The sequence below is a fragment of the Equus asinus genome, chromosome 11 (genome assembly GCF_041296235.1).
Source record: "Equus asinus isolate D_3611 breed Donkey chromosome 11, EquAss-T2T_v2, whole genome shotgun sequence".
Taxonomy (NCBI): domain Eukaryota; kingdom Metazoa; phylum Chordata; class Mammalia; order Perissodactyla; family Equidae; genus Equus; species Equus asinus.
The window spans coordinates 12,443,959-12,506,467 of NC_091800.1; the positions used below are offsets into that span (position 1 = coordinate 12,443,959).

Sequence of the window (62,509 nt, forward strand, 5' to 3'; positions counted from 1 at the left end):
ATCTTGGAGGCTCTCCTGGTGGTGTGGCCCATACCCTCATTCCTGAGGTTCTGAGCTCTTGGTGACCATCCCCTTCTCAGGCCAGAAAGGATGCTGCCTGTGTCCATCCACAGTTGCCATTGGGCAAGGGTGCACTAAGAGACACCCTGGGGGATCCCCTGGGCTCCACACATATTCCTGCTGCCGCTGTTGAAGAAAGGCAGCCCATTGCCTCTTGCTGATCGGAAGCAATAGTCCCTGCCAAGATGTAACTCGTACTTCAAAGGGACCGTCCTTCGTGGTGTCCCCTTGTAAGAGTGCATCCCCTTTGGGGACCAGGATCTCTAACATTGCAGAGCCCAGAGTTGTAAGGACAGGAAGCACAAAGTTCCCCCTATGGCCTGAATGTGTTCCCTCAAAATTCACATGTTGAAATATGCTAGGGAAAAACGTACTCCTGTGCGTCTGCTCTGCTCTCAACACTCCACTGCAGCGCTGCTTCCCTTTCGACACCGACGTGGGGGCTTCCCACACAGCGAGCAATTCTGTGACACCAGCTGAGCGTCCTATGATTTAACTCAGTTCTGACCCTGTTTACCTGGAGATAGCGTCAGGTACCATAGATTACGGGCTCAGTCCTACAAGAGACTGCACCCGGCCCCCCCCCCCCCACCCCCCGAGTTCAGAGGCCAATTGCAAGTCCGGGTTGTCCCTGGGCTTCCGACCAACCAGCTATAAATCGGAGGTTTCCAGGAATCTCTCCCTGGGTTTGACTGATTTGCTAGAGTGGCTCACAGATCACAGAAAAACAGTTTACTTACAAGATTACTGATTTATTACAAAGAATATTAGAGGATACCAATGAACAGCCAGATGAAGAGATACCTGGGGTGAGGTCCAGAAGGGTCCTGAGCACAGGAGCTTCTGTCCCTGTGGAGTTTGGGGGTGCCACCCTCCTGGCATGTGAATGCATTCTCTTTGACCAATCTAGAAGCTCTCTGAACCACTTCTCTTGTTTTTTTATGGAGGCTTCGTTACACAGGCTCGATTGATTAAGGCATTGGCCATTGCTGATTGAACTCAAGCTCCAGCCTGTTTCCCCTCCCTGGAGGTGGAGTCAGCGGGGAGGTGCTGAAAGTTTCAACCCTCTAATCATGTGGTTGGTTCCCCTGGCAACCACCCCCCTCCTCAGGGGCTTTCCAAAGTTACTTCATTAAGATAAACTCGGGTGGTTGACAGGGGCTTGTTATGAATCACATAAGGCCCCTATTTCACCTTTATCACGCTAGAGCTGGTTGGGGAGCTGGGAACAAAAGATGCCCCTATAGCTCTTATCACTTAGCAAATTACAAAGGTTTTAGGAGCAATGTGCCAGGAACCAGGGAAGAAGACCAAATACCTATTTTTTATTATAATATCACAAAATCCTAATGCCCAAGGTTGCTGTTAGCAGGTGGGGCCTTGGAGAGGTGATGAGGTCAAGACTGTGGAGCCCTCATGAATGAGATTAGTGCCGTTATGACAGAGGCTCTAGAGAGATCCTCACTCCCTTCCCCACGTGAGGATTCAACAAGAAGCCTGTGATCTGGAAGAGGGCCCTCCCCTGACCGTGCTGGCGCCCTTCTCTTGGGCTTCCAGCCTCCAGAACTGTGAGAAAAACGTTTCTGCTTATAAGCCACCCAGTTTCTACTATTTTCTTATAGCAGCTAAACAGACTGTCAGTCCCCAGGTGGGTCACTGAGAGTAATGGTGAGTGGGTTTTCTATTTTCTGTGACAAATTACTAAAAACTTCGTGGCTTAAAACAACACAAATTTATTATCTTTCAGTTCTGTAAATTAGAAGTCTGGTCTAGGTCTTGCTGGGCTAAGGTCGAGATATCGGCAAGGCGACAACCCTTTCTGGAGGCACGAGGGGAGAATCTGTTTTCTTGCCTTTTTCAAAGTTGAGAGGTCACCCACATTCCCTGGCTCATGGCCGCTTCCTCCATCTTCAAAGCCAGCAATGTTGCGTCCCCCAGACCATTCTTTCACAGGCACACCTCCCTCTGATCATAGACGGGAATGGTTGTCTGATTTTAAGGACCCATGTGACGATGCTATGACAGTGGGCCCACCTGGATAATTTAGGATGAGTCCCCCACCTCAAGGCCCTTCACCTAATCACAGCTGCAAAGTCCCCTTGTCATTTAAGGTAACATATTCACTGGTTCTGGAGACTGGGACCCAGACAACTTGGAGGGGCCTTTTCTCCACCTACCACAGTGGGGGGCAGGAGAGGCCCCTGCAATATCTTGCCGCATGAAGGAAGTGCGAGTTCTTACTATGGAGCGGGGAGCCACCTCTGCAGGCTCTGAGCATTCAGGGGGTCTGCAGAGCCAGAATCCTAGAGGACATCCACTCAGATGTCTCCATCCCAACTTTCAAGATCCCAGATTTTTCCAAGCATGGCCCTGAAATTAGCATAACAGATTGCCTTGGCTGCGCATTTAAGTGTCTGGAGCTCTGTGACTCTCGTATCAAATTCTGAGTTGGCTCCTCGACTGAGAAGTCTCCTTTTCCCATACAGGGGATAAGGATCTCTTTGTAAGCCACAAAAGAGGCCCCCTGATTCTCACACTTGGTCTTGAATTGTTTGTCCACTGCCCTCAGTAGCTCAGCCTCCCTCTGCAGAGTGTCCCCTCAATCCGGTGACAACAGGTCCACCCCCCTGGCCCCAGAGGCATTATTTCGCCATGCATTTCCCCTCGGCCCAGGACAGTTTCACAGGGCACAGCCTATGAAACCTTCAGCACTTGGGCAGCCACTTTGTGCCAGGGACTCTCCCGGCCCCACACTGCACTCCAGATGGGGCCTGACTTTTCAGTTGGGCAGTAAGTGAGCCAGTCTCCAGTCACATCTTATGATCTCTTTCCATACTCACTCCCGGTTCCACCTGGTCAGTTCGGGTTCTCTGAGAAGCTAGGCCAAGGGAGATTAGGCAAACAGATTTATTTGGGGAAATGCCTGTGAAAAATAAAGAAGGGGAGCAGGGTGAGGTAGGGAGGGCCCCCAGAGACTGAGGCAGGTCTGACACCTGAGAAGGGAGAGAGGGAAGAAGGATGGAAGAATTGAGTAGGAGGAGCCTCAGATTGCAGCACAGTTCTGAGAAAGTCTCGGCCAGGCCAGTTGAGTGACCCAAGCAAAGGGTGTCCCTTGGCAGAGTCCCACGCTGGGCAGCAACAGCCCGGCTCTGGAACCTCTGCTCTGCTCATCTTTGGCTGGGAGCAGCCCAGGTGAAACGTGGGTCACTGTGAAGGCCATAGGGATCCAGAGGCTGTCAGTCAACCACACTCCCACAGACCACAGAATTTTGGTCCACAACCTCACGGCCCAAGAAGACATTTACACTGTCCTGCCCCCTCCGTCACTTTCCCGGTGCTGGGTCACTGAGTCTTCGGTGGCCTCACTGTGGCACAGGCAGAGCAGCAGGCCGAGGGGGCTGGGCTCAGTAAGGTCAGGGCGGCCCCTTTAGCCTCTCCTCCTCCAGGGCTCCAAAATGCTCAGGACCTGCTCTCACTCAGACACAACTCGTTTTCTGATAAGGAGCTGAACTGAAAAAGGAGTGGGAATCGGTTGGCATTTTTTAAAGCTAAATGCAACATCAGGGAATTGTGTTTTAGTCCTCTGCCTCCCTGTCCATCAGTCGTGGCCCCTACAGGAAACAAAAGGCTCCCTCATATCAGAGCAGTTTGTTGAGGGTTCACTCACAAAGGAGTGGGCAGGACGCAGGAAAGCCGCAGTGGGTAGGGCCGCGGCCTGGGTTAGTAACAGCGAAGGTCTCACCATCTCTCGGTGCTGGCAGGATGGAGGGACAAGGGGAGGGAGTGGTTTCCAGAACCTGGGAAGACACAGTCACGGAGAGGAGACCATCTGGAGAAGAGCAGTGACCTCTGGATACAGGACACAGAGAGTCTGAGGCAACCACCCAGGGAGTGAGCACGGAGGTTAGGACCTGCCCCACTCTCTGTCCTCCTCGGACCTGCTGCGCTCCCCTTGGCCACACCCAACCAGAGACCAGGGGGTGAGGGAGCCCCTGATGTGGCAGACAGGTGAGCTTCCCAGGGCAGAGAGTGGGGTGCTGAGTGGACTGGCGTGGGGGACAACAGCCAGCACAGCCCCTAAGTGTGCAAGGGAAGTGCAGCCCAAGGTCGCACATGGCTGAATAAAAAAGATAAGCATCAATTCACTCTTTATTCATCAACTAAGCAAATATTTTTTTGGAGTTAGCACAATGCTAGGTGCTGGAGATCCAAAGACGAGCAAGTAGTAACTTTGTTCCTCTTGGCATTGTGAGGAGTGAAAGCCATTGACTGAAATGGGGTTTGGGGTCTGCCACAGGTTTATTTGCCTGTGTTGTCCTGGCCTTCAATTGCTGACAGATGGCTGACCGATAATTGAGATGGAAGACATAGTTGCTAACTGGAGTAAGACACTGTCTACGTGTAACAAATGAGAAATGCTGGGGGTGGGGGTGGGGGCTCTACTGACCCACTGAGGCCTGAATTCCATAATGCGAGTTCAGAATTGGGTCTTAAGGGACTGTTGCTTTTAAGCGTCCACTATGAATATGGAACCCTTGTCGTCGCTCTGGCCCCATCGCCGTAATTCCTTCAGTCTTGGGCTCTCAACCCCGGCTGCTCTTGGGAATCCCCAGGAGAGCCTTTAAGAACACAGACACCCAGGCCACTCCCGAGATCCTGTTTCTTTGGCCCGTGGGGCCCAGGTGGCTGTGCATTTAGCTTCTCCGGTACAGCGGGGGCTGAGAGCTACGAGTGCTCCTGCCTGAAACCTTCACTGGTGAGTCTGCTCACAGCCAGCCAGCCCTGAGCAGGACTGGTGCAGGGGTGGATGCAGACGTTAGGACTGAGAGGGGAGACTGGGAGGCCAAAGGTAGCCACAGTTTTGTCCAGTGCTGGCCACGCTGGGGTGGAGAAGGTTCGGAACCCGCTGCAGGTCTTGTTGTAATCCAACTGGCGTGGGAGGCAGGCTCAGGGAATCCTTGTCTGTTGGGATGAGGATGGTTTGGAGGATGCATCCCAAGGGTGCGCTTGCCCCACCCGGGAGGGAGCCGCCCCCCTGGGCAGGGCTAGTCTAGGGAAGGGTGAGGGAGGGCTCACCCCCAGGTTGCACAAATGTAGGCTGGATTCTGTCTCTATTTACAGTTTTGATATTTTGTTCATCATGGATGTTTTGCATTAATTTCAATTTTGTTTTTGTTTTTTTGAGGAAGATCAGACCTGAGCTAACATCTGCTGCCAATCCTCCTCTTTTTTGCTGAGGAAGACTGGCCCTGAGCTAACATCTGTCCCATCTTCCTCTACTTTGTATATTGGACGCCTCATGGCCTCAGGAGCAGTGCATATGTCCACACCTGGGATCCGAACTGGTGAACCCCAGGGCCACTGAAGAAGAACTGGGAACTTAACCGCTGCGCCACTGGGCCAGCTCTAATTTCAATTTTTAAAAATCCTGCATTGAAATATTATTTACCACGACTGATGAATTTTTTGGTGCTCCATTCAATTTTGCATCAGAAGCTCATGAGACTCGCCTCCCTCTCCTCCTGGCCCTGCTCCCAGAAGGGAAGGGGTGTTTATTGCAGCCCTGTGGGTGCAGCTTCTGGTTATGGGAACAGGCTTTGGGATGGCACAGACTTGGATCTGAATCTCAGTCTCAGCTGTGTGACCCCGGACAGGGCGCTAACCTCTCTGAGCCTCGGGTTTCAGATAATAAATCCCTATTGGTAGGGTTTGCTGTGAGGGCGAAATTAACCAGCATGATGTAAATACAGTGGGGAACTCAGCGCCTCCTACAGGATGAGTGTTCAGTAAAGGGCTGCTGTTTCATGACGCCCCCTCCGGGCACAGTGCCAGGCACATTTGCAAAGGGCATCAGGCTCAGAGCAGACAGGCAGGGCTGCCCCGCCAGGGCCCCACCCCGGGCCTTTTGTTCCCTGCGGGTTTGGTTCTGCTTCTCTTTCCAGGTGTGAATGGTCCCTGGCAGCCAAGGACTGCTCCAGTTTCCCCTTCCAGCCGCTGTGCGGGCCGGCTGGGGCGGGGACGCCGCCTCCCGGCCGTGCTGCCCCGGCTCCCCGGCACCGCTGCCTGGCCCCCATGGCATTCCTGTCCCCACGGCGCACAGAAGGCCCCTTTGTCTCGGGCCGCACCTGACTCGGCACAGCGGGGGTGGCGACCGCGCCGCTGGCGCGCGGCCAGGGCACTTTCCGCAATAACAGCGTTAGTCACGCCGCTGCCAGAAATCGCCTTGTAAACCGTTCCTGGGTCTGCGTGGCCCTGGGCGGGTGTTTTTCATTTCCTTTCCATGTTGATATTTAAATGCAGGCTGCTTTTTGGTGCGAAACAGAGACTCTGGGTCAGTCTTGCGCCTGCTCCCTGATGCTCTGGCGCAAGGGGACGGTCATCTCGTTGGCCCCCTGCAGAGCTGAGCACTGAGCTGCCGGCCGCCAGCCCAGGGGCTGAAGGCTCCAGCAAGGACGCACGCCTCGGGGTCTCCCCTTGCCACTTAGGAGAATCACGCTGAAGCCGACCCTTCTGTTCCCAGAGCGGGGTGCTGCCCATCAGCGGCGCCGGTGTCTCTCTCCAGCTGCGAGGCTGCTCAGTGCTGTTGGTTTGCTGCATCATGCGCGGCTCCCATCAGCAGGGAGACAGGGGCGGGGTTGCATTTGGAACAGGCACAGGGGAGTAATACCGCCTGACCGGCACGTCAGGATGTGCCAGCCGTGAACTAGACGGCGTGCTTCTCCAGAAACTCTGGGGCACGGCACTGGGGGGTCCTGGCACTGGGGGCTCCTGGCATTGAGGGTGTCCTGGCATTGGGAGTTCTCTGGTATCGGGAGTCCTGGCACTGCGGGACCCCTGGCACTGGGGAGCCCCGGCACTAGATTTGAAGCCAGATCGTTGGAGCAGCTGACAATCAGAGCGTGTTCTTCAGGATTGCTCACAGAAATTTGTGTTTCTCTCTCCTCCCAGGTATGTGGTAGGATGGCATTTTCTTGTCTTGAACTCAGGCATTTGTGTGGAAATGACTGTGCCACTTCTGAGTGTCAGTTTTAAAAGCCTATGCCTTGCTTTGCAACATCCTTTCTCTTTACCATGGTAACTGGCAATGGCCTAGAGAGTGGCCTCTCCCTCCTGCTCTCCCCCCATCAGCCTGGGTCCTGGAGCGAGGGCAGGATGGCTGATGCTGGGGTCGTTTGCTCCCTCAGCGTGACCCAGCCCATCAGGACTGCTGCACTGACACACCCCTCCCAGCTCCTTGTAGGCCACAGTGGCAGGAAGGAGAAATAAAATTTCCTGTCCCTTTATAAACCTGCAGGTTTCTCTTTGTGAGTGAGCACAGGCGCATCCTCTGCTCTCCCTGTGCCCACGTGCCACCCAGCTTTAAGAGAAAATAGAGTAAATAGGTTTAGCACATAAAAACCCAGGACACACAGTTAAATTTGCATTTCAGATAAACAGTGCTAAACAATGCATAATTTGTGACATACTTACACTTGAAAATTATGCATTGCTATCTGAAATGCAAATTAAACTGGGCATCATGCATTTTATCTGGCAACCCTATCTATAAACATTTCTTTCCTCTAAACTACATGGCATTTAGCGCATTTATCACTTTCTACCTGGTTTTGTAGTAATCATGGCCCCATTTCATCTGTCCTATTGGACTTGGCGATTCTTGAGGGCACTTCCCTATCTGATGTACCTCTGTATCTCCCACAGCACCCAACCCAGACTCCCCACACAGCACAAGTACTAATTCAATGAAGAAGTTGGTTTTGATGTGGCAAAAGGCTTTGGAGGTATTCAAAGAAAAAAAATCAAAAGTATAAGGAGTTAGTCATTTGTGTCCTTTTCCGTTTTCCTGCTTCCTTCCAAATGTGAGCAGGCTCAAGCATTTGACGTCCTGCCGTGACCGTGCAGTGAAAAGCCTAACTTTTTTAGGCTGTGGTTGTCATTTCCCAGCAGACCCTGTGCAGGAAACAGGCTAGTTCCTCCAGGGCCGGGGCTGGGTGGCACACTGTCTGGGAGAGCGAGCATTTCATAGAGTCAAACGCCCTGGGGCCTTCCTGAGCCTCCAGCAGGCATGCTGACCCCCCAAGGCACCTCTGCTGATGCGGGTTCGTCTCCAGAACTTGGGAATGAAGCTGTGGATGACCGCAATGGGAGGCTGCTGGGCTGAGGTTCCTGCAGGGCTCCTTCGGAACAGCAGTGCCTTTAGGGGGGCACACTACCCCCCTTTCAACCTTGCAAACCCTGCTGGAGTCATGAAGGTTCCTGCAGGTTGGACTTCTACCAGCATCTGCCTTTTAGCCCTTCGAGAAGTGTCAACAGCCCGAGACCAGATGTCCCCCGCTCTCCCTGCCAAGACAGGCTGAATGTTTCTCTCTCTCTCTCTCTCTCCCTCTCTCTCTCTCTCTCTCTCTCTCTCTCTCTCTCTCGCCTCCCGGGATGAGGAAGTGCTTGCCTCTCCCAAGCCGCGTCTGACTATCCTCCAGTCCCAGAGGCTTTAACCAGTCCTGAGCCTCTCCCTGCCCTTGCCCCGCTAGCCAGGCCTCCCCACGGTTCCCAGGATGTGGTGGGGATGGGGGAAACAAACCCGATTTTCAGAATCTTATGAAACTTTAGACTCCTACTCCTGCCGGTAGTGGCCAGTAGACCTCAAACCCAACTCAGAGGAGGAAACTTTCACAAAAGTTTATGCAGCCAATGAATTTCTCTGCATTGCAATATTTCCCCCAGATTCATTCCATTTCAACACTTCTCCATCTCCATAACAACCTATATCCCAGAATAATCAGAGAGAGCCATGGTCAACAGAACTGGAAGGAGCGTGTTCTTGTATTTCTTCGTGGGTTTTTTTTTTTCTCTTCTTCTTATAGGCCCTTGAGGTATGGCACTTACATTGAGCCAAAAGTGAGCCTAAATGGATCTAGGGGCCTGCAAGATTCTTGGCACTTAGGTCCATATGAATGTTCCCCAACAGCCAATGTCCGCATGTCATGAACCCACGAGGCAGACAGGAGAATACCCAGCCCTACAAACAGAGCATGGAGGGAGGGGAACTTAGTTCTGATTATCCACTTACGCATTAGTTTCTTCTCTCTCTCTCTCACCGCCCCACCCCCCACATTCATAAAAGGTAAAAAGCAGTGACAACATCACGTTATCTAGTAGAATTAGCACAGTCACTTCCCAAAGGAACCGAAGGCACTATTCAAATGGGCCTCAGGTAGCTTCCTCCTGTGGTGTAGCCAACAGCCCCTCTGCACAAAGACCCAGGGGAAGGGGCTCAGGGAGCTCTGCCCCTCACAGCAGGGAGAAGTGGGAAGCAGAGACCCTCCCCAAGGCAAGGTGCGCATGGCACCGAGGAGGGCCGTGCCGCTTTGGGGTGCCTAGGTCTCCGCTGACTCTGGTTCCCAGTTTCTTCTGAACTTCCATTTTCCTCTCTGCATCTTACAACTGTCCCTCGGTCTCTGCCCCAGGGTCAGCGCGAGCATGGGACGGAGCCATCCCTCTTGATTTCCCTGCAGCACCCACCCCTCCCCCAGCCCCATTATCAGATACACAAAGAATTTCTACTGGAAATTGAAGGGTAGAGGCAAAAAATCCCACATTATAGCACCACACATCAGATAATTGAAACACAAATATTAAGCTTTCTGTGCTTAAAAAGTCTCTTGGCCATTTCTACCAACTCCTGCTCTGACTTCCACCATGCTGCTCTATCTCCCTGCTCCTGTGTCCTCTCCTTCAATTTCTCCCACCCCAAACTCTTGCTCACATGAGTTGTGACCAGGAGGAGAGCATGAGGGAAGGGATTCTGAGATGCTGACCATGTTCTATGTCTTGACTTCGGTGATGACTATTTGCTTTATAATTGCCTTTTAAAGTGAACACATATGACTCTCTCACTCTTCCATGTGTACAATATATCTTACATTTAAAAAAGAAGAAAAAAATTCCTGTTCATTTCTTATGTGGTGTGGTTCAGCTATCTCTTGTTTATTTCCTTCTAACCATGTCTTAGAGCCTTATCTTCTATTCCAAAGCAGTTTATCTAGGTATTTTGCTAAGCATAGGCAGTTCTCCCCTGAAGAGGAATGTCTTAACATAAGATAAGATAAAATTTATTAGCAGGATGGGCACCACGTGGTTTTGAAAACTGGCAGGGTCCAGTATGGTTAGAATGTTGGGTATGGAGGGCAAGAGGCAAGAGAGAAAGATGGAAAGGTCAGCTGGGCCCAGCTGAAGGGCCCTATAGGCCAGGCTATGGCGTGTGCATCTCATCTTGGAGGCAGAGGAGCCATGGATCTAAGCGGAGGTGTGTGCAGTCAGGAGGGATCAGAGGTTACGATGGGGTGAGCGCAGGGCCTGAGAGCCCCGTTAGGAGGGCATGCAATGAGTTCAGGTGAGAGTGGGCATGAGCTGGGGCGATGGGGGTGGAGAGAAAGGGATGGAGAGGAGATGTGCTTTGGGGATAGAGAGTACAGGACTTAATGACAGATTGCATGTGGCATGAAAGGGGGAGAGAAGTCCGAGATACTGTCAGGTTTCCAGACTGAGCGTTGTGTGGATGGTCCTGTCACTCTCTGAGACGGAGAAGGTGGAGGGAAGCAGGCTACCGGTGGGTTGTGCCCGTGTGGGCGCCCACATGCAGAATGAAGAGAAAACTGAGAGAGGAGATGTCTTCAGGGTCCCCGCTCAGAAAACAGTGAAAACAGACTTCTAGCTGTTTTCTTTTCTCACCCATCCAGGGATCAACAATTTACTTCTTGGTTCATTAAAACGGCAAGTAGGCTATGCCAACCCCTGGTCTCTATGGCCAGGGTGAGCAAACTCCTTGGGTGTGAGCATCACCATGCTAGGCAGGGACAAAAGTTGATAAAAGATGAGGAGGAGAAGAGGGGAAAGAAAGGATGGAGAGAGCAAAGGCAGAGGAAGGAGAGAGAATGATCAAAGAGAAGGAGGGAGAGAGGGGAGGATGGACGTGGGGTGGTGGAATGGATGCCAACTGCTTTGGCTGCCATAGGTAGTAACCTTTTCTTCAGAGTATTCCTTTATTCATTCATTCAGGAAGTATTGTTTGAGTGCCTACTCTGTGCAGTCTCTGTGCACAGGCTCAGTGGAGGGTCCCTGATAAACGAATCAGACATAGTTCCTGCCCAGGTGGAGTTGACAATCTGGTGGGTGAGGCAAATAATGAACAAACAGGTGAAAATTAAATATACAGTTACAAATTGTGATAAGGGCTATGAAGGAAGAGTAAAGACGGCTGTGAGAGGCTACCAAGGGGGACTGCAGTTAGGGGGTGTGTGTGCGTGTGTGTGTGTGTCTGATTATGAAAGGCAAAATCGGGAAAGGCTGCTTTATGGGAGGATGAAAATCTCCCAGCCAGGCTGTGGTAGTCAGTGGGTAGAAACAACCAACCCACAAATCTCTTATGGCTTAACATCAAAATTTTACCTTTCCCTCATATTCAATCTGCTGAGGGTCTGGGCAATTCCTCAGGGCAGCTGCCTTCCACATGTGGCTCAGCGGCCCGGGAGGCTTTGATCTGACGGCACCTCCACGTTAGCTCGTCTCCCAGAGCACTGCGGTGGGGAGCAGAACGTGGAGGAATGCATTCCAGCTCCTAATGTTTCTGCTGGGAAGTGACACACATCACCTCCACTGAACTTTCGCTGGCCAGAGCAAATCTTATGGCCGTGCCTAGTTTCAAGGGGACCTGAGCCCAGACGGAGAGAGAACCAGAAATCTTGGTGAGTGTTAATAATGTCTACCAGACAGGCCAAGAATGGGGAGAAGGGCCTTCCAGGTGGGCAAAGAGCTCAGGAGACGTAGGGTGGACGGAGTGCAGCGAGCAAAGGTGAAGAGGCGAGAGCTCGCTGAAGAGGTGGTCGTGGCTCGGATTCACACACGAAGCGTTACGTATTCTACTCTAAGTACAACGGAAGGTGTTAAATAAGGCAGGGGAGTCGGGGTTTGTGATTTACTGTTTAAAAAGGTGTTGGGGGGGGCTGGCCCCGTGGCCGAGCGGTTAAGTTCGCGCGCTCCGCTGCAGGCGGCCCAGTGTTTCGTTGGTTCGAATCCTGGGCGCGGACATGACACTGCTCATCAAACCACGCTGAGGCAGCGTCCCACATGCCACAACTAGAAGGACCCACATGGAAGAATATACAACTATGTACCGGGGGGCTTTGAGGAGAAAAAGGAAAAAATAAAATCTTTAAAAAAAAAAAAAAAAAAAAAATAAAAAGGTGTTGGGGTTGTTGTACGGAGAAATGGATGGAGAGGCTACTGAAATAGCCTGGGCTAGAAATGATAGTGGCTTGGAGTAGGGTGGTAGAGATGGAGAGAAATGGTACAACTGAGAGAAACCTTGGCAGTAGAACCGATGGGGTTTAGGGGGTAGATAGGAATGGAGGGGGAAGGGGCGAGGATGATAGCAGATTTTTTGGCTTAAGTGACTTAACGGATGGCGATGCCATGTATGGAGGGAGGAGAGTTAGAGGGGGAATAGACTGTGTGTGTGTGTGTGTGTGTGTGTGTGCGCTCTGGGGTTCAGTGTTGTACAGTGCAGGTAGAGATACCTGTGGAACACCCCCGTGCAGTGGGGATGTCAGACAGGCAGCTGAATACAGTGCTTGACTCTCTGGGGTATCAATATGAGATGAGCGAAGGCCCCACTGCTGCACTTGCAGAGAAGCGGGGGACTCTAACCTCATAATGCTGGATCCTCTCTCCTCTCACCCAAAGGCCTTTCCCCAAGTGCAAATGTTACTGCCTGTTTTAAAATATAGTGTATTAATAGGAAATTTGAGGCACAGGAAGGCCAACAGGTCAGGAGATGACTGCCATTGAAAAGAAAATTTGTGACTCACAGTTCCCAGAAAGAGGGGGCGTGCCCGCCATGCCCTGCAGGGTCACATGGGGAAGCACCAGGGCTGGTCAGGAGGCAGAGGGTAGAGGGAGAACTTGGGGGCAAGTGGCTTTTTCGTAGTTTCCATGGAAAGGGATGATGAGGCAGGGCAGGCAGGTTTAGGATCAGCTTGTCTGAGTCATTTCAGAGGGCTCTAGGGCATAGGGCTGTCCCTAGTTGTCTGGGACCTGGCCCTGGGGTGATTAGGGCAGGTGGGTAGTGGCCCAGAGTGTGAGAGCCAATGGTGGAGGTGGTGGGAGTATGGGCTCTGGATTAGTTGGTTCACATTCAAAAGGCATGCTCCTGGGCTGCTTACTAGACCTTCCAGAGTCAGCAAAGCCATGCAGGTCAAAGCATCAGAATATAGAAAATAAAAGACATGGTTAATGAACTGCTACCTTGTGTAACAAATTCCCACACTGTGCACCTCAAGATGACCGACCGTCCAACCACGCTGAGAGGAGAAATGTATAATGACATTTTTTTTTAAAGATTTTATTTTTTCCTTTTTCTCCCCAAAGCCCCCCGGTACATAGTTGTGTATTCTTCGTTGTGGATTCTTCTAGTTGTGGTATGTGGGACGCTGCCTCAGCGTGGTCTGATGAGCAGTGCCATGTCCGCGCCCAGGATTCGAACCGACGAAACACTGGGCCGCCTGCAGCGGAGCGCGCGAACTTAACCACTCGGCCACGGGGCCAGCCCCTGTATAATGACATTTTAAAAAGCATTTGTGAGCTGTGTTGCTGAGACGTATTCTAGCACACTTACTACCCAACACATTTGTTAGTCATTTGCTCTAAGAGCTACTGTAACAATAGGGTATATAACACCCCCCCCCCCGCCGCAACACACACACAGACACACACACTGCCACGAAATAAATACCTTTCTTGGCCTCAGTGACTCTGTAAATGAAGTTGGCATAGGCTAAACACACAAGAATGATGGAAAAGCTTTGGTTTTATATTTAATTCTAATTTGCTCTTCTGAGAAGTGTTATGTTTTCCTGAGAGAGGTGGGTTGCCTGGGAGATATGGTTCTCAGGCCAGAATTTCAGTTGTTTGCAAAGTAACATGGGTATTATTTAAAAAGTTATCATTCAATGGAATGATTGGAGAAGAGACTGCTGGAATTGATGATGGTGTTGGAGAGGCAGTCACAGGGCGTGAGCAACCCCCCACGTTCTTGTGGTACATGCCAGACTGCAGGGTTTGTCCATCCCTTGATGCTGAACAGTTTCTGAGTGAGTCACACGGACACTTAAGTAGGTCGAGGTGCCCACAGCGTGACTACCGTATAATTGCTCACTCCCCAGGAGGAGGGGATACAGCTTGTTAGATGTTTGCTACAATGTTTGCTGCTCACTCAAAAAGTGCAGGCTCTTGACCCTGGGTTCCTCAGCTGCTGTGCAACCCATTGAGTGCACAGCACCCACCTGGGCCCATCGTGTCGTTCTGTGGACTGGGGGCAGGAGAACCAGTGCAAATATGTTGACACTTTGTGAAGTGAGACTGCTGTGAAGAACAAGGTTTTTCATCTCTGATCCAGGAGTCTTGTGTCTTCTGTCAGTGTCCGTGAACCTTCTTGGCTTGCCGATGAGGTAAAATCTCAGACTCTCCTTATGGCTTGACATAAGATTGCAGCTATTGTTTTCAAGTATAACTAGTGTGTGTTACAAAGCAGCCTTCAGGCCACTGAACAAGGGAACTTGTGCTCAGGTGAGAAAGACACCTGGCGATGAACACGGATGGCTATTTTAACAAAGGAGGCCAGCTTCCATTTAACTTGGATCTTAGGCTGTTGGGCATAAGATGACATTGATTTAAAAGAAAGAATCAAAAGAACACTCCTCCTTTTAGCATTTCTTACGATTAAAATATTCCCAGCAAATTAATGATGCTTTGTTTTAAAAATAAAAACTCCTATGGCAAGAGAGGGAAGTTACTGGAAAAAGGAAGAGCTTAAGCTTAGTAGTGACCTTGGGGTGATTTTCCTGAGATGAAAGCACATTTTGACAGGTGGCTGTCTTCGTGGTGAGCTCCATTTGAACCTGAGGAGGACAGCTCCTCACAGTCAGTCCCCATGGAAGGGCCTGTCCCTCACTCATCTGGGCAGGATGTTGGAAGGGGCAATGGTAATGGGTGGATGGTAGGCTCACCCAGAGCTGCTCTGCACCCTTCCTGTCTGAAGTGGCTGTCGGTTAACAGTGATGTTGTCCCTCCAGTACCAGGGAGTATAGACAAGTCCCTGTTAACTATAATGAGCAGGACATGCACGACTCCTCATCTCCTTATGTCTCTTTCCAGCACATCTCCATTGCACCTGTGTTCAATTTTAGCCTTAACATCTGTCCTTAGCCACAAGTTCCTCACGTCTCTGTGGGAGTTTAGTGATTATGAAAGGAAGATAAGCCCATGCAAAGGGATGATTCCCACCCTTTCCCTTGAGAATCTTAGTCTTAAACCTGCCAGTGAGTGAGTCTTGACATGCCTAGTCTTTCCCAAGCGCAGAGTGGGGGTGGCCAGGTAGACGTCAGTCCATTTGGGCTGCCACGACAAAGTACCATGGACTGGGTGGCTTATAAACAACAGAAATTTATTTCTCACGGTTCTGGAGGCTGGATGTCTGAAATCAGGGTACCAACAAAGTCAGATGAGGACTTCCAGGTTGCAGACTCCTGGTTGTATTCTCACGTGGTTACAACAGCTAGGGAGCTAGGGAGCTCTCTGGAACCTCCTTTATAAGGGCACTAATCCCATTCCAGAAGGCTCCACCCTCATGACTTAAGCACCTCCCAAAGACCTCGCTCCCTAATGCCATCACCTTTGGGGGTTAGGACTTCAGCATGTGAATTTTAGGGGCACACAAACCTTCAGACCACAGCAGTAGGAGACTGAATATTTGTCAGATGCAGTCATTTAAATATCTTTGCTAGGAAAACAAAAAGAACAACAAAAAAGCCCCAAACCCCTGTGCCGTGTACTGCAGCCCTTCTTGACCTAATTGTTAGGGAGATCAGAGCTGCAAAATGCAAAGAAGACAAGTATTGCAGCTCTAGTAGGACTTCCAAGGCATGACAAAGCCATGCACCATGGGAAAGGCCTTGTTAGGTAGGACTGGAATGGGAAGCATGTCTCCCTGGCAGAAGGCCCCCTCGACGTGGTCTGTCTGGCCGCTGCATCATCCTTCTTCTATCTCCCTGGGGTTTGTGTCCCCATCCTGGGTCATCCACCGGCTCTGTTGCTCAGGGCATGTTTTCTCTGATTCTTTCTTAGTCACAGCTCCAATTTCTATGGCTCCATTTCCGTCCTTTTGGTCTTTCTATCTCTTTTTATGATCTGGTTTGAGTTCTTTCTGCACCCTTGTATAGGTGTGAAACATAAGTTAAAAAACTTTTTAATACAACGCAGTGGGCAAAACCCCCAAAGTAGCTTAAAGACAGACAACTAGCCTCTGCCCATGGCTTCAGATTCAGTATCTTCTCCAATCCTGCAGTAATCTTATAGAGTGTTAATAAACCCATTTTACAGATGAGGAACTGAGGCTCACAGAGGTGAGCACATTGCCCAGGGTCCACAGGTCGAGGGCTGTGGAGCTGTGGCTAGCTCCCATGCTCACATTCTCCATCCCTTTAGAGTGACGCCTGGCTGAGGGTGGTGGAAGGGATGTGACCAGTGAGCAGCGGGAAGAGCGTGGACTTTGGGGCTAGAACACTCTGTGTGTGTCTGGACCCCTCATGTACTAGGTCGGTGACTTATCCTGTCTGGGATTAACAATCGTGGATCCCAGAGCTGCATTGCAAGGATTAAATGAGATAGTGGAGATAAAGCTACCACCGCTGGCACCCAGTGTCTGTTCAGTAAATGCAGCTCGGCCCGAAACCGTGGGGTCATCCTTAAGTCTGCTCTTTCTCACACACCCCACATCCAATCCATCAGTGAGTCCTGTCAGCTCTACCTTCAAATCCATCCAAATCTGATCACTTATAAAAAATTATTGTGGTAAGAACACAGGACACGAGATCTACCCTCCTAACAAATTTTTAAGTGCACAATATAGTATTGTTAACTATAGGCACGATGTGCACAGCACATCTCTACAACGTCATCATCTTTTCCCCACCGAACAGCACCTCCACATTTCCCTCTCCCCCACCCCCTGGAAACCACTGTTCTACGCTCTATTTCTATGAATCAGACTATTTTAATCACCGTATTTAAGTGGAATCATGCAGTATTTGTTCTTCTGTGAGTGGCTTATTCCACTTAGCATAATGTCTTCTATGTCCACCCATGTTGTTGCATGTGCCAGGATTTTCTTCTTTTTTAAGGCTGAAAGTATTCCATTGTATGTCCATGCAACATTTTCTTTGTTCGTTCATCTGTCAGTGGTCATTTAGGCTGTTTTCAAGTCTTGGCTATTGTGAGTAATGCTCAATGAACATGCGAGTGCAGATAGCTCTTTGAGATCCTGATTTCGATTCTTTGGACGTATACCCAGAAGGAAGATAGCTGGATCATATGGTAGTTCTATGTTTAATGTTTTGGGGAAACTCCATGCTTTCCAGAGCAGCTGTACCATTTTACATTCTCACTAACAGTGCATGGGGACTCCACTTCCTCCACATCCTCACCAGTATTTATCTCACTATTATTATTTTTAATAATAACCATCCTAACAAGTGTGCAGTGATATCCCACTGTGGTTTGGATTTGCATTCCCTGACGGTTAGAGATGTTGAGTACTTTTTCATGTACCTGTTGGCCATTTTTATGTTGATTTATAGAAATGTCCAATTAAACCCTTTGCTCATGTTTTAATCAGTTATTTTTGTTTTTGCTATTGAGTTGCAGGAGTGAATCTGATCCCTTCTTACCACCTCTCTAAATCTCGGTCATCATCATCTTTTGCCTGGTGACTAAGACTTCCAACTGGTCTCCTGGTTCCCATTCTTGTCCCCTTCAATTTATTCTCTTCACACCCAGGGTGATCCTGCTAAAATGTAAGTCAGATGATGTTCCACCGATGTTTGGGACCCTCCAATGGTATCTGACTTACTGCTCAAAGTAAATAACACATGCCTAACAGTGGGCCTCCCAGACCCTACCTCAGTACTTCTCAACTTTAATGTGCACACAAGCCACTGAGGAGCTGGTGGCTTGGTGGGTCTCAGGTAGGGCCCAAGTTCTGCATTTCTATCAAGATTGCGGATGCTGCTGATGCTGCTCGTCCAAGATCCCGGTATTGAATAGCCTGCCCAACATGATCTGCACCCTGCCTCCACCTTATCTCCTCTGTTCTCCCTCTTGCTAAGCCCACCTACCTTTGTCGGCCTCCTTGTGCCTTAATACAGCAAGTGAGCTCTACCTGGGGGCCTTTGCCTGTCCTGTTTCTCTATCTGGGACCTTCTTTCCTAGATACACAACTGGCTCACTCTCTCGCTTCCTTTGAGTCCTTACTCAAATATCACCCTCTTGGCAAAGGGTTCCCTGACCTCTGTTCCTAAAATTGCCGGCCCCCCCGTAGCTGCACTCTCAGTCTCCATCCTCTGCTTTATTTGGTCCATAGGACATACGACTGTCTAACTTCATACATATTATGCTTATTTTGTTTTTCATCAATCTTTCTCACCTAGCAAGTAAACTCTATGAGGTCACACAATTTTGTCTTTTTGTCTTCAGCTCTTAGATCATCATAGACACTCTAAATATTTGTGAAGTAAATTAGTATCATTGTTATTATTCTTCTTGCTGTCTGGGTTATGCTGGATCAAGACCCCTCAAAACCAGAAACATCTCTTTGGGGGTTGGCAGGTCCTCAGCCATCTCACAGGGGTTCAGCAACTTCTTTGTAATCGGAATTTCAGTAATTTCATGCATTCACTTTCTTCTCTCTGAGATATTTCTGTGGTGTGTGGTGGGTCAATTGTTTAGCATCCTAGAGTTATTCTGAAGCAGAAGCTGGAAATCTGGAGTCCAGACTGTGAATTAGAAGGCAAATTACAAGGTACTGCTGGATTGCCTGCCTCGGCTGCCTTGGTCTGGCACACGCAACATGTTTTAACGCTGTCTCTGGTTTCTCTCCTTTGTTCTACCCTTGAGTTCATGCCTCAGCCCACGGCTGAGCCCCTGATTACTTAGCTTGGCTGCTCAGGAGGAAGCTTAGACCTGACTGTTTTCTCTGGGTCTCTGTCCTGAGTTTGGACCAGATTGTTCTCGGGGCAGCTTTGACCTCCTGAGAAATAACATTCTCTGGTCTTCCACTCATAGGCATATCCCCAAATTAAGGCCTTTCCTAGATTCTTTCTAGCCGTTTGGTGATGACTTTGGATTGCAAGCATGTCTAACCACCTGTTCTAAATATTTCTAATTAACGACGTGGTTTCCCTATTGCCAATCAGATCGTCTTCATTTTTGAGTCTCACTTTGGTGAACCAGCGTCCTCGTTTCCTTTTATTTGTGTCCCATATGAAGTACATATATATATTGGGACAGCATTTTGGCATAGAACTCCCCTAGATAACGTGCGTAGGATTCTTCCTACCTTCACTTCTTTTGGGAGGTATCTCCCCTCCTACAATGTTCTAACCATATGGTCCAACCACAGGGCTGTCTTTCCGTGACTGCGGTAGATGGGCTTTCTGTTCTCCCGCAGGCGCCACCCCTCCGGCAGAAGGATTGTGCATTTTCTCTCTTTTGCTCTCAGGCTTGGCCATGAAACTTGGAAGCAAGAGTGACAGGTGCCACGTTTTTGAGCAGCAGCTTTAAGCAGTATTGAGTGTCCACTGCTCTCCCTTTTCTCTTTGCTCTGGCGATGACAGACTGCTCCCTTAGCCTGGGTTGGGGGGTGAAGACGGAGTGGCACAGGGCCACAGCCGAACGATGGTGAGCATGTAGCATGAAAGAGAGAAAAAGCCTGTATTTTGATCATTGAGAACAACCTCCAGAGAAAGGCAGAGATGAAGGAGGGCGAGAACATCCTGGGGGCCCTCAACATCCAACTTCTAGTCTTCCCTGAGGTTCCTGGGGTTGCGCTGGCTCGTGCCTTCCTAAAGCCTAATTCCTTGATTCTATAAAGTAACCTATTGTTTTTCTAATAAATTTTCTGTTTTCTTTAAGTTTGCTTGAATTGGATTCTACCTTTTTGAGAAGAGTAATAAAAATAAGAACACCAAAATTGAATTAAACTAAACGTCCACTATGTGTCAGCTACTTCCTATTCAGATAACTCTTATTCCTGCAGTAACCCACTCTACAGATGAAGAGACTGAGGCACAAAGAGAGACGTTAAGTAATTTGCCCAAGTCACTCAGCCAGGATTTGAACTTGAATTCTGACCGCAGGTCTGCACCTTTAACCATAAGGATGTAGGGCCTCTCTCCAAAAGGATCATGATGTTCCTCTTGTGAGCAGCCTGTCAGTGTCCCTCATTTAGCACAGACTTTCTCGGCTCTATAATTTGTATTTGGCTTATATTTGGTCTGATCTTAACCACACAGGAAACATACAGAACAGGGCAGACATCATTTGTTCCCAAAGAATATCTTTGGGTTCTAGATCAAAACATGGGAAAAAAGAGAAGAAATTCCATGAAAAGGACTTGTAGCTACCATTATTTTGCTTATTTTTTCAGATGCCTACATTTTTTGGGTGATATGATGTGGTCTCCCTCCAAGTTCTATGACAGGCAAATCCTTAAGTAAAATAACTAACTGTATTCCAGTTTCATGTACATCTGCTTCTCCCGTCCTCACCCCTCCTCCACCAGCCAAAAGTCTTTGTAGCATTGAAAATAGAAGGAGAAAAGGAATTTCGCTAGACAGGAAGAAATGAGATTCAGCTGTCCTTTAAAGTATTGGAGAATTACGTCCAGTGAGAATGCTAATAAAGGTCTTGGTTAAAAATAAAAGCATTAATATTGGTTTCGTTATACAGAGAGACGTGGGCCTGGGCTCACCTGAGTCCGAATGAAGATAAGAAATCTCGGGCAGCAGCTCCAGAGGACTGTGTTGGCAGCTTTTGGTGGCAGCAAAATGCGTGATGAAGAGACGCCCTCTGGCCAGCACAGAGACAGGCTTTCAGAGAAACAAGTGGTCAGGGGCTGGCTCAGGGGGGACCAGGGTATTGAGACCCCAAGATCAAACTAGGTGGTGTTTGGGTGTGCTGTTAATCTCTCTCGCAACCAGCGAGGAATTAGATGTATTTTTCTCGGTCATAGCAGGGGCCCCAATATTTTTGAATAAATTAAAAATAAGAACCACTTCAATATATTGAGCACTGTCTGTGGCCAGGCCTGGGCTGAGTGTTACCCTTATATGCCTCATTTTAATCCTTCTGTGATGGTTAGTTTTATGTGTCAACTTGGCTAGGCTACCGTACCCAGTTATTTAATTAAAGACGAGTCTAGGTGTTGCTGTGAAGGTATTTCACAGATGTGGCTGACATCTGCCATCAGTTGATTTTTAAGTAAAGGAGATTCCCCTCCACAGTATGGGTGGGCTTCATCTAATCAGTTGAAAGGCCTTATGAGCAAAAACTAAGGATTCCTGGAGAAGAAGAAATTCTGCACCAAGACTGCAATGTCATCTCCTGCCTGAGTTTCCAGCCAGCTCTGTGGTTTCCGACTTGCTAGCCCTGCAAATCATGTAAGCAAATTCCCTAAAATAAATCTCTTACTGTTTGTGAAGAAGATAGAGATATGTTGATAGACGGATAGGTAGGTAGGTAGGTAGATAGATAGACAGAGAGACAAATAGACAGATAGATAAATTCTGTTCTGGAGAACTCTGACTGGTACACCTTCTAACAACCCTGTGATTATCTCTGTTTTGCAGCTGAGGAATTTGAGTGTCAGAGACGTCGATATTAGTGAACTTGCTCAAAGTCACACAGCTAGTAAGAGGCAAGGCTGGGTCTGTCTGTTTCCAAAACGCTTACTTTTAAATGCCACACTCCATGGCCTCCCCAGGGTAGCTGAGAGAAAAACAGCCCAGCCAGGGAGTTCTGGAGTGATGAATGCTGAAGTATGTGTCAGCTCTGTAGTCGTTCGCCAAAGGCCTTCCAGGAGTCTGGGTTGAAGAACGGCTCTTGATTCTCAGAGAACCAGCTTCTTCCCAGCCTTAACACTGCTAACAAGCCAAGTTCTGGTCCCTGTGATGGCACCCTCAGCTTTTCCCCGCAAAGCTGACCTGTGTGTGTTCTCACCAGGCTGGGCCCCCTGCCCCTCTGCAAGTAGCTGGCTGCCTGCTTCCTCGACACGGCTGCTTGACACTCTGTCATAACTGCTGACTTGTCTGTCTTCCCCCCATTCTGTCTTGCGGGCAGGACGTGTGTTAATCTTTCTCACCAGTGAACTCCAGGCGTGCAACTCAGTGCCCAGCACATAGTTCTACTAAGTGGGTACGTGTGGAAGGAAGTCAGGAAAGGCTGCCGTGAATGTTTCCACTTTGCTGGGTGATCTGAACTTGTCTCCATCTCCATCTTTTGGAGAGTGCTGGAGAGGGGCCAAGAGCCCGTGACCTGAAGTCGTTGTAGACAGAGACCTCAGATCTCAGTGTTGGATTAGCTGCCCCTTACAGTGAAGGCCTTACCCCTGCCTTCACTGCCCAGGAAGGCACAGCCAGAGAACATCACTCCTGCTCCTGGGTGGTCTTCACACAGGAAATCCGTGCTCGCTGCGTGTTCCAGGGGCATGCAGTCAGAATCAATAAGCCAGGGATGGGTTTGCAAAGCTCTTTCATTGAATATATAATGAGAACAAACCTTTAGAAAACGAGCATTCCATCAGACTCAGTAAACATCTGCAGGACAGGCAGAAACTGGTACTCAGGATGGAGTGAGTGGGGCCAGGAAGGGGTGAGGAGAGCTGGGTGTTTGTCATGTGACTGTCGGGCTGTCCCCCAGAGTTGGTGGGGGATTTTCAGAGCTCTGTGTAGCATGTGAAATCGTGATATGGTGAAAAGGGCACTAGCTTGGGAATTCCGTGATCTCCTTGAACCCTCCAGGCTTTAATTTCATCTTTGGGGTAAGTGGTCACCAGGGGCCGCCCTGGATTTTAGGATAGGATTGCCCCAAACCTCCATGTGGACAGCTTGAAAGTCCAACGTCCTTGCTGAGCTTGTGCAAAGCCCTGGGACCTCCGCTCTCAGTTCTCTCCCTCTCTCCCTTCCTGTGGGGGCTGCCTCCCTTTCGCCAGGCACCAGCCTAGACCCCAAGCTTAGCTCTTTGGTTGTCTCCCTGAGTACTGCACTCTTGCAAAAATCTCAGACCGTGAGGTGGTGAGCATGTGGGATTCACAGCTGTGTCCCTTTTCTCCCTGTCCGGTTGTTGGAACTATGGAGGCCTCCAGGCATGGCCGCAGCGTCCGTGAGGGCAGGAGCCTCACAGCGATGCCATCTCCGCCTCCACCCATAGCCAGCCCCGCACCTAAGATCCTGCAACGCCCCACGTGCCAAAGCTGCCTGGTGCTCTCCCTTGTGTATTACACCCTGGATGGGGTACAGGGGCCCCCAAGCATCTTCCAGAGTGTTTGACTAAACAGTCAGTCCTCCGATATGTTGGCCTAGGAGACAAATCTGGTGTCCACTGCCACGTGCAGGGCCACACTTCCCTCTGACCACACAGCTGTGGGGCCCGTCTGGCTCCTTCTTCTCCCACAGTGGATTCTTTGATGCCTCAGTGAAAATGGTTGTGTTTATGATCGTGTTCTCCCAGCATGTTGGATGGTCCTGAGGTGGATGCAGCTCAAGGTCAAGCTGGGTCTCCACTGCAAAGAACAGGTAACTATCTGCTTGGGTGTCAGGAAACCTGATTCCAATGCAAGTTCCAGAACAGACCAGCTGTGTGACATTAGGCAAGTCTCTGACTTCTCTGAGCCTCGGTTGCCACTTCAAATGACAATAAAGTCATGTTTTCCATTTCTTCCACAGGTTGTATGAGGCTCAAATGAGCTAACATATGTGAAAGAACACACTTTATAAAACACACAATTTTGATATAAGATGTTAGAAAAACACAAAACATACAGAGGGAGCTTTTCTCTAAATTTTCAGATTTAGGGGTCTCCCCCCTCTCTGCCTGGAGTGGAGACGTGTTGGAGATGAGCTCAAATTTGCCATTTCTATTGAGGGGAAACTTAGAATAAAGTTTCAAAATTGCTCACATAAGGGGGAAGCTAAAAGTATTTCTCAAGATAGTTAATAATCAGATTCCCATCTTAAAAAGTGTTTAAAGAGTGCGACCGAGTTTTAGGTGGTTTTTTTTGAGATGTTCAAATGATGTGCACCTGGTATCAAGCTTCTGTGGTTTTTATCACAGTGGCAATGGTGTTCTTCCTACTCAGCTCAGGCTGCTGCATGGCCACCGGACAGTGGCCATGTAGACAGCCTCAAATTTAACCACTTCAACCAATCCTTGTGACTTAGCTGGATAATCAGCTGGAGGATTGACTGAGTTTTCCCCTGGGCCCCTGCCTTGTCTTCTGACTCACACACATGCTGCTTCCCTCGGGGAGATTTCTCCGACAGGTCAGTTGCCTGCACCCTCGTGTTTCCCTCAACACTGTCCACAGGACAGCGGCTCTACCCATGTCTGTGTTTCTTTACCTTTGGCATGATGTTCTGTTCTCTCTCCTCTTAGGATAGGAAATTGAGAGTTGGTTTAACAGTGTTAAATGTGAGATGTCCTTTCAACATTCAAGTAGAGAAGGCAGTTAGATATTGTATTAGTTATCTATTGCTGTGTAACAAATCACCCCAAACTTGACGGCTTAAAGCAACAAACATTCAGTATCTCATGGTTTCCGTGGGTCAGGCGTCTGGGTGTGGCTTGGCTTGGTCCTCTGGCTCAGGGGCTGCAATCAAGGAGCTGTGGTCTTATCTGAAGATTCTGCTGGGGAGGACCTGTTTCTAAGCTCACTCATGTGGCTGTTGGCAGGATTCAGTTCTTCACAGGCTGTTGGACTGAGGGCCTCAGGTCCTCACCAGCTTCGGCCAGAGGCAGCTCTCAGTTCCTTGCCATGTGGGCTTCTCCAGAGGGCAGCTCAAAGCACGGCGGCTGGCCTCCTTCAGAATGACAAGGGAGACAGCAAGAGAGGGCCAGCAAGATGGAAGCCTAACCTCGGAAGCAACATCCCATGACCTTGGCCGCATCCTATTTGTAAGAAGCAAGTCACTAGGTCCAGCTACACTCAGGACGAGGCGTGAACACCACGCTGTGAGGCTCACTGGGGTCATCCTCGAGGCTGCCCACCACAGGGTGCAAGCCTGGTGTCTGGGGAGAGGGCTGGGCTCCACGTAGACACGTGGGAGCTGTTAGGCTGCTTCGAGATGAGGCATCAGGGAGTGAATGTCTAGACTAGAGAAGAGCTCTGAGGCCTGAGCCCTGGGCCTTCAGCCTCCAGGACTCAGAATCCGGGAAGGAACAAACAAAGGAGCAAGAGAAGGAGGACCAGTGAGGTCTGATAGGCGGTGTGGGCTGAAAGTGACTAGAAATGAACACTAAGAAATGGAAATGGAAGGGAAAGATCAAGAATTGATATCGACACACTGATGAAGAGGTGAGGAGGGAGGGGGGCAAGACACAATACCTACATTACTCTCCCAGTGTTTTGTTCTTAAAGAGGTGGTTACTAAGCAGAGGAGCACTTTCCCAATCCTCGAGCTCAGCAAACCTCTCCCCACACCCAACAGATGGGACAATGGAACACTGAGCTGCCGTCATGTCCTCGCAGGGCTCCTCCTAGCTCAGGCTGGCAGGGCAGTCCCGAGCCCCCGGGAGCTGGGGAAGAACTGAGAAGCAGAGGGCAGGCAGTACAAACCAGACCGCATCTGCATAGACAGAAAGGTTAGCCCTTCCCCGGGACTGTGATCAGTGTTCAGGCCTCCGCAGGCAGGGCTGGCTGAGTCAGCACCAGCAAGCTGCGGGAGCAAACAGTTTGACTTTGCTCCAAGTCCCCCTAGAGCTGAATTCCCAGCCAGGCAGTCAAATGAGAAAAGGTGCAATTAAGCAAATAGAAACAAAGAAGGGGAAGAACGACAAGTAGGCAGTGAATTAGCTGTAGTGTGTCGAAGACTGCTTCCTGCCTTCCAGGGCATTCCCCGAGCTTAGTATACTAGGCGTCCATTCAATCATTCATTCGTTCATTCAGCAAATATTTATTGAGCACCTTCTATGCCTCAAGTCCAGTGCAGGTACTGGGATACAGAAGCTGACAATGGCCTTGACCTCAAGGAGCTTACAGTGTAGAAGAGGAGACAGATATGAATGACATGGCCACACAGATCTGTAAAAACTAGAGTGGTGGTAACTGACAAAAACTCTCTCCGTGACCCAAATTTAGCCAGGCTCCTCTGAGTCCTCTTCTCGACTAGGCCTCGACTGTAGCCCCTGTCCTTTCCTTGCTGGGCCTGCATCATCCAGTCTTAGCAAGAATCCTGCTAAGACAGTTTAGCAAGAATCCCCTCTACCCTCGATATCTGATCGAATTCCTTGTCCTCTACCCTTGATACCTGATCACCCTGGCCGGCCTGCAGCAAGAATCCTGTCTAGTCGATTGAGCAAGAATCCTCCTGCCCTTGATGTCTTGTCTTAATAACTGTCCATCCACTGCACCCCTCACTCTGCTCACTGGCTGTCAATCCGCATTCATCCTTGTATTGGGAGTTGAGTCTGACCTCTCCTCCCTATCACAATGGTCTTGACATCCAGTGCAGTTGCCCTGAATGAGGTCTTCCTCACTGTTTTAACAAGCGTCAGAGTATTTTTTCTTCAACCTAGCTGGTGTGAAGGTGAAATACTCGATGCCATGGAAGCAAATGAGTAGGGGGATGTGACCTTGTTAGGGAAGTCAAGGAAGGCTCGTCTGTAGAAATGATGCTTGAGCTGAGATCTAAGGTCTTAAGGCAAGATGGAAGGTGGGTGTGTAAAATTGTCCACAACTTGGAAATAGAGCAAGAGGACGACTGCGTGACCTGTCAGTGCTGAACTGGAACATTGTTGATAAGGCCCGTGCAAGAACCATCTAGTTCTCTAGAGGAATATACCTAGTTTGACCTACCATTAATAGGATTAGGGCCCAAGCTGTGTGAAGTTAGAAGTTAACTTGCAGACAATTGCTAAGTTGCAGATGAGTTTTTTGTCTAGTAGAGATGCAAGCATTTCTGTCCAGTTGAAGAGATAACCTAAAAGATTACAGTTGTATTTCCCTGTGGGACGTTAACTTGTTTTGTATCTGGCTCAGCAAACTTGTTTCAACATTCCTTTCCTGAGAGAGCGCATCAATGTCTGTCCCACTAACACTCTTTGAACCAGTTTTACCATCCTGCTGGTCTCCTAATTGGTGAATAAAAAACCTCTTCATCAGGTGCCCAGTATATATTTGTATGACAGTCATGCTTTTAATGATTTTTAATCATTAAAAAATCACTTGGACAGGGGTGGGTGGAGGAAATGAGAGCAGTGTGGTTGGTAATTATTTACTAGGGACCCAGAACCTAGACTTTGAGGGCTCTGAGAAAACTTAGAGGAATCTAGGAATGCGTTAGATGTGTTCACGGAGTTACTAGGCTCATGAATGAAAAAGTAAGTTACTAATTTGTCTACTCAGCAAGGTGTCTCTTGCTCAGACCACACTGCCTCTTACTTAGCAACAGTTGGGGGCTTTCAGCGCCCATCACCTGGCAAAGTTTATGCATCTCAACGAGTTCCCCTCATATCTGTTCCCTTTTTGTACTGTGTTGTTCTTGTCAGCGAGGCATTTTCTCTCCACCCTCCAGGTTCAAAGCCTCAGTGTTGTCCTTGGGGCGTCCTTCTCTCTCTCGTTCCTTGGCTGGGCAGTTACTAAGTTCCATCAGGGCTTCCTTCAGCCCATCTCTGGGAACTGCTCCTCTCTCTGTCCCCATGGTCTCTACCCACTCCAGGTGCCTGGACCGATGAGGACCTATTATAGGATCCTCATGATTCCTCCAGTTTCTGGGCTCTTCCCTCTCCAATCCATTCCCACATATTTTTGCTAGATTACTCTTCCTTATAAAAATGCTACTTTCTCTTGTTACCACCCAGTTTAAAATTCTTGGGCGCATCTACAGTTGTAACTCAGATTCATTTCTGGCCTTTCAGAGCTTCATAGAGGAAAAGCCAAGTGAGGTGCAGGCTGGTTGTATTTTCTCCTTCTGGGAATCCTCAGGGTGTCTCTCCGCACCCTCCAGATCTCTCCAGCCAGTTGGCTCTAAGCATAACTTGCCAAGCCATGAGACCCACTAATAAATTTGTTAGCCCGTGAATGGGCACTTGTTCATGGGCAACCTACATGGGTGGCCTGGCATAAAGATCTGTCCAACAGGAACAGCTGGTGCTGGATGGAGGCCACTGGGCTGATCCAATCCTCTTCTGGGAGTCTAACTCCAGACAGGGCGGTAGAGGAGAAGCAACAAGGGGCTGAGGATGAGTCATCCCATCTGGAGCACTGGAGTGGCAGCCATAGGGACAGCAAGATGGCAGCACTGCCACAGCCAGACTGTGTCCTGAATGGTCTCTTGGTGTATTAACTGTGCCTGTCTTTTATTTTCTGTGTTCTGCTGCTTTCACATCTGCGGCCTTGCGGGCCCTGCAGGGACTGACCGCCTGCAGGGTTAGCCAAGCCCTACAGCTAGTAAACAACTCACCCAGGAACCTGCCTTTCAAATGGAAGCCAGCTGATGCAGCTTCCACATCCCACCACCTCCTCTGTTGGTTCTCATAGTCAGGGCCACGATTCCCCTTGCAAAGCCACCCCAGGGCCAGGAACCAGAGAAGTAGGGACAGCCCTTATGCCCCAGAGCCCACTGAAATTATTCAAGCAAGCCAATCCTAAACCTGCTTACCTGCCTCGCCTGTTCCTTTCTGCACACACCACGGTAAAGCTCCTGCCTGCAGGTGCCCCCTCCTCCCTCACCTCCTGACCAGCCCTGGTGCTGCCCCATGTGGCCCTGTGAGGCATGGCATGCCCCCTTCTCTTGGGAATTGTGAGTGACAAATTATCTTTTCAATGGCAATTATCTTCTGATCTGTTGGCTTTACTATGCCTCACATTTTCTATTAATACACTATATTTTCAAACACTCATTTCCCACATCACATTCCTGTTTCTATGGAGCGTGGCAGTGTGGCTGTCCTTGCCTTTCTCAGAGGCAGGGCCCTCTGCTCTTCCTTCCTTACTCCTCATGTCTGAGCTCCAGCACCCTTCACTTAAGGTAAATTGAGTGGCTCTATTTCTTGCAACCCAAACAAGCCAAGCACAGGGATTCCATTTCTACCTGCACCTACTTTTCCCTCCCTTTCTCCTGCTGCGCTTCTCAGACCCTTCAGCTTTAGGCACACGGGTATTTTTATTCCTGAATGTTCCTGTTTCCCACACCTTGTTATTCCAAGGTCTCCTTCAGGAATGCCCTCCCTCCTTCCCTCTGTTGGCTAAATCTACTCTTCCTTCAAGGCCCAACTGGAGTCTCACCTCTCCTTTGAGGTTTCCATGGCTTTGCCATCACAGCGACTGCCTGGGACATTTAGAGGGCAGCCTAGGCCCCCTTACATTATCAGTATTCATCTCTCAATGTCAGGAGCTATCTCCCCCAAAGGATTTACATTCTCTTGGTTCAGGGGCCAAATGTTTGATTTTGTGTAATGACAGGAAGCATTTGGTCCAAATACATCCTCAACATCTTCCTTCTCATTGAGTTGGGGTATAAAATCCCAGATGTGGCAACAGTTATTGCCTTATCGAACCAGGGTCTTGCCAGGTGGGAAAGCCAGGGGCCTGCCCATCTCTCTGTCTAGGCTTAACCCATCCGGAAGGTGAGGTCTGCCTGCTTCCAGCTTTCCTGAATGGAGATCCTGCATTTGTTTCCGATACTCAGGAAGATTCCACTTTCTTTAGTTCCCTGTCAGGCCTGGGAGGGAAGGCGTAGTGCAACTGAAAGAAATGAGAGAGGAGCCTGGCTACTGGGTGGACATTGAGAGGACTATTTCCTGTGTGGAGGCTGGCGCTGGGGTGGGACGCTTGGAAATCAAACGGGTGCTTCATAGCTTGGTGTTGGGCTGACTTGTTTGTAATAAAAACATTTGGTTTGACTTCCACAGAGCCCAACTCATGATGTAAATGCTGAAGCGTTTCGGGCCGCATTCCTTTTAGTCCCCAGAGAAGTTCTTTTCAGAAAGCATGAGGGGTGGAAACAAGTAGTTCCTGGGATGGTCTCCAGTCCGAGAGCTTGCATTTAGAGATTGAGCCATGCAAATAATTCAGATACTAAAATTCAAGCCCTAAATATACCTTTTAAATGACAAATGAATTATTTGTGTCCAAGTAGACAGACAGTGTCTCTTTAAATGTTCTTTCCATTCCTTATGCATGTTGTAATCAGCAGATGGCCCTACCTTCCCCCGCCGCCCCCCTTCACACAGACCCTTCTAATAGCTAATATCCTGCAGTGACCAGAGCCGTTAAAGGGATTAGGCCATTACCATCCCGTCCAGCAAACACACAATGCTCACGAGGATTGCCTTTTTTCCCTTTGGTTGTTGTTTTTATGGATGAACCAGGGCCCAATGACTGGTTGAGAAATCCAAACGGGGAGGGCACAGGGTTATGGTCATTCTTTTCAAGGACACCTCCCAAACAGCCTTAGGATTTGAGATTCCTTTGTGAGAATGATGGCAGATGTCAGCTTTGTGGCTAGAGCAAGCTCTGAAAGTGCACAGACGGTCCGCAGACCTCTGTCCCTCCTTGCCATATATCTAATCCTCGATTTCCGGAGCGCCACAGCCAGTCTCCCTGTGCTCAGCCTGTTCACACAGCCCTGTTTGTGCTCCAAGAGAAACCACCAGCCCAGCCCAAAGCCACGTTGCCGGGCTCAGGAATGCTCTGAAACACTGCCACCCAGTGGCCATTCTGAGGCATGACAGTACACAGCCGGGGAGCTCCCTGGGCACAGGGAGCAGGTAGTCCAGAATCATGCAGCTGAGCTGCAGAAAAGCACGCTTCACAGTACAAAAAGGCAGGTAGCTAGTTCGGAGCTGGCTAAATAGGGCAGGTGACAAACGTGGAGAAAGGCGGCTGGAATATAAAGCAAAGAATAAAGAGGTAATGACACGGTACATCTGAGCAGTCTTTTCCTAATGAAAGAAATACACACTGCCTCTAAGTGAGAGCTGGGGAAAGGCAACGGGAGGATGAGTCAGTGAACTCTTTGCAGAGTCGCCTCAATTTGGATGACTCAGTCTCTCACATGTCTGGGTTCTTAAGGATCCTTGGGCTCTAGTGGTTTGGGGGAACCGAAGGGGCTGAACTAGACCTCTAAATCTCCTTTCAGCCCTAACATGTGTGGCTTTGTTATCTGAGACACCGAGCGAACAAGCACTGCACAAATCCAGGCGATGTAAGCCGTGGGCAGTCCTTAAATCATCTGTGTTTGACTCCTAGATGCTGCGCGGGAGAACATAAAAGATGCCTCCGTTTTCACCTCTGTGCTTCAGTGCTGAGACAGCGCTTGGAAGGTAGCCCCACAGGATGTGGGTGATTCTCTGAAAGAACCCGCTGCCTCACCTCCCAGCATCAGCAGAGGAGGGCCAGATCCCTGAGATCCAGAACCTTCCAGCACTTTCTAAGCCTATGGGGGAGGGGTTGAGAGGGAATCAGCACCCAAGGGAGGCTGAGCTAAACCAGCAGCTAATGGGTTAGTAATTTAACAGGCCATCCTTTTCAGTAGTATTTTCATTTTTTTTAACAGGAGAAAATCAAACTAATAACATGTGTACATGGGAGAAGCCCAGGAAAACTGGATAGCTCGCCAAAATGGCTGAAGTCACCACCTTAAATATTTTCATTTTTAAAAGAAAACTTCAGTTAGAGGGCAAGTTATTCCAAAGCAGTTAGATTCTGCTGGTCGAAAGGTAATGATCCAGGCAGGTGGGAGGGAAATGCGTTCCTGGGCCCCTTCAGTCTTATCTGATAGGTCCCATCCTGCCTCAGCCATCAGCATTTCTTGGGAAAAAGCATATGGGATCACGACTTTAAAGACCGTTAGAATCACTTTCCTAGCCAAGGTCTGAAGGAAGATTTGGGTTCCGGCTCCATCTGAAGAAACGCAGGTCGGACTTCCCCTGGCGTTTGTGGGGAGCCCGTTTCTGCTTATCTAACGTGCTCACATTGCAAATACGAGCAGTAGAGCTGGGGATTTAAATTCTGTCTTGATGGGAATTTGAACTGAAATACTCTGCCCACTGCCACTTTATAAGCCAGGAATCATCAAGCTCACGACAAATACCTCGAGGGGTCCTTGCAGTTGCTCAACATAAATCAGCAAAATGACAGGCAATTGACTTTGAAGACAGCTCTCACATGCCTGAGTGGCTGGAACTGCTGGAAGCAGACGAGGGCATTTTCCTGTAAACACGATTGTGATTAGCACCCGAGTAAACAGCTGATCGGGCTCTATCTGTCGGGCTCCAGCCGGCTCTGGAGTTTTCATTAGGTAGAAATCCACATATGACTCAAAGCTGCAAAGTTGGTCATTCTGAGAAATAAGTTTGTACTCCAACAGCTGGTGAATACTTCTGATTTCCCCACAAGGTGAGCAAGAAAAGAACTTGATTTGACCATGTTTTCATGGAGAAATAAAATAGGAGTGTGGGAATGAGACCCTTCAGCGCAAAAGCCATTGGGCTTGTAGTCCATGCTCCGATGCTGTCTAACAAAGTCTGGTCCATCTCAGGTTTTGGCTACATGGAAAGGTGCATGTTTGAAAGGCTTACCTTACTAGTGTCATCTGAGGTCACCAACTCACATGCCCCAAGAGGCCAGGAAGGTAACATCAGTAGCTAAGCTGGCTGGAGGGGCTGAGGCCAACTGGTGTGTAAGGCCATGTCTAAGGAGCCAGGCTGACCCTGCTCCAGCGGGGTTGTTGCCAACTGGGACGGAGAGCCCGGGGCTGTCATATCAACTGACTTTGTGAAAGAAGCCAGAAATCAGGATTTTCATGAAACACTGTGTGCACCAAATCAAATGCATCTCCAGGCCAAAAGCCACCTCTGCTGTGGAGTGGAGGATTCCAGCAAACTCGTTCCAGCTATGCCAGGTCTTGGAGCCACCTAAGGAGTTCCAGACAGGGAGAGAGAGAGCAAAAGCCCGCGTAGACTCCTTCAGCAAGAGAGTGCGAAATCTACCGGCTCTCCAGATCTGGAAGGGTTTTTAAAAATTTCGAACTTAGATCTTTCATGGTGCAACTTAAGCCACTTCTCTTTATTCTCAATCAATAGACATTCAGAACAGCTGCCCCTCATTGCTGGAGTAATCCTAACTCACACGAGAATTTTAAACTCAATCGGCGTTTAACAGAAGGAAGCGCGATTGAATGGTCTGGAGCCCCATTGCCTCAGACGCAGCGTGTGCCGTGGAGGAACGGGAAGAGTGGTAGTTTCCGTGGGCCTATGGCAGGTCACCAATTGCCTCGAACCCCAGTTTTTTCCTTTACACCATCACCTCTGTCGCCCATGGGGTCCTCTGGTGTGAAGAGCAGGCGATGGCCGGTGCGGGAAGATGTGTGCCTGCCCTCTGCGTTCAGCCCCTCTGAGTGATCTCAGCGCCGCCACTTATACTTGTGTGTTCTGGGGCAAGTTTCTTAACCTTTCTAAATCTTGGTGTCTTCCTCTTTAAGACGGGGGTTAAGATAATGCTCACTACACAGTATGTGGTGAGGAGTAAATGAAATGCTCTGGGTGCTCAGCTCAGGTCCTGGCCTGTGGTGAGATTAGAAGGGACAACTTAGGTGGCGGGCCAGGCACAGTGGTGACGACGGGGAGGGAGCACTCCAGGGAGGTTCCAGGTTCAGGGTGACTGGGTGGAGAGTGGAGCAGTTAATCAAGACAGGCGATACTGGGGAAAGAACAGGTTAGGAGACAGGTGATTGGTTTAATTCACAACACGCTGAGTTTCTGTCTCCTCAGAACTTTGAGGTAGAGAGGTCCAGCCAGAAGTTGAGACGTGGGTTTGGATTCCTGGCTGGAGACAGGCTCAGCTTGGAAGCAGCACTGGGTGAGGTTGCCAGAGAGAGTGGAGCTTCAGGGGAGAAGGGCCCCCAAGAGGACTGAGACCCCAAAGCAGAGGTGTTGAACCAGGGATGAAATAGTAAGATGAGCCAGGGAAGGAAACTGGGATGGTGCATTCAGAGAGGGGGAGGGAAGAACCCTCAACCAGGAGTTTCATTCTAGAAAGGAGACGATGCTATTAGGTACCCCTTGGGTTGTGGGGAAGGATGCTCTATGAGGTCATGTAGGGGAGGCCCTTTGGGAACAGGGAAACAGTGGCAGCAGAGGTCTGGGGAATCCACATGGCTTAGGAGCCCCCACTGGAGTGAGCTGGTGGGCTCTGCGGGGCTCTGCGGGCCGGAGTCGGGGGCTTGCCTTTGTCCCTGGCAAGTGCGCCCCAGGATGGCATCCGCTGGCTCACTGCTGAGCGTTCTGGGGCCAGCAGTGGGAAGCAAAGGCTCCAGGCTGCTGTCTCCCGGGGAGGCAACGGCCTCTCTCTGCCTGCTTAGTGCTGACAGCATATGCTACAGAGAGTGGAGAAGGCGGGGGGAGGTGCTCAAGCACTGGGAGGAGAGCCGGCCTTTGCCATCACTGCCTGGTGCTCCTTGAATGTGAGGGGACCAGAGAAAGGGGCTGTGAGGCAGAGGGGTGGTGGATGCTAAGGGAGCCTGGCATATGGATGGAGGAATGCAGAGAGGGATGGAAAATCCCAGAAAATGACAAGAGAGTGATGTTTCAGAGGGAAAACATCACTGTGTCATAGGAGGCTGAGAGGGAAAGGAACCCACTAGATAGTACCAGAGGCTGCAGATGGGTCCCTGAGGGCCGTGAGCATGTGCCTGCAGCCCCCAGACTGCCCCGCCTGTGCCCTTCCCTCTGGGGGAGGCGGGGGGGGGGTGGGCAGGACCAGCCCTGCCTCCCTCGGGAAGCAGCCAGAGGGCACCACGCTGTCCAGAAGATCCAGGTGCTTATTTGTGGGCTTGGCCCTGAGCATGGGGATGGGGACGTGGAACAACATGGAACAGAGCCACACAGCAGGAACCTGACCGTGCCAGGGGCAGCCCGGCCCAGGGAGGCCTCCGCTAGGCATGCTTCAGAACCGGCGTCTGTTCCTCCCTCCCTGTGGCTCCCTTTGAACTCAACCCTGCAAAGCTGAGCAACAGTGAGACGGTGGAGGAAACAGGGGCTGCTGCAAAGGGTGGGGGAGAGGCCACGGCTCTCCCGGGCGCCTGAACCTCGGAGCTGCCGCCTTTGTTTCTGCGCCTTCCATCTCCCTTTTCCCATAAAACTGCTCAGGGCCCACGTCAGCTCCAAGTTCCAGCGTGGAAAATATAGCAGCACACAATATGTTGTTTTGGCAGAAAGCTATGAATTTTAGTATGGAATGTCTGTCACGGGGGCCCATCCAATTAACTCACTTGTCGAGAAATCAGAATAAATAGTTGAGGGGAGGCGACTGCGGCTTTCGCTCAGACTCTATTTCTTGCTTGTTTTCCTGGTTAAGCTGGTCTGTAGTCAGCAGGATGCAGATTTAGGGTGGAGGAGGAAAGAATATACCTCTCTCCCTTGGTTCTCCCCTTTGACGGAAGAGGAGGTTTCCAGGCATTTTGGTCTCTGGAATCCTGGTGAACTTCTGTTCTGGAAAGTGTTGTAGAGGTGAACCTGGCAAATTCCCTTATTGCTTTTGTTCAGTCTGAGACAAGGCCTGGGCCTGATCTGAGAATTTTCTCTCCCTCCTGAGGTTTCCACTGTGGCTGGTGGACTTGGCTGCGCCCACGGAGTGGGTGGACAGCCCAGCTGGACACCTCCGCCTGTGGGAGCGTGAGGCCTGGAACAGGCGCCGTGATGGAAGGGCACAGGTACTGGCGTGGCCCCAAGGGTACACCTTGTGCCCAGGATCCAGAGGACCCTGCTACATTGGTGAGGCGCTTGAGAAAGCAGCACCCTGGATATGTGGCAAGGGGGCTTCCTTAAGAAGGCACTGGTCATGCTGGTGTTTCTTTGCGTGGATTCCCAGGGGCAGGTGCACATCGCAGCCCTGGGCCGGGTGCTTTTCTCAGCACCACTCATTGCCCCTGATGATTTTAGAGGCATTCAGCAGATAAAACTCCGGGCGGAGAAGACTGCTTACTTCAAGCTTCTTCCTGTGGCTCTCTGTGTTTACAGCCTTGCTAAGGTGGATGTGAAACCCAAGGCTGCTTTACGGGGGAGCTGCATTCCTAAGATCTGAAGGAAGCTAACCTGAGCAAGTTTCTTGAAGCCAGAGGGGCAGCCAGGACAACAAGTCTCAATTGCCCAAGAGAAGTCTTGGCCCACGGCTCCCACACACCTTTTCCCAGCTCAGTGCTTCTGAAAACCACCCTTGCTGGCATCTGGGGGCCCCCCACCAGGCTCCCCAGCCTCTGGGTATCGGGTACCACAGCCTCCCTTTTCAATCGTTCCCACTCTCGGGTCTTACATCAATATTTCTCCAGTAGTGGTGGAAAAGTTCCATCCAAGGCAAAAGCGTTTTCTGACCTTTGCTCTTGCGAGCAAGTGCCCTAAACAGCAAGGGCCTGGAAGAAGGAAAGGGGTTCCCCGCAGCGCGCAGCCCAACTTGCACATCCCCGCGGGTCAGGAGTCAAGGCTCCTGCTTCAAGGGCTGCAAGCGAAGTTGGTCTTTGTGCTGTGGCGCTGCTTCCATTTCAAAGGCCTCGCCAGCGAATCGCGTGAGTCATTCCGGGAACCTTCAGGAGTCTCCATGGTGACGGCGGAGGGGCCTCGAGCCAGCCTGCACTCCTCTCCCGACAAGTTCCTCTTTTCTGATTTTTTCTCTTTTTCAATAGAGACTAGGGCTGAGGCTTTAGCTTTTTTGTTTTTTTTCAACAAATCACAAAATAGGAGCTCCCTAAGCTCCTTTTCCATTTTACCAAAAAAAATTCTCTCTCTCTCTATTCTAGTCTTTACCTGCCTCTGTTGAGACTGTAAAAAACAACTATGCATTTGCCTTTTTTTTTTTTTTTTTTGCGAGTATTTTAAGAAATGATCTGATTTTCTTGTTTACTTCGGTGAAAAGGCTCTGGGTAAACTGTTGTGGTCTGGAGCAGAGACGCCAGCGGCAACAGCTCCAGAGGGTAGGCGGCCCTGCTCGCCTGCCATCGCCCACGGCCCCGTCTGCCAGGGGTCTGAAACACCGTCCCATCAGGCTGGCAGCACCGTGTGTGTTCTCATGTCCCCGTGCTCCCCACGTGCACAGAGCCCTCCGCCACCCCGACGCTCGGGGAAAGCCCGGCCCTCAGAGCACGTGAGGGAGCGAGCCTTGTTCTCCTTACCGTTTTGGTCGCAAGAATCTGAGCAGGAATCCAGGGAATTTTCTCAAATGGGACTAAGTACTAAAATTTGTCACCAGGGTGAGGAGAATTGATTGATAGACGTAAATGTATTTATATAGTGTTTTGGGGGTGGAAATCCTGTGTCATACCGGATGTTCCTGGGTCCATGGGTGGAAATGAGTTAGGGAAGCATTGCAACCTGAGTTCTGCTGACCCCGTTGTCCCCTCCAGGCTGTGGCAGGAATTCAGCCTCCTGAAGCTCCACTCCAGATTCCTGGGTGTCTCCAGGGCTGCCATGTGGGCTGTGCCCCGGGGGTGCAGCCATTCTTCATGGGGGGCTCCTGAAGACGCTGGGTGGGCCGAGGGGTGGAGAACGGCCTTCTGTGCTATGTCAGTCCCGCTGGGGCCTCCATGTCCCAGCCTTTCCGTGTTGCTCATGGTCTTCCCCTTTTCCCTCAGACTAGTCTCGTCCCGGGCTCCAGGAGCCCCCTCGAGGAAAGGCCGCATCTCTGTATCCAGAATGCCTGCTTTTTCTGACACTTGAGGCTTCCCTAATGGATTGTGCTCACTGAGTCTTCCTCTGGATTCTTAGGACACGGTTTCTTAACTTTTCGGGGTGGGGGTGGGGTCACAGAGCCTTCGGAAAAGGCAATAAAAGCCCTGAAGCCTCGCTCAGAAAAGCACATGCGCACAGGCAGCGTTTCACAGACACACTCCGCAGTTTATGGGCCTTGGAAGCTGACGCTGGGCCTCCGGGTAAGACTCCTGCTTAGGGAGGAATTTTCTCCAAGAACTTTCTTAGCACTGCTTCCATCTTCAGCCCCGTCCAGTTCACCTGTGTGCCGGACACACCGGGTATGGCTGAACCCGCCCCGGGTGTAGCCGAGGCCCAATGGAGGCTAGTACAGCATGCACATTAGCATTCAGGTCCCTTCTTCCACACGAGCTGTGTACAAAGAAGCTGTGAAAGGAAGGCGCCCCTACTCAAGCCTGCTTGTCAGGGCCTCTGGTGAAGACAAGTCCAGCTCCGTTGGGAAAGTCAGGGTGCCGAGGCTGTGTGCCAAACCCCAGACAGCCGGGACTCCCGCGCTTGGGGTTGACGGCTCCAAGGATGCTCGTGGGAGTCCTCATCTAACCTGAATTTTTTAAAAATCACACATACATTAAATTTCTCTAATTTTCTGCTTATTGTTTTCTGTGTTGTGGAGAAGTTCCTTATAAGGTAAATTTTGTCTGATTTGCCCTGCCCTGCATATTGTCCTTAAGCTCCTGGATGTTGGGGTGGTATCTGTGTTAGGTTCCTAGGGCTGCTGGAACAAGTTACCAGACTCTTGGTGGCTTAAAACAACAGAATTTGTTCTCTCACGGTTCTAGAGCCAGATGTCTGAAGTGAAGGTGTGGCAGGGCCACGCTCTAGGGGAAAATCCTTTCTGGTTTCTTCCAACTTCTGGTGGCTCCAGATGTTCCTTGACTTGTGGCTGCCTCATTCCAACCTCTGCCTCCATCTTTACATGGCTTTCTCCTTCTCCCTGTGTGCCTCTCTTCCGTGTGCCTCTTATAAAGACACTTGTCAGTGGATTTAGGGACCACCTGGCTAACCCAGGATGATCTCATTTAAAGATCCTTGACTTAGTTACATCTGCAAAGACCCCTTTTCCAGATGAGGTCACACTCACAGTTTGCACATTAGGGTGTGGACGTATCTTTTTGGGCACGACCGCTCAACCTTCTAGAGCATTGCTCATTTATATCCCCAGGATCTCTACGTGCCTGGCACACGGTCAGAGTTCAGTGGGCGTTTATGTATTTTGTTTGATAGTTTGGAATTGAACCTTGCACGCAGGTGCTCTATCTGCTGGCTTCTGAATAAACGTGGTATGTGTTTGGAATAAGCTCACGTCTTCAGCATTCCTAGATGGTGAAAATAGCTACCAGACTAATTAGAGTAAATAGTTTCTTGCTTTCCCTTAGGGATTTCTGTTCGAGTATTTTATGCCATTGTTTCAATTTACCACATTTTTAACTGTGCAGGAATTATCTAGGAAGAAAGCACACATGTTTGAAGATCTTTTTTCTCCCCTAAAGTGAGGTCCCCTCAGCATCTGAAAATGTTAGATTTTATTTATGAGATCATCTTTTGTGTATACATTTCATAATATTTATTAGGATAATAAGATACTCACTTATAAGAGTGCAGCTCCATATTTTCATGTAAATGATCTTATTTCTGTCATGTGGCATTTATTTTGTTGACGCCTCAGATCGACTTCCAAGTGTTCATTTAGCTGATACACGTAGAAAGGAAGTGACGTGCTTTTCTTTCTTTAAAAATATAGCTGAGTGTGATGCCCCTGACAGAGTAAATGAACATAATCAGATTTTACCTACTCTGGAGTGCAAATTTTAAGCTTTCATATTGAAATGTACCGTGAAGTCTCTCCAGCCTCTCTATCTGGAATGGTTTTCTTTGACAGGGTTAAAAGTGGCAGTGAGAAATATGGCTTGGCCAGCAGGAACTTTTTAAAACAACCTCTCCCTGTGTGCGTAATTCACACTGCACGTCCCTTGCAATTGCATGCAGCTAGTCATATTTTAGTTATGAAACATTTGGAATCTGGAATCTAAAATTAGGGAAGGTCCTAATTCTTTGTTGCCTACTCATAGTGTAAATTAATTCAAGGTTATTAATAATAAACGGGAGAGCTCGTTAATAATTTTTATCATCGTTTATCCATTTTCCAATAAGCAAGCAGCAGAAGCATCACAAGAGAGCCAGAGAAAATGTGGGTTCCCCATTTGCAATGCTCAGAGGAGACCATGTGCATTGGGTAATGGGAGAAACGAACACACACGTGAGACTTCCAATCAAGTAACACGCACTGCTCAGCACAGTCAGATTCAAGTGGGAGTGCACATGGCGAGTCTTGAAGTTTAAGATGCGTTAACATCAGGCCTTTCAACTTCACATTGTACTAAAACCCAGCAGCAACACAGCATCAATCAACTAAGTAAGACTTCACTGGAAGACAGAGCCTGCACATGGCCCCAGAGGGAGCCCCGCAGACAGATTCCACGTCCAAGTTGAAAGGCGGGTTAGAACTGCCTCCTCCTTTTCGTGCTCTCTGTTGTGCCAACACTTTGCAATTTTCTTTCTTTCCTGAGAGTATGTTAGCCCATATACAAATAGGCTGGCTCTTCTGCAAAAACTAGCTGACTTGTCTGCCACAGAGTTAGTAAGCTTATTGTTTCAAAGTACTTTGTATTTGATTTTTAAACTCTGTGACAACTCTATGTGTTTTTAATTAACTTTCTTTGAATTCAGCCGTTTTGAACTCAAAGTGTTCCTGGATAAAAACCAGCTTTATCAGTTTGTGTCAGTGTGTGTTTTGAACCCGTGTTGCTTTTTCCTTGCCATCCACTGGCTGCAGATACACACGGGACTATTTAGTTATCAAAGGGCTGGCTTTTCCTGCACATCTTTGCGATAATATTGGCTGGGGTTACTTTTTATAAAATTGGGCCCAGACCAAATAGCGGGGCCGGGGAAGAACAACTGACTCTGACTTTCAAACTTTTCAAACAACTGACTGTGGTTGCAATTGGGCGCTTATGTCAGACTCCATCTCCTGTATAACACTTGGCTAGCATTGGGATACAGGCTTTTAAAAGCACGACTTCTTAAGCACCTTCAGTACCTAAGTGTTGGGCCCTACCTGTTGGTTCTTTCAATTTGCCAGAAACACACAAGGCAGCCGTGAAGTTTACTGTCCATGCAAGGACCCACTTGAGAGCGGATGGCCGTGCCAACCAGATGGAACGCCCGGACAGCAGGTGTAAACCAGGACATCCTGGCAAACAGGTCGGTTGGGTCCCCCAAGACAGATGGAACTCTTCTGTGCCCAAGGCCACTACCAAGGGCTTTTGAAGGCCCCATGTGTGCTGGAAATATTACTAAATCTCACAAAAACCCAGGGTGATTTCTTCCTGAAATCATCCATTACTTCCTCCTTGGTCCATCTGTTCTCAGTAACTTACTATTTCTGGACCCCAGGACACTTCCACCACGAAGTCTTTTCTCTACTTACAATGCTCCTGTCCGTCTTTCCCGTCTCCATCCATGGAGATCCCAGTGATTCTTCGAGACCTAACTCAGCAGTGCCTCTTGTGTGAAGAAAGGGTGGGTTGGGGACCTTTTTGTTACCTAAGCTCCTGCAGAGCCGCATCTGTATCCTTTTGGGTCATTTGCCTCCTTCCATTTTGTTACGTTTCTGGGTGGAATCATGTCCACTGCTGAGCTGAGAGGAGGGACCAAGCCCAAAGCCTGGAGTCCCCAGAACCCCGGGGCCACCGAAGCCGGACGTGCGCACTTAACTGCTGAGCCAATGGGCTGGCCCCGCCACTACTTCTGATGCTAATGGTCACTCTTGTATCCGTATCAACCTGATCATTCTTGCAGGTGTTGCTGCTGGCCTTCCTGCACTGGATGCTCACAGAGAGAGGAGAGGTGTTTCTAACAAAAAGAGGGTGCCCTGTATTCTCAGTTTGTTGTCAAATTTCCCCCGATGGAGCTCACCACAAGTTTCTGCACAGTTGAAAGAAATATGAGGGCACCTTCCCTAGGACCCCCAACATACTTCTCTGGACAGCAAATGCCCCGTGTTCCAGCAAAGGTGCTATGAACACAACAAATCTATGCCTTTTTATATGTACTTTTTATACACTAGACACTATGCTAAATGCTCTATATATGTTGTCTCATTTGATCTTACTTTATCGAGGTAGGTACTACCATTGTTCCTATTCCACAGATGAGGACACAGATGTGCAGAGACCCAGCACCTCGACCCTCTGATCTCAAGGTGAGAGGGTGGAGGCAGCTCACTCTGCTCTTCAGATTTAACGGGACTTTTCACTGCATTGCAGTCACCAACCCTGACTGTTGTCCTCCAGTCTCGTCAAGCGCCCACTGGGTCATCCAGGCAATCATTCTCCAGCAGAAATCGCTCCTGTGCCTGATGTGTAGGTGGACATTAGGCCTCACTGAATCACATGGGCTGATGGCGCTCAGTTTTCTTTTAGTTACAATGCAATTCAAAATGTGAATAAAGGCTCAAGAAATAGGAAATGCGCTCTGAACAATAACGAAAGCTAAGATATTGAGTAATATCGCCATGCTCTGTTCTGTGAGGACTCGGTCCTCATAACAACCCCAAGAGGTAGGGACTATTATTATTCGCATTTTATAGGCGCAGACAGGTTAAGTAACTTGCACAAGATTGCACAGCTCATAAGTGGAGAAGCCAGCATTTGAATCCAGCAATAGGGTAGGTCTGTTTCTCGCAAATGCCAAATACAGCAAGACTTTCAATCTTCTTGTATGCTTCTTTCTTATCGCACTTTAGAAAAGAATTCACCAAAAATACCAGAATTGAAATCAGGCATGAGCAGTAGTTCAAATGAGAGGTTCACATCCAATGAGTTCTACTCACAGGCAGAGGGGAAAGGAAAAACTAAAAAGACTGAAAATATAAACAAGAGAAAGGAAAGTGCTGGGGCCGGCCCCACGGTGCAGCGTTAAGTATGCACGTTCCGCTTCGGCAGCCCGGGGTTTGGCGGTTTGGATCCCGGGTGTGGACATGGCACTGCTTGGCATGCTGGGTTGTGGTAGACGTCCCACATATAAAGTAGAGGAAGATGGGCATGGATGTTAGCTCAGGGCCAGTCTTCCTCAGCAAAAAGAGGAGGATTGGCAGCAGTTAGCTCAGGGCTAATCTTCCTCAAAAAAAACAAAAGAAGTAGTGGCAAATTAAGCCCATTAAGTCACAGGCTGTGAAGACACAAGGAATCTTTATTAATCACCAGCAGAGGACATGACCTAGGAGACTCTGCCAGGAGAAAGGCAGTCAGAGCACCCACGGTTCTCCGGGTGGGGGCTCGGAGCCAGTGGGTTTGCACTAGCGTGGTTACTGCATCCTGCACTCCTAGAATGACTCACACAGACCATGGCGCCCTCGAGAACTAGGGGTTACAGACAGTACAGAATCACAGTCCCGGGGAAAGGAGTTTGTCCATTTCCACACATCTGCACCTGACCCATACCTCTATCTCGTCCAAGGATCCCCAAGGGAGGGCATCCCACCAACTTTCCTTGCCATTCTATGCCAACAATCACCATTTTTTTCTTTATGTTTGTCCTTATTAGTGTCCATTCCTTCTTCGGCTCTGTTTGTGGAGAGATAGCTAAGGTGGTTTGCATTTTCCTGCGGCAAGCACATCTCAGAAAGTCCAAATGGCACAGTTTCCCTCCGTTAATTTTCACTTAGATCTTAACCTTCTCAGTTTATTTCACTTGGACTCTGGATAGCCAAGGAGAAATAATGCTTGGCGGCCTTTGGGCAGGACACCGGCTGCTTCTCCACCCCTTCTCCTGTGGTTTAGTGAACCACACAGTCCGGTTCTGCAATATCCTTGTTTCTGGACTTCTGACCTCCTTCCCAGCAGGGAGATGATTCGTGCTAAAAGCCACGTCTTACACCAAGGCTTACTGGGCACACCAAATGCTCATTCAAATGGCAACATCTGTCCTTGGAACCCAAGGTTAAATTTAGTTAAAGACGTCCCAACTCTGCCCCCAGCCCTCTTCAGTTCCATCCGCTTTACTTCCCTGAAGATGTGACGAGAAAGATTTCAGAAGTGAGCACGACGGTGCGTTCCAGTTCTCTGGGCAGAGCTGCACCCGGCGCTGGGACTCTATGATGCTCTGAAGGAGGCATGACCGTGCAGTGGGCTTACAACAAACTCACCGTTGGCAGAAGCTTCCATGTCACCACTTTGGCCCTGGTAAAAGCAGATTTCACGGCAGCACAGGGACGGGCTACAGTGGGAGGTGAGGAGGCAGTAAGGAGAACTTTCTTTAATGTTCTCCAGATCTGTCAAACCAAGCTTTGCTCTGTGCTGCCATGCCACCCAGACGTCTGGGTGGTAACTCAGACTTTGAAGTTGTCACTACTCCTAGCTTGATGGCTTGGAGGAGGCCCAGGAACTACAGGAACTTAAGGCTCATACAATCACTTGTGCGGGACCTGCGTTCTCAGCCTCCGCCCACTCAGCCTGCCAGCCGCCCAGGTCACAGCCAGGTCCGATTGCTGCCCATGCCTCCTGGAAAAAGCAAGAAACCCGCTGGGCAGACACTTGTCGAGCTGCAGTGGTTGAAACTGGCGGGAGCTGAGTGCAGGGAGAGGGTGAGAAAAGAGGCGGGGGCTGGGCGTTTGCACAAGTTTAGGGTGGAGCCGTGGAGTGAGGCACTGTGGCGCGGGCTGGAAAGGTACAGAGGACACTTCCGTAGAGCATGTTGTGGACTGTGTCTACGGATCCCCTTTGATTTGGGGGGACATGAATAAAACATTGGCGTTCTTTTGAAATTCCCTTTGTTTGTAGGACTGTTTATTTGGCTGCTCCACGAGGGGCCAGGCTGTATAGAGACCACACGTGTGAGTGGAGGACAGGCCCACTCACATCAACAGGGCAAGTCCGGGGAAGGTTTCTACCCGCTGGGCACTGGAGCACAATAGCAGGCAGGGATGAAAAGCAAGAGGCTGAGGGAGACACTGGGCTTTGGGGTGGATTGCATGGGCGATGGTGGGAGTGGAGGGTGTGGTGGTGGTAGTGGGGGTGGCGTTGGTTTACGTGGAAACATATTTGCTATCAACTTTATATTCTGCCAGGGACGCTGGAGTCCAGGCTGCCTGGCTGCCGGGCTGTGGGGTGGGTGAGGGGACAATGAAGAGAATACTAAAGTTTAACGTCCTTTTTATGACCGACTTTTGCTGCTGGCACCTTTCTCTTGGAAAAAGACATTGATTCATGACTGAACAGTCCCTACACACAGAGTAAAAGACATCCTCGGAGGCTCTGAGTTGCTTTCCGTTTAAAGGAATGGATGGCGTCCAAAGGCTATTCGGAAAGTGACTGAGAGAAATCAGAGCAAAAGAGTTAATGTTTTTATTTCTGTCTCCTGCTCCCCCAGATGCGTTTGAAATTCTTGCTTCGGGCCATATGGAGTGGGTATGTACTGCTCTCTGTTTCTACTCAACTGCCTTTCACTGTGTCAAGTGGACCCTTTGAAGCAGCCTTCTCTTACCTCAGATTCTGACATGAAAAATTGTTTAATTGCCTTTCAGTCTACACAAGATAAGGGACCATGTCTCCAAATGGTATAATTCTCTTAACCAAACAATAGCAGAACCACCCAGAGCAGTTTTCAAAGCAAGAAAAGAATTCCGTACATATGTTAAGCATTTTGTTCCTTTCAAAGTGCTTTGCTCTGTAGTATTTTTTTAGATTGGATAAATGCACACGAAGCACGGCGAAAATTGTATCACATAACAAAAAAGTAAGATTTTAGAATTTTATAACAATTATTGATTTGATTTTCTCTATAGGAAACTGAGGCACGAGGCGGGAAGTTATGGCCTGACTCCCAGCAGCTGAGCTGAACCCGGACAGCGGTCTGCTTCCTTGCTCTGCTGTGCTCCCCTCTGCATCAGGTGGCCTCGCCCAACACAGGACAACGACCAGCTTGGACCCCCCAGAGGCTTCCCAGAGTGGGTGGGGCCTGGAGTGGGGCCCACAGGTGTGTTCCCTGACTCGGGGGGCCTGCGCAGACCCCACTGTCTGCCCTCCCAGGCTTCGGCAGAGAGACTTGCCCTTTTATCTTGTTCAGTTGCTGCCAATCACTCTTCATCAGAGCCCTTTCCTTCCGGCTGCGGCCGAGGAATTGTTACATTTCCTAGATTTTAAAAATTGTAGGCTGCTTTTTCTTAAAAAAAAAATTGTCTCTGAAATAAGCTCACAAGCCCTTTCCATATTTTTACAAAGCTGTTAGCAAATCCTCAAGAAAGGATGTTGTCGTCAGCTTCAGGTAGGTGCGTTAGGAGACAGCCTGGGGAAGCACTGCGGCTCGGTGTGGGGAGGAGGGCAGGCTGAAATCCAAGGGAGCTGGAACACCCACCATTCCCCACCACTGCCAAGATGGAGCCCACCCGGGGAGGCAGCAGGATACAGGGCCAAGGAAACCCCCAACACCAGCTAACCCCATGGCGGGTGCAGGGGAGCCTGAGAGAAGGGCTGGATGCCAGTGGGAAGTCTTAAGGAAAGGGTTTCATGTGCCTCAAAGGACCCAATCAACAGAATGAAAAGGCAACCCACGGAGGGAGAGAAAATATTTGCAAATCATCTATCTGGTAAGGGACTAACATTCAGAATATATAAAGAACACTTACAACTCAACAACAAAAAAACAAGCAACTTGAATAAAAAATGGGCAAAGGACTCCAATAGACATTTCTCCAAATGACATACAAATGCCAACATGCACAAGAAAAAGTGTTTAATTCACTAATAACCAGGGAAATGCAAATCAAAACCACAATGCGCTGTCACTTCACACCCATTAGAGTAGCTATTATAAAAAACAAAACAAAAAAAGAGAAAAACCTTCAATAAACCAGAAAATAACAAGTGTGGGAAAATAACTTCCTGGCAGGGATGGAAGATGGCGCAGCCACTGTGGGAAACAGTATAGCAGTTTCTCAAAATATTAAACATAGAATGACCATGTGATCCTGCAATTCCACTTCTGGGCATATACATGAAATAATTGAAAGGAGGAACTCAAACAAATATCTGTACACCCATGTTCATAGCAGCATTGTCCACAATAGCCAAAAGGTGGAAACAACCTAAATGTCCATTGATGATAAATGGATAAACAAAATGTGGTATATCCATACAATGAAATATCATCCAGCCTTAAAAAGGAAGGAAATTCTGACACATGCTACAACATAGATGAGCCTTGAAAACATACATTAATTGAAATAAGCCAGATGCAGAAAGTGGAATACTGTATGATTCCACTTAGGTGAGGTACCTAGACTAGTCAAATTCATGGAGACAGAAAGTAAAATGGTGGTTGCCAGGGCCTGGGGGAGGAGGGGGAAATGGGGGTTACTGTTTAATGGGCACAGAGTTTCAGTCTGGGATGGTGACAAAGTTCTGGAGATGCACAGTGATGATGGTTGCACAACAATGTGAATACATTTAATACCCCTGACTGTACACTTAAAAATGGGTAAGATGGCAAATTTTATGTTATGTGTATTTTACCACAATTTAAAAATTCAAAAATTTTAAATGGTTAAAATGGAAATTTTATGTTATGTTTATTTTACTGGAATTTAAAAGAGTTTAAGGGGAGCTGGAGAGAGAGAAGACTCCAAGGGAGAAGGAGAGAATGGGGAGGAGAGTGAGGCAATGAGGTACTTTCCAGGGAGGATGCCCAAGCCCCTTCTTCCCCTGTGCATGTGTGAGGCCCCATAAAGGACCCGTTCCCAGTGAGCACTTGGCCTGGGGAGGCTGAAGGAGGAGGTATCTGGCCCCTTCCCTGTGGTCGTCTATCTGACAGGTCATCTCTCCTGTCCCATCTCAGATGGCAGACAGGACAGACGATGCCCGTCAGGGAGGGTGAGGGCAACTCCCCTGAATCACCTTGCCCCTCAAAGGGTAAGTGAAGACACACCCTGTGGCCGCCATCTTGAAAATGAAGCCTTCAAATAAAACCTTACACAGAAGTTCGAGATGTAACAGAGATAGCGTGAAGCACTTTGGCTGAAGCGGCCGTGGAGACTCCAGAGGTCTACTCCCCTTCTCTCTCACAGTGGCCTGTGAGGAGGCTGCAAGGAACACCCAAGGCTCTCCAGAGCGCAGTGTGGAAACCACTCACCAGTGTTAGTGTGGTGGCTTAGCGTCAGCAGCACAGTAGCCTTGATAGTTGGCACCATAATCCCAATAGCCTGTTCCCTCCAGTAGTGGCAGAGTGCTATTTTTCCGTTTAGAAACTTAGGACCCCTTTTGGACCCTCCTTGAAATGTCCGTTTTGGGTCCTAAGAGACAGGATCTCAGTTCATTTGCAGGGAACTGACATTCTCCGAGCTCAATAAATTATGATGCCATTGCCAGCTCTGTTTATTAAGCCCATCTACGTCTTCATGTTCTCTCTGATGACCTAGTAAGGTGGGTCCCCTTACCCTAAACCAAAATACTCTAAGTGTGTGGTGAATATAATGGCTATAAGTCTCACCTGTGGAACAGGTTCTTTATAATTCCTTTCTGCGGAACTCTCCTGGCTGTGGATATGGCCCTGATACCAGAAGCACACGAGGTGGGGAACCCCGTTTGTCTCATGACCATGTGGGGCTGAGGGATGGTTGAGTACAAAGGATTGTTGGAAGTTTTTCTGTGTGTTGCTCTGTGAGGTCTTCCTTAGCACCTTTGAGACACCTTCAGTGCAGATTTACATCTCTTCAAAACTTCTAAGGATTGGGACTTTCTCTTCCTTTGGGTGTATCACTGTATGAGACTGGCCTAGGGGTGGCCCAGCCTTATTCAGATAGATTAGTCAAAGGTGAGAGCCTTTTATCCCTTTAAAAAATGAGAGATAATCATATCTGACTAATTAGTGATTTGAAGAAGAGGTTTACATAGGAAAATTAAAAAAGAAATCATTGAAATTATCTATCATCAGAAAGGCAGACTATTTTTTTCCTAATAATTTTCTAAATGTCAAAAATTCATTTAAACTCTATGGCCACTATTTGGAGTAAAATAGTGTATTATGTCAATGATTCTGTCAATTATCTTATGTTTCAGAGCACTATGTATATAACTATAGCTTTTATATACATTTATAAAGTATATGTCTATTCATGCCTCTAATTTTTCCAAATATTGAGTTTTTTATTTCAGTTCACCTGGGGCCATAAAATGGGTTTTGGGCTGTATTATTGGCTGACGCTTGCCTCAAATCAGCTAATCTGACAGTTTGTTGGTTGCATATTCATCATCCTCTCCACTCCATCCTCAGTCTCTACACAGCAGCCAACCACTTTCTACCGGGGGATCCATGACATTACAGGGAAGCCGATCTCACCTCCATCTTCAGGGGTGGGGTGTGTGGTCTAGGCTAAGCCAATCACTGCCTTTCATTCCTCTGGACACAGACATTGGTGCAGAGGGGGCATGTGACCTAAAGTGCCCAATCAGAATGAATCTTCAGATCTCCCTTGGAAAGCCTGGGCAGGGTTGCTCATTCTTCTCTTCTGGACTGGAATGAGGGAGTACCAGCCCCGAGAGCTACCGGAAGCCATCGGGGACCCTAAGGGGAGTAAGTCTTAGAATTTGACACCAAAAAGGCCAAGGTGAAGAGCTGGAAAGAAATTGAATTCTTGGTGACATTGTTGAGCTACTGGCTGAAGGCTTATCTGAAGGCAGTGTACCTCTAGCATTTTCAGTTACTTGAGCTAACAAATTACCTTAATGGTTTAAGCCATTTTGAGTGAAGATTTCTGTTACCAGCATTCTAACTGACAGTATATCAATGATATATTAGTATACAACTTAACAGTTTACAAGTCATATTTTCCCACTTCATTTTCACAACATCTCCACAGAGATATTCAGAAAGGCTGTTATTCCTCTCATTTTATGTGAAGAAAGGGAGCATGAAGGCACTGCCCTAGGTTAAACAGATGGTTACATAGCAAAGCTATGTGAGGACAGGAAGCATGTACATGTTTTAAAGTTGTGTTCTTGGCTTCTTTTACAGCACTTATCAACTGGATATAATAAATGTTTGTTGAGTGAATACTAAACCAAAGAACAGAGCTGGATTAGTAAAAGAATAAGATTTGTTTTAATTATTCATTATTTTTTCCAACAAATATTTACCAAATGCCTACTGTGTAGCACGCATGAGACTAAGTGTTCAAATTAAATACACTTTGTGCCAGTACAAAAAAAAAAAAGACAAAGAAAATTATTGACGTCTTTAATATTCTTATGCTCCTTTAAAAGTTTCCAACTATTAAGAGATTATTTATATTAAAGTCCTGCAATGATTTGCTAGAGAGGATCCTTGTGTCTTAGCGTCTTCTCTTTTCTGTTGCATGTATCCATAGTTCCTGCCTCTTTTACCTTGAAAATGGATACTTCTTGGGTAGAAAGATGTGTCAGTGGTTGTATGTGGTAAGTGCTCCGTGCAGGCTGAACACCTCACGGATATTGCATTACGGTCTTCTCGATGTCTAATTCTCTCTCTGACAGTGTGTCAGGATGTCCACTCATCAGAATCTCTGGGGGACCATTAAGACTGAATTTTACTATTTTAGTTTATACCTCAGTGGATCAAAAATCCATACTTAATGGGAGAAGGCACTACGTAGATTTGAGAGTCTGTCGGGTTTCAGAGTAACAAGAAAGTAGAAGGAAGATCACTGTGGGAGTGAGGCACTAACCAAGCAGTCAGGAAAACAGCCTGAATGGTACCTCCCCAGGGCTGGAATGTAGTGCTGGAAGAAGACGCAACCATGAAATTTAACTCCTGATGTCTAACAGAAACCTCACAGAATTACATTAAATTCACAGAATCAATGGATGAAAGTTGTTTCAAAATTTAAGAACTCAGCAAGGTTCTGTTTCCTCTTTTCCTGTCCTGCATGAGACCCGAGAAAAGAGAGAAATGCATGTGGGATGCATTCTGGAGGTCAAGTTTGGGAAGGTCAACCCTGAGTGTGGGAAGAGGAAAAGCTCTGGAGCGAGACTGAGCAGGGTTCAAATCCTACCTCCGACATTAGGCAAGTTACTTAATCCTGCTGAGATCCACGTCCTCACCTGGAAAATAGTAATAGTGCTTACCTTACCAGGGTGTTGTTGCAATTAGATACATGTCTATACACTGCCGGGCATATACCAGGCACACAGGAAACGACAGCTGTTATTCTGTACTTTTTTTAAACATAGAACAAACTTGGACTCATTAAAAAAGTGTTGTCACAGTTATTTCTTGCTTTTCTTAACTGAAAAGCAGATATATCTCCAGAAAGTGTCCAACAGCACAGAAAGGAAAGCAAATGACGAACACATGGTACTTTCCAGAGACTTACAATTTCTTACTCAAAATTCAATCCTGGCTGCATAATGAGGGTGGAACACTGCCCTCTGGTAGCTCTTATTGCTAAATTTACTAGCATTCAGCTGAGAGATGGAGGGTGGCTTTAGTTCACAGCCGTGGATACCAATCGAAGTGTGTCATGTTTCTGATAATGTCCTGCAAGACCCTGAGCAAACGAACAATAAAAGAGATGGATGACTGTGGATTATTCAGCAGGTTCTCAGCATCTTTTCAGAAACTTTAAGAACAGTTTCTTAACTGTTGACTCATAAACTTGGTGCTGTTTCCCCTTGGGTAACGTCTCTCATCTTTGAAGCTGAGTCCGTGTTAGCTGTCAAAGGCACAGTTTATTCATGGTAAGGACCAAAGGAAGAAGCAGAATGATGGGCGGCTGTTGGCTCTCACCATTGCGCCCTCTGGTGATGGACTCAGAGCACAGTGAATCCTGGTGCAGGGCTAGGCTGGGGTGGGGGCAGCTCTGAGCAGAGCCCAGAACATTGAGGTGGAGTGGGGTGACCTGGCTGAACACTTCTGACCTATTTCTTATCTGTATTATTCTGATTAGAGAAAATAACAAGGTGAAAGTTTGCAAACGTTGTGCAATAGAAGTGGCAGTCTTGCTTAATACTAATAGATTTGCCATGAGGTTTATGGAGAATCGAAGGAACTTAGGAGATGCAATTTTTTCAGCTGAAACACCTGATGATTAACCACTTATTTTTTAAGTTATAGAACTTGACTTTTGCTCTTTTTTGGACAGTCTATAAAGTCAATTCTGTGATATTCTGAAGGTATAAATTGACCTTGACGTGTTTAAACCGTGGTTTTATCCTATACAATCCCAAATGCCTCTCTGTACCTGATTTAGGAAACTGGAGAGCTAATCAGCCATGCAGAATCAGGACATTTACAGCTGAAGATTCTTGCTTCTCCTCAAGGTCTTGGAAGAAATTCTCAAACTTTGCACTTCTGTGTCTCGCTCCCTTCACACCCTGAAGGTGAATTTGGGAATAATTGTGTACCCTGCCATGTCACTTAATACTTTTCAAAATGTGTTTATTCACAGGGGCTGACCCCATGGCCGAGTGGTTAAGTTTGCGTGCTCCGCTGCAGGCGGCCCAGTGTTTCGTTGGTTCAAATCCTGGGCGCGGACATGGCACTACTCATCAAACCATGCTGAGGCAGCATCCCACATGCCACAACAGAAGGACCCACAATGAAGAATATACAACTATGTACCAGGGGGCTTTGGGGAGAAAAAGGAAAAAATAAAATCTTCAAAAAAAAATTAAAATGTGTTTATTCACAACATAATAAGCAGAAGAGATTTTATTATTTTCACTTTTTGGAGAAGAACATTGATGTTCAAAGAAATTGACAAATTTCTTTATATATTTGTATATATTTATATGTCCATCACCAACTTGGATAATGATCAGTTTAAAAGAATCACTGAGTCTAGACGAGAAACCTTACATATTAGATTCAAGTTGCAAAATAAATTTGAGATAAATTAAATTTTAAAAGTAAAAATGAAACTAAATATTTTGGAAGAAAATAAAAAGGAATATATTTATAATGCAAGGGGTGATGGTAGCAAAGAACTTTATAACTATGACTCCCAGGACAAAAATCATAATGGAAAATATTGCTAGGTTCGGGGATTCAAAAGGCACACACACGTGCAAAATTTCTGAATGGTGAAAAATATGCTCTGTTATACTTTAGTATTTAACAAAGCCAAAAGGCAAATGAGAAACTTAAAAAAGAAGGTTGGGGCTGGCCCGGTGATGCAGAGGTTAAGTGCACATGTTCTGCTTCTCGGAGGCCCAGGGTTCGTCGGTTTGGATCCTGGTTGTGGACATGGCACCACTTGGAATGCCACGCTGTGGTAGGCATCCCACATATAAAGTAGAGGAAGATGGGGATTGATGTTAGCTCAGGGCCAGTCTTCCTCAGCAAAAAGAGGAGGATTGGCAGCAGTTAGCTCAGGGCTAATCTTCCTCAAAAAAAAAAAGAAAAAGAAGGTTAACATCTTTAATATATAAAGAATTCTTACAAACCAATAAGGAAAAGATGAATCATACATTAACAATGGACATTCACAGCAAATTTGCAGTGGAAAAAATAAAAATGGCCAAAAACAAACAAAAATGTTTAACTTTCTTTGTAACAAAATAAATAGACATTAAAACAGTAAAAGTCTCCAATCTGATGGGAAAAAAAAAATGGAACGGAAAGAAAATATGCAGTGTTGGCAAAGATTTGGGGAGATAGGGACTTTCATGCCATGCTGTTGGGAATTTAAAGTGGTGCAACCTTTTGGAGAGCGATTTGGCATTCTGTATCAAAATCCTTAAAAGAGAGCATAACAGCTGATCCAGCTTCTAGGGATGAATTCTAAGTAAATAATTGGACAAGTTGCCAAAGATCCAAGCACAAAAATGTAAATGGCAGCATTTTTTTAAATAATAGAAATGAGAAACAACTTAAAATACTGACATTATTGGGTCATACATATATTAATTAACACATAAAAAGAAAGGCTATCAAATACCATAAATAGTTTGATGTAATTTTATTAAAGAAAAATGCACATATATTAGTGAATACACACACACACACACACACACAGTGCCAGTATCTGTTCTCAGTGCTGCACATATAAGAATTCAGTTAATCCTCACTACTGCCCTCTGAAGTGGGTAAGCACTGGCCTAAAGTGACGCAGCTGGCCAGGGCAGAGCAGGATTCAAACCCAGCTTCTGTGGCTCCAAAGTGCTTGGTCTTCGTGCTCACCCTGCCCCCTGGGGTTGAAAGGTACGCTTCGTGCCCTCACTGTGCGTGGAGGGGGAAACGCTTGGGGATGCTCACTGACTGGCCTTCAGTGCTTGCCTCGGGGTGGGGGTGTGGGGCGGAGATTAGAAGGGGAATGGGGTTCTGTTTATTAAGTTAAAAAATTAAATCAATATATTCTGATTTTTCTGCATTTACATATCACTTAGTGGTAAAGAATTACAAGTTTTTTTAAATTGCAAAGTTGTCACAAATGATGAGGAAATATTCACCCCCTCTTTGTTCCGTGGGTTTGGTGATTTATAGGACAAGATAGGATTAAGGAAGGGCTGGCTCATCTTCTTAAGCCTTGTCTCTGTTAAGCCCTTGACTGTAAAGGCTCACAAAGACGCAAAACGTGTTGTTGTTTTTAAAAGAACATTTCATTTCTTTCTGAACATTCTGTGCCTGTCGTTTTTTTCTTCTAGAAGGATTGCTGTGCTGGGCCAGCATTCCAAAGACTTGACGTTCGGACCAGGAGTTCGGCCCCTCTTCCCATTGCTGTCAGCCGGGAATTGCCAAGACCCTTGTTACTTCTGCTCTGTGTTTTCTCGCAATCCCAGAGGATCTTGGCGAGAGGAAAATTCTCATTTTTTCTTCTGACTCAAATCATTTTGGCTCTTGAGATTGTAACAAATACCAAGTGGCCTAGAAATAGTACAGAGTTTCCTGGTATTAAGTTTTTAAAAAAGAGGAAACACACTGGAGCTTGCTCTTTCTAAATCTGCGTCAACTTGATCAACTCTGAGCTGGGTCTGATGAGATTCTTCAGCAACAACAGTGATGCTGACGGTGATGCTGAGGGCTGATACAGTGATGCTGATGGTGATGCTGAGGGCTGATACAGTGATACTGACGGTGATGCTGAGGGCTGATACAGTGATACTGATGGTGATGCTGAGGGCTGATACAGTGATGCTGATGGTGATGCTGAGGGCTGATACAGTGATACTGATGGTGATGCTGAGGGCTGATACAGTGATACTGATGGTGATGCTGAGGGCTGATACAGCGATGCTGATGGTGATGCTGAGGGCTGATACAGTGATACTGACGGTGATGCTGAGGGCTGATACAGTGATGCTGATGGTGATGCTGAGGGCTGATACAGTGATACTGACGGTGATGCTGAGGGCTGATACAGTGATACTGATGGTGATGCTGAGGGCTGATACAGTGATACTGATGATGATGCTGAGGGCCGATCCAGGTCTCTGTGGGTTGGTGCTGTGCCCGCCCTGTGCAAAGTGCTTTGCCCATACTATTTTATTGACTGCTTCAAACAGAAAAGGGGGGGTAAGAGCATCCCCACTTCTTGTAGGGTTCAGTGATTCAGTGGCTGTGGGCAGTCAAAACTCAGAAATGGAGGAATGGGGGTCTTAAGCCAGGTCTGTCCAAGTTCACTCTGTGCCTGACCACTCAGGTCAGGGGCCAAGACCAGAGGTGACTGTTGACTATGTAGAGATGGAAGGTCCACTTTCCACTCCCTCACCCACCCTAGAAAGCACCAGGGACAAGGGGCCCAGCCAAGGAATGAATGAATGAATGAATGAATGAACAGAGCCACTACCAACTGGTCAAAGAATGTGAAGAATGGCCATTAAGTAAAGTTACTTTTTTTGAGAGAGGGACTTGGGGCATTGAGGGTCTGGGTTTTGGGGGTGACTTTTGTTCTCTTGTGCTCAGGAGTCTCTTAAATAGAAGGGTACTTTAAGCTCTGGAGAAATTGAGGAGCAGACTGTTGCCTAGAGAAGAGAGAACACTGGAGACGATCAACTGACTCTACACTCCAGTCTGGACTCGAGAGCAGGGACTGGAACATTTTCTCTGTAAAGGGCCAGGCAGTGACTATTTCTGGCTTTGAGAGCCAGCTGTGCTCAACCCTGTTGTGGCACAAAAGCGGCCATATGTCAACAAACGAGTGGGGCTGTGTTTCGATAAAACTTTATTCATGGACGCTGAAATTTGAACTTCACATAATTCTTACACGTCATGAAATATTACTCTTGCTTCTATTTCTGTAGTTTGCCCACCCCTCTCCGGAGTCAAGGCCAATGGGAGGAGCAAATTTTTCCATCTAGGATGTCAGCTCAGCTGCCTGGGGTGGGAAGAGGTACCACCAGCGTAACCTTGGGCAAGTGACTGGAGCTCTGTGTGCCTCTATTTCTCCTTCCATAAAATGGGAATATGAACAGTCCCTAGCTTGGAGGATTAAATGAGATAATCCATTGAAGGCACTTAGAACAGCCTCTGGCACAGAGAAGTCCTTCCTAAACATTAGCCATCATCATTATGGTGATTGTCGTGGCTGATGCTGTGTCTGGAATGCAGAAGGATATGAATCCCAGCAAGTGTTGGGCACATTTGTTTCTTCTGGGGCGGCAGTGATTTTGAGGAGACAAGGGGGTTCCCTGGGTCCCTCGTTGGGGCCTCCTAATCTGCTCATTTTAGCATAGAGAGTGTTTAGAGTTGAAGAGCTCTCAGAGGCCTTCTAGTATGACCTCCCGTTCAAGGTGGGAATCTTGCCTGCAGCCTCCGTTACAGAGTCACCCCTCAAATGAGGTTTCAACTGCACCCACCCCCATTAAAGGTTCTGGAGGCGCCCTTAGTTGCCTCCTGTAGCTAATCAACACTTCCGTTCCTGGGCTTCAAGACCCTCCAGCCTGACACTCCCCCACATACTGGCTGCTCTCATGTCCCCCTTCTTCCTACTCTATGTCCTCCTCCTCTGACAGCTATTGAACGCTTGTAACTGGCTGGATTTGAGGTCCCTGGAGGTGGGGAACAGGTCTTCAGCATCTTTGTGTCCCAAGCACCAAGCCCATGCAAGCGTCCAGTGAGCGTTTGTAGAGTTGAATTGTACCTTTGTTCCCACACTTGGTTCTCATCAACAGACTGGCTCTTCTCCAGACATTTGCCCTTCCTCCAGACTCTCTCCATGTGCCAGGTGCTTCTGGCTGAGGCAGCATTCTACCCCACATTTGCCTAAATGCCCAGCACTCGGTGCCCCACCAGCAATTAAAGAGGGTTAATCAAAGTGCCAGAGAACATACGCAGACCAGCCTGCGTGGGCTTCCATGCCACCCCTGCAACCTAGAGGGAGTGTTTACTTGGGAAGACAGGAAGCAGTGAACTCACAGGATGACACAGCCAGAGCCCAGTGAGGTAAGCACAGAAGGGAGGAAGCAAAATTTTCCATTCCACTTTAGCCAAGACTAAAGTTGTCTGGAATCAGTGCAACAGCTACGAATCTGAGCTGCTTTGCATGGGTAAGTCTCTTTGCAAATCTGGGCTTTTATTTTCCCATATGTTCCTACTTTAGCTTTTATAAAACTTCAACAGATACAATCACAGAAAAAATGATCCGAAGCATATTCAGTGTATTTTTGTTCATTTATTTGACACTCAAGAGTACATATTATGTGTCAGGTATCATTGTAAGAACTTTATATATAACCATGACACGATGCTGTCTTTCATTCATTTATTCATTCATTTATTCAATAAAAATAAATTGGATATATTCTGTGAAACCATGTTGTATTAGGAATAAACAGGCATAAGATACAGGGTTTTTTTTTTCCTCTCATGGGTTTAGTGGGAGAGACAGACAAGTAACTCAATAACATGGCACCTGTAATAAGGGCGTCCACAGCAAATATCACTTGTCCTGCGGGCTTGGGAGGAAGAGCATCTAACTCAGCCCCCAGTAGGTGATGCTTAAACTGTGTCTTGAAAGGTGAGTGAGAGTCTGCAAAGTGAAGAGGGGCAGGGGCAGGAGCCGCCTGTGCTCAGCGGTGAGAGAAAGTCAGCCGGAACATTCAGGGAGCTGCAAGCCGTGTTCCACAGCCCCGAGCAGAGGGTGTGGCTCTGAGGATGAGGCGGGGTCTCAGTCTGCTTGGGCTGTCCGAACAAAACACCACAGACAGGGGAGCCTAAACACCAGAAATTTATCTTTCACAGCTCCGGAGCCTGGACATCCAAGATCAAGGTGTCGGCAGTTTAGGTCTCCTGAGCCCTCTCTCCTTGGCTTTCAGATCGCTGCCTTGCCGCCGTGTCCTCACGTGGTCGTCCTTCTGCGCAAGCACGGCTGCTGTCTCTTCTTATAGGGATACCAGTCATACTGGATTAGGAACCCACCCATATGACCTCATTTTAACTTAATTACCTCTGTAAAGGCCCTACCTATCTCCAAATACAGTCACATTCTGTGGAACTGGGGCTTAAGACTTCAACATATGACTTCAGGGGTGGGGGCACAATTCAGCCATAAGCCTCATCGAGGAGGGAGTGAGGGCGATGAGGCTAGTATGGCAGTTACTGGGACAGTCCAGGGGAAAAGCTGTGGGAGGCTGAGTGAATCAACAGCAGTGGGGGTGGGAAGGAAGCAAAAGATTCCTAAGATCTGCAGAAGGCAGAATCTGCAGGTGGAGGACTAGGGTGGGGGCACAGCCAGAGGAGGGCGTGGGTGGAGGGAGTAAGTGGGAGGGTGCAGTCTAGAACGACTTCGAAGTTCTGGACAGAAGGGCGATGATGCCCGGCTAGAAGGACGAGCACAGGAGAAGGAGCACATCTGGAGGTGGGAGGATGATGATGAGTTGGAGGTGCCAGTGGAGAGTCACAGGGTGAGTTCAGCAGGGAGTTGGTTACTGGTCTGAGAATCTGAAAAGAGGTCTGGCCTGGAGCTAGAGATGCAGGAATCATCAGCTTACACGGGGTCGTGGTCACCAAGGATTTGGGCAAAGTCACCCAGGGAAAGAGAAGTGGCCAAGGACAGAACTCTGGTTCTCAGAAAAGAGAGTGGTCTGAGAAGTGGGAGGAAGACATAGAGAAGACAGGGGGCTGGCACTGACTAAATGAGGGCCTACTGTGTGCCAGACACTGTGCTAGATGCTGTGCTAGCATCTCACTGAACTCGTACGGAAGTCCCCTGATCTGTGCTCGCATCTCATTGCACCCTCACGGAAGTCCCCTGATGTACGCATAGAGCAAACACTTAAACAGCACTTACTGTGTGCCAGGCACCGCTCAGAGTACTTTGCAGCAGCTCATTACATCCTCGTGAAGCCCCACTATTTATATCTGAGACTGGAGCACGCAGACTTGATGTGCTCGAGATCACAGAGCTAGGCTTGAATTCGAACCCAGGTGGATAAGGCACCAAAGTCTGAGCTCTTAATTGCTATTCTGCCTCACTCTGTATTGCACTAATTTACAGCTGAGAAAGTTAAGGATCAGAAAGGTTAAGAAATTTGCTTAAGATGACATGGCTAGCAAGTGTCAGAGTTAGGTTTTAAACTAAAGCCTTTGCCCTTTCCACCCTATTATGCTACTTCTTCACAAGCTAAGGGGGAGACAATTGCAGGGGAAAGTGTTGTCTATGAGATTAGAACAGTTATGGCCACATGGAGGCCACTGGGGACTCAGTAAGGTTAGTTTCAGCGGCGTGATGGGGCAGAAGCCAGGTAGCAAAGTATTGAAGAGTGAATGGCAGGCAAGGAATTTACACGATTCTTTCAGGGAGTTTGACTACAGAGAGAAGAAGAGAGATGGGAAAGTAGCTAAAAAGAGAAGTGGGATGTAGAAATGTCTAAAAAATTATTTTTGTTGAGGAGAGAGAAACCCATAGATATTTGCGTGCTGACAGGAAATCCAAGAACGGGGGGAGTGGTGCTGGACTGATTTTGCATCTGCTGTGAGTTTGATTAATTTGAATTGAGGTCTCTGAATCTGACTAACTTGGAACCTCCAAAACTTAGAAATGGAGTCGATAAGCTGGTGATGTCACCAAAGCACAGTCACCCCAAAGGGAGTATATAGGGATGGCAAAATCTTTATCATGTTTTGCTTTAACTGCGAACATAACCACAGACTCAACAATGGGTCATGCGCTGCTACAAACAGTCTCTAAATCTGAATGGTAACATCACAGCCAAACTGTTAGTCTCATCTGTAACCTAATAAATACAAATGTAAATAGCTATGAGGTCCATACCCCTAGTACTGAAGATTTAAAACCATGGGAATTCTCGGCTGATGAGAAGACAATTTGGTACAATTCTTTGGGGAAAAAAATGGTACCTGTTTCAAGAGCCTTACATACTGTCATACCCCTTGTCTCAATAATTCGATTTCTGAGAGTTTGGATACAGAAAGTAATTAAAGTGCCAAGATGTTCATTGCAACATTGTTTATAATAAGGAAAAACTGAGAACAATTTAAGAGATCAAGAGTAAAGAAATGTCTAGATAAATAATAGTACATCCTCTTGATGGAAAATAATAGTTTAAAATACTACTTACAAGGACAATTTTTGAAAGATGATATGCATATAGTGTTAAATGAGAAAAAGTAGAATGAAAATTCTACGATATGAACACAATTGTGTAAACAAACCTGAAACATAAAAAAGACTGAAAATATGGTCAGTAGCCTTGATTATGTTTGCCTGGTTGGTACTTTGATGGTGAACTAAACATGAGCAGCTCTCTGTAGCTCTCCACTAATTAGCAGTGGCTGGCGTTACAATGAATGCTGTTTTTTCTGTCCACTCTTTCATATCCTCCTCTGGCATTTTGGTAGTGCATAAGTTACCGATAAAGAAATGCGGGTGTTTACTGAAAATGCATCAAATGAAATCTCTAGATAACACACCAGGAAAGCATTTTTAAAATGTTTTTATTATGCTCGACATCATCCTTCTGTACAAAACAATGCACACTCATTTGGAAAATGCAGAAAAATTGTAAAATCAGAGAACTATGGAGAAGCAAAGAAAAATCTCATTTAATCCTTCTATTCAGATAATAAATGTTGATATTTTACTACAAAGGAAACAGATTTTGATGGGAGGGACTGCTATGCTCATCTTAACCAAGTGCATGTAACTTTGATATTAAACTCTGATGATACATTTTACCCTTCAACAAAGCTGAATCGTCCATAGACAGTGCAGGTTTAAGGGCGATCAACAGTTGTTGTGCTCCATCCATGTGGCGCTGGGTGCGGCTCTGCAATGGACCTGCCCCCGTTGACCTTACTAATTGGGAAGCAACTTTTGGAGCTGTTTTTGAGAGTGCGCTCCATCAGCAGATCAGAGACATGCCAGAAGCAAAATATAACTAGACTTCAGCAAAGCCTCTGGAGATGGTGCAAGAAGATCATCTGTGCTGACCCCTGCTTTCCTCTCTGTTACCTGAGGACAGGACCATTCTGTTTATTTGCCTCTGAATCTCCAGTAAAGCACTGGCCCTGGAACATGGCAGGTGCCCAATAAATGTATGTGGAAGGAAACTAAAGACTGAAGTTCAAATTCCTACCCTGTCACTTAGTAGCTAGATGCTCCCATGCAGTTAGCTCTTGCCTTTGAGCGGATGACTTTCAAATTTCAATCCTTAACCCTATCTTCTCTCCCAAACTTCAAACCCAGCTAACTAGCTGCCTCCTGGACTTTTCCTCTTGGATGTTCTGTAAGTAGCTCAAAATCTATACCATCTGTCTAGGGACCTAAGTGAGAGACCGAATAGTTCTCTTTTGTCTCACTCTTCCCTCTTCCTTTTATTTGCTCATGAAATCCTCCTCACCTTATTTCAAAGATGTCCCAAATTCTTCCCATCAGCTCCTCTCCCACAGCTGCTGTGTGCACCAGATCAGACCTTCATTATAGCCTCCCCAGATTGTTACATCAATCTCCTAACTAGTCACTCTGCCTCCAATCTTCCTGTTTCAAAACATGTTCTATGTGGCCATAACCAAAGTTGTCCATCTAAACTCAGGCATTATTCTACCACTTCCTTCCTTCAAAACATTCAAAGTCTCCCTATTGCCTTAAGAATCCAAATTCTTAGGCAACTCAGAAGGCGTGTCGCAATCCAGCTCCAACTTCGCTTTCTCGTCTCATCTCTTACAAAACTCACCTCTCTCACCCCAAATAGACATGGTTTGTTTTAGCCGTACAAAATTTCCCACTCTTCCCCAAATAGACCATACTTTCTCTTTTTACATAGACTGGTCCAGAATCTTCTCTCCCAACTTCTTATTGACGGTACTGCTTCACCTGAGAGCTCCTAGCCTGTATTCAGAGTCTAGTCCATTTGTCACCTCCTCCAAGAACCCTTCCTGGGGCCTCCCAGGTAGAAGCAACCACTCTCTTGACCTTGCACTCGTGGTACTTAGTCAATGCGTCTAATCTAGCATTCTTCTTGATTGGAGTTTTTTTTGGTACTTTCAGAGCTTAAGATGGTGCCTGTTGCATAGTGGTGACCACATCAATGTTTGGGGCCAGAATGAACACCCAGAGTGTGATGGGTCCAGCTCCTCGCACCACATCCCTTGCAGTGAG

At 48.0% G+C, this 62,509-nt stretch overlaps 1 long non-coding RNA gene across 2 annotated transcripts; it reads left to right on the plus strand.

Annotated features, from left to right (window-relative positions):
• Positions 1-6,617: 6,617 nt before the first annotated feature.
• LOC106825261 (uncharacterized) lies at positions 6,618-52,589 on the plus strand. Of its 2 annotated transcripts, XR_011506849.1 has the most exons (6): positions 6,618-7,008; positions 41,063-41,184; positions 45,352-45,389; positions 45,767-45,957; positions 50,342-50,408; positions 52,400-52,589. It is a non-coding gene; the product is annotated as an uncharacterized lncRNA (long non-coding RNA). The 2 variants fall into 2 exon arrangements; XR_006532435.2 differs by lacking the exons at positions 50,342-50,408; positions 52,400-52,589 and having other exon boundaries at positions 45,767-46,792.
• The last annotated feature ends 9,920 nt before the right edge of the window (positions 52,590-62,509 follow it).